This window comes from Capricornis sumatraensis, chromosome 8 (assembly GCF_032405125.1).
Source record: "Capricornis sumatraensis isolate serow.1 chromosome 8, serow.2, whole genome shotgun sequence".
In the NCBI taxonomy this organism is placed as follows: Eukaryota; Metazoa; Chordata; class Mammalia; order Artiodactyla; family Bovidae; genus Capricornis; species Capricornis sumatraensis.
The window spans coordinates 12,580,340-12,652,428 of record NC_091076.1 but is presented as its reverse complement, the minus strand read 5'-3'; the positions used below and the strand labels follow the sequence as shown (position 1 = coordinate 12,652,428).

The window sequence follows — 72,089 nt, the reverse complement described above, 5'->3', positions numbered from 1 at the left end:
TATGGGAGTTAGACTAGGAAGGGTCCTGCCAGATGGTCCTACATCTGTTTGCAAAGCAGTGGCAGCTTCATAGCCAGTCCTGACTCAGCGTTTGTTACACTGTTACCCGAACTGTGTCATGAACAACAACTCCTGTCATTCTCCCAGATCCATAGGTGATGCTGAAGGTCTTTTGGGTAGACCGGAAGGTCGAAGACTGAAGTTGTCTGAACCTAACACGTGTAGCTGTAGACACAAGAGATGAATGTCATCATGTGCCACGGTGGAAATAGGGTGGCAGGGCAAGTGAAGGATGGTCTGGTTATGGGGTATCTGTACTCACCACAGGCTGGACTGGTGCAAAAGAGGGAGTGCACCCAAAAGTCAGCTGAGCCTGTGTCAAAGACAACCTGGAATTCCTGTGGGGGTGTTCCAATGGTGATGTTACCCATGTAGACCAACTACAGGGTGAAGGAGGAAATGGGTTAGTGCAGAACTGTCTACCCTCTATTCCCACACTGATGCCTCCCTCTGGGTGTCACATATCTCTTGAAATCACTTTCTAACCACAGTGCAGCTCACAGACTTTGGTCACACAGGTGTTTGTATTTGATATATATTTACCTGTGCTACATTGTATGCAGGATATTGACTCTATGACCAGGCTTTGAAGTGGTACCTCCTGCATGGGAAGCCCAGAGGCGTAACAACTGGGCCTCCATGACCACGGGACACCCAGGGAAGTCCTGGTTCCTTCATTTGACAAGCTCTGTTGTCCCTTCAAACCCAGCCTTAGCACCCCCTTCTCCAGGAGGTCCTTCTTGATCAACCCCAGCCACTCCCTCTAAATTCAGACCACATCCAATCAACACCACATAAGTGATCATTTCATTTGACATGTATTTACTCTTTGCCTATCTCTCAGGCTGGCATGGGCATTCCTGAAGACAAATAAGCCCTTTTCTAATCTAAAAACTGCAAGAACTATGTTAGATTCTTATGGCCATAAACAGAATACAGGTTCAGTAACATTTTACTGCTGTTTTTCTTGCATCTGTGGAAACTGAATTCCTCTACCTGGCGATTCACAATTACTTTGCAATTGTTTCTACCTTTTGTTAAGTGATGGTTCACTCTTCATCTGTAACTGAGTAGCTCACTTACTTCAGAAGGAACAATCACCCTCAAACTAATGACACATATTTGACAAAGAAATGGATATTTACCAGCCACCTGTTAATTGTCAGGCCCAGTCACAAAGACCAACAGTTGAGGATGAGACTGCCTTCTCCTCTGGTTAGGGTCCCTGTTTTCCAGTGTCTCTGCCTCCTGCAGGAACCCTAACCCCAGCATCCCACCTGGCACCTCCAGATGAGCCCTATGCTAGGCTAGAGCACCAGGAGGTTTTGTGAGGCACTGTCCTCCCAAAATACTCACATCATAGACGTTTCTCAGTGGGTGAATAGTTAGATTTGAGCCACGAAAAGAAATCTGGGACAGTCTGTAAGCGTGCTTCTTCAAGAAATTATTCAGCATGTTTTTTCCACTGAGGGTGTTTCTCATGGTCTTCACTCTCCTTAGAGGTATTCTTTTACCAAGCATTTGACAAAGAAAACAAAGAAGATGCTACAATTAGCTGTCAGTGTTAAGGTATAACTATCATTGTAATGGCCCTGTGTATTTTCTAATCATTTTGATGAAGCACATTGTTATTATAATTTTATGCATATACCATGGCGAAGACATAGATTTGAATGCAGGTTCTTTTCTCCAATCTTGGGTAAGCCATAGGACCATGTGGTGTCTCATTCTCTCCTTCAGTAAATGGTGGAATATAACAATACAAACCCCCCAAATAGAATATCTTGGGGATAAGTGAAGCGATGGATACAAGGTACCTGATTAATAGGAAGTCTCAACAATGACAGCTATTAGCATGCTGTTGCCATCCCACATATTCCTTCTCATAGAACCTCAAGGAAGGAGGTAGAAGGGGAACTCATATCCTCTTTTACAAGGGAGCAATTTGAAATGCAAAAGGTTTCTGAGTTTGCTCTGGTCACACTGCTTGTCAGGCACAAAACAGTGTATATAAAATAGCGTATCTTTCTCCAAGTTGAAAGAGAAGAGAGAGTTGAAAGAAGAATCCAAGATATAGGGAAGAAGGAAGGGAAATTCAGAGGCTTGAGAAGGAAGTATGAGTAAAACGAAAAATTAAAAGAAAACAACACTAAGAGAAATCGACTCCCAGTGACTTCCAAAGAGATGGAGAGACAAATAACAGTGATACAGAGATGCAGACAGAGGCATATACACACTGAAGCAGACAGGGAAAAAAGAGAACATGCTGAATGAAATCTAGAAAAGTGCTATTCCAAAGGAACACATTTACATCTGCATAGACTGTGCACTGAACAGTTGCAAGGAGTTGTATTTTCAAGTCATGACATGAGTGGATCCCAATTTTGTTCAACCCAATACTACACCAAGACCTTGGGATCCACAGTTCCTCTAGCAAGTTACTTATCAATAAGTAAGAGTTGAACTTTAAGACTCTTAGGGAAATATTTCATTCCCTTCTAAACCTGATGGGTGGAAGAATAATCATATAAAAAGAAAAATCCGAGAAAGGAATATCATGTGACATACAGTCGCCGTACTTACTTGACTATGCACTCTGAGAAGGCCACCAGCCCGAGGAGTACAAGCCACTTCATGCTTCTTTCCTGGATCCAAGTACTCAGGGAAGTTTAGGTTCTTTGCATATAGTGCTGACTGGGAGCCCCTAGTTATATGTGCTCTGACCTACCCTAGTTTTCCCCTTTAGGCCACTAAAACATCTGGAAAAAAAAAAAAGGAAGAAACAAAACAAAACTCGTGATAAAATCTTTACCTTCATCAGTGTCCTTGGTGAGGGAACTTTGAAGCTTTTTAGAATACAGAGAATTGAACTGTTATCTCTTCCTTGATCCTTGGCTGGAAAATCAAACTGATCTGCATAGACATCTAAGAAGATGGAGAACCTTGCCTGCTTGGAAAAAAAAACTGCTAAATACATCATGAAAATGGATACTAGGGGCCATGCTCAACACTTATGGTTTCATGTCGTCTTCCTAGCCACTTCATGCTGTCTTCATTGCTGTCTTCATGCTGTCTTCATCAGAGAAGAGATTGCTAGGAGGATAACTTCTCAAATGGCAAAGTGAAGACTTCAGGGACAGCCTAGGGACATACAACTGGCTTTAAGTAGTGGGTCTAATGGCAGACATCAGGGAAATCTAAGATGCCAGTCTATATCATAGATTTAGGGCAGAACAGTACTTCAGTTGTATGGTTTCAGTATTGGAAAAAATGTCATCCGCATCCACAAGATATTTTATATCATCCAACAAATGTACAAGGAAGAACTGTGTGCTAGGCTCTGGGTTAAAGGCTTCAAAGTCAAAGTTGATCAAGACAAAAGTCGTCCTTATCTTAAGAGAGCTAGATGTCTCGTTCTGACAAACTCATAGCCTCTGGAGGCAGGAAATATGATACTAGGACTAGGTGGCCATGTTGGAATCTGGGCAGCACAGGCCTTATCTCTGTTAGCAGCCTTTCCTCCACTTCACCCATGCTGGAAAGCAGGCTAGACTGAATGCATACTAAACATGCTGACTCATTGGAAAAGACCCTGATATTAGGAAGGATGAAGGCAAGAAAAGAAGCAAAAGACAGAGGATTATATGATTGGATAGCATCACCAAGTTGATGGAGATGAGCCTGAGTAAGTTCTGAGAGTTGGTGATGCATAGAGAAGCCTGGCATGCTGCAGTCTATGGCGCTTCAAAGAAACAGACACAACTGAAGGACTGAACTGAACTGAACAAATTGAGAACAAAAACTAATAAATCTAATTGCATCAAGTTGTTGACTAGCTACTTATAACAACACATTACTTAAGAAGTTTTAAAATTCAGACTTATGACTACATTCAGAGTGGAATATCTTCTAAGGAAAAACAAAAATCCTGCGCATCAAAAACAAAACCGAAGAAAATGAAAAGAAAAAGAGGAAAGAAATCTGACACTATGTTCAACAACTTCAGTCACGCAAGGCCTCCTTGTCCATCACCAACTCCTGGAGTCTACACATATTCATGTTCATTGAGTTGGTGATGCCATCCAACCATCTCATTCTCTGTTATCTCCTTCTCCTCCTGCCCTCAATCTTTCCCAACATCAGGGTTTTTCAAATGAGTCAGCTCTTTGCATCAGGTGGCCAAAGATTTGGAGTTTCAGCTTCAGCATTGGTCCTTCCAGTGAACATTCAGGACTGATTTCCTTTAGGATGGACTGGTTACATCTCCTTGCAGTCCAAGGGACACTCAAGAGTCTTCTGCAACACCAAATTTCAAAAGCATCAATTCTTTGGGACTCAGCTTTCTTTATAGTCCAACTCTCACATACATCCATCACCACTGGAAAAACCATAGCCTTGACTACACGGACATTTATTGACATAGCAATGTCTGCTTTGCAATATGCTGTCTAGGTTAGTCTTAACTTTCCTTCCAATGTGTAAGCATTTTATAATTTCATGGCTGCAATCACCATCTGCTGTGATTTTGGAGCCCAGAAAAATGAAGTAAACCACTGTCTCCACTGTTTTGCCATCTATTGGCCATGATGTGATGGGACAGGATGCCATGGTCTTAGTTTTCTAAATGTTGAGCTTTAAGCCAACTTTTTCACTCTCTTCTTTCACCTTCATCAAGAGGTTCTTTATTCTTGTTTACTTTCTGCAATAGGATGGTGTCATCTGCATATCTGAGGCTATTGATATTTCTCCCCGCAATCTTGATTCCAACCTGTGCTTCTTCCAGCCCAGCGTTTTCATGATGTACTCTGCATATGAGTTAAAAAAGAGGGTGACAATATACAGCCTTAACGTACTTCTTTCCTATTAGGAACCAGTCTGTTTTTCCATGTCCAGTTCTAACTGTTGCTGCATACAGGTTTTTCAAGAGGCAGGTCAGGTGGTCTGGTATTCCCATCTCTTTCACGATTTTCCACGTTTTATTGTGATCCACACAGTCAAAGGCTGGGATAGTCAGTAAAGCAGAAGTAGGTGTTTTTCTGGAATTGCTTGCTTTTCTGATAATCCATCAGATGTGGGCAATACATCTGTGGTTCCTCTGCCTTTTACAAAACCAGCTTGATCATCTGGATGTTCATGGTTCACTTATTGCTGAAGCCTGGCTTGGATAATTTTAAGCATTACTTTACTAGCGTGTGAGATGAGTGCAATTGTGCTGTAGTTTGAGCATTATTTGGCACTGCCTGTCTTTGGGATTGCAATGAAAACTGACCTTTTCCAGTCCTGTGGTCACTGCTGTGTTTTCCAAATTTGCTGGCGTATTGAGTACAGCACTTTCCATAGCATCATCTTGCAATATTTGAAATAGCTCAAATGGAATTCCATCACCTCCACTAGCTCTGTTCGCAGTTAGGGTTCCTAAGGTCCATTTGACTTCACATTCCAGGATTTCTGGCTCTAGGTGAGTGATCACACCATTGTGATTATCTAGGTCGTGAAGATCTTTTTTGTACAGTTCCTATGTGTATTCTTGCCACCTCTTCTTAATATCTTTTGCTTCTGATGGATCCATACCATTTCTGTCCTCTATTGAGCTCATCTTTGCATGAAATATTCCCTTGGTATCTCTAATTTTCTTGAAGACATCTCTAGTCTTTCCCTTCTATCGTTTCCCTATATTTCTTTGCATTGATCACTGAGGAAGGCTTTCTTATCTCTCCTTGCTATTCTTTGGAACTCTGCATTCAAATGGGTATGTCTTTGCTTTTTCCTTTGCTTTTTGCTTCCCTTCTTTTCACAGCTATCTGTAAGGCCTCCTCAGACACCCATTTTGCTTTTTTGGATTGCTTTTTCTTGGGGATGGTCTTGATTCCTGTCTCCTGTACAATGTCATGAACCTTCTGTCCATAGTTATTCAGGCACTCTCTATTAGATCTAGTCCCTTAAATATATTTGTCACTTCCACGGTATAGTCCTAAGAAATTTGTTTTAGCTCATACCTGAATGGTCTAGTGCTTTTCTCCACTTTCTTCAATTTCAGTCTTTATTTGATAATAAGGAGTTCATGATCTGAGCCATGATATGAACCAAGTACAACATATGACTACATTCTTTCAATAAACTGTGAAAAGACATCTGCTTTTTGAGAATCAGGGAAATTTGCACATGGATTGGATATAAAATGTTCATTTTCTTGGGAACAAAAGATCTTTTTTTTTTTTTTTTCATATCCTATCATTCTACCACAAATACTCATTATGTACATTTGGTGAAATGTTCATCTTGTCCCTAAAATCCTTCAGGAAAAATGAATAAGGGTTAAAAGAGAGAATGAAATGATGGTCTGTCTTGATTTAAAAACAGATAGCTGCTATGCTATGCCTAGCTGCTATGGATTGAATTGTGTCCACCCTTGACTGCCAATGTGATGGTATTAGGAATTAGGGCCTTTGGGACATATCCAGGTTGACATGGGGTTTTGATGCTGGTTCCTCATGATGGGAATAGCCTCTCCCTCTTTTTCTCTTATTCTCCCTCTTCCTCCTTCCCTTCAACCACCACATGTGAGAACATACCAACAAGAGAAAGACTGATGCAAGTCAAGAATGTCTTCACTAGGAACTCAATTGGCCACCACCTGGATGTTACATAGTCTCCAGTCTATGACAACCAGAGAGACTAAGAGGTTAGATTTGTGGTTATTAATGCCAAATAATGAAATATAGAGTTCATGATACTCTTCTTTATTATATTTCTTATGTTTGAAATATCGTTTTGCAGTAAGAAGTTTACAGAAAGTCCATTTTGAAGTTTCTGTCTTAGTGATAGCCCAAGGAGCCCAAGATAACAGATTCAGGCAGGTTTCCAATGAATGAGTTGTTGGAAGATCACATGTTCCTTATTCCAACCCATGTATTGTCATCTGAAAACTGTCCTTCACACCTGACACCTTTACCACTCCCCTCTCCCGCCTGCATCTCCATTCCTCTATTAAGCTGAATCATCTAGCAGGAGATGTTGATGATTCAGGACAGGGTCTGGAAGCAGAAGGAATACATACATTTTTAGAAAGAATGAACTGGGAACACCCGTCTTGGTTTTCGCTTCCTTAGTGCCAACTGCAGGTGAAGGATTGGGCTTGGGTAGGGAGGGAGCCACAAGTGGGACTGCCAAGATATCCTCAAGTGAAGGGAGGAGGAATTCAGAACCCAGTAACCAGGAGGTGGGCAGCGTGCACACGACCCAAGAGGGACGGAGGAAGCACTGGGAAAAGAATAGCACCTACCTGAGGGACAGACCTTCTTGAGTCTTCTGGTTAAACTTGGAGGTCATGTAATTCCTGCTCAAATTCCTGCTCCAGATGTGGAGGGGAGAGAGCTGTACTCACTGATGAGTCATAGGGAGAAGGAAAGTCTCCCCCAGAGGCCCTTTGATTCCACTTTAAGAGTGGGCATCATCCGAAGCCAGAGAGCAAATGGCAGATCATCCAAAAGATGACCTACTTTAATGATATTTAAAATAGTACAAAATTTGTCTTAGAGTCCTGGCATATCTAGTTCCCAGAGTTTGTTTGGAGAGATGATTCATCAGCCTAATTTGGGTTTCTGCTGAGGAATCTACAAGCTTCCCCATTGGTAACTTTTGACTTATAACTACCTGATCTCATCCCACAGAACCCAAATGATGGTAAGTTCCAGGGGGCAAGGCCTCTAAGACCTCGTGTCAAAGCAGCTGTGTGCCAAGTAGTCTACCACTCTCAGCCCTGAGCCCAGGACCCATGAACATCACCAGACAGTTACATCTCCCTGCCGACCATCATCCTCAGCAACAGCTACCTCTGAGCCACTTGTCCAGTGATTGGCATTGAGCCTCAATCTGGAACAAGTGTTCTGGAGCAAGTCCAGTCTCCCTCATCCAGGAGATGGGAAACTGAACCCTGGGTTGTACGACTCACATTAAGGCTGCAGGTAAGTTAGTGAAGACTTGGGACCCAGGAACTCTGGTTCCCATGCTAGGAGACTTCCAGGAAGGGAAAGATGAGAGAAATCTCAATTGCATCCACTGCTGGGTAGCTCTAAGATGTCTGCAAGCACCAGAGTGGAAGTTTCTTTCCCATTGCCCTTCAAATCTGGTTCCGATTTTAGCAGCAGACCTGCCTCCGTGTTGGAGCAGGAAAGCAATATTCAAGGCTGTTTCTTCTTGGTTCCAGGAACAGTGGGAAAGCCCCAGCTGTAGTGACTCTAGGAGGCAGTCCTGCAGGTGGTGACTGACACATTCCCAACTCAGATCCCCAGAGCTCCAGCTCCTCATTCACACAAGACAGAACCTTGGCTGATTGGGTAACATGAACCTGCATTCACAGTGAGAAATTTTGTCTTCTCAGCCTTCTGGTAACTTATATATGTGCCTTATGTTTTCTCAGGGAACCACTGACTGAGGGAGGTTGGAGTCTAAGACTAGCCTGATGCAGGTGATGTGTTGCCTCTTTGATGTTCCAAATACACCTTGGAGAGTCAAAGGCCTTGAGAGAATTACAATCACCCTTATATTTTGCAGGGACTTTGCTTTACAAATCTAGTTGGAGAAAAAGGACAAAAACACAGGATAAAGTTGGACATCTTTGGGTCCCAGCTGACTGTGAATTGAATTTCAGACACCAGGCTTCTGAGCCAGGTGCTGATGTTATGCACAAGCCACCTTTGAAGATGCAAAAGAGGAAAGAGTTTTGGGCAGAGAGCAGTGTGGTCAAAGGGCCATGGGAATCACATGGGGCAAGATTAAACAAAAGTCATTACTTGTTTCTTTGCTCTATCAGTTCCTTGGCATTTTCACTCCTGAGACCAAGTATATGGAGATAGTCAGAGGCATTGGTGGTGCCCCTGGCATGTGATGCTCCTGGGGATAACCAGTTTATGGACACGTCCCTGAGTCTAGAGCATATTCAGCCTCATGATAGCCCCAGGTTCTCCCTTCTTGAGAAGGCTGACATGCCTCATTGCTGCTAACTCACAACTGAAGCATGGGATGAGGTCATGGAGGGTAGCCATTTATTAAACTTGGTTACCTTGGTCCTTAGCAGGGGCGACTTCCCGCATCTACAGTGTTTTTCTCCCAGGTTTTGCATGGCCAGGTCCTTCTCAACATTTACCATCATCTCAAATGGGTCTCTCTCGGCTTGCTTTCCCTGGCCACTGCACTCTCACAAGTGCAGACCCTCATCCAAAAAGTACCTAGACCCTTCCCTCCGTCTAAACAATAATTATACTTACCAAAGTGGAAAGGTGGGAGAGGGATAAATTGAGAGTTTGAGATTAATATATGTATACTACTTTATTTAATACATAATCAACAAAAACCTACTGTACAGCACAGGAATTCTGCTCAATAGTCTGCAATATCCTGTATGGGAAAAGAATCTAAGAAACAATGGATACATGTGTATGTACAAGGGAATTAAATTCCCATACCACTAATATTAATGCAATGTTTTAAGTCAACTCTCCTCCTATATAAAATAAAACCTGAATTTTCTTTTTAACAATGCTTATATGTAGAGACCCATGGGGTTCTTTAAACTCTCAGGATTTCAGACACGATGCAAGAAATGGCAGACCGGGTGCAAAAATCTAGACATTATCTGAGGTTGCATTTTCCTGAGCTTTGGTGTCTTTTGCTTCTAGTGTCACCTTTGATTTGTCTTTGGAGGATCTAATACAAGGGCTTGGAGACACCAGTTAGGTGTTAGTTGAAGGATGAGAGGAAGGCTCTAGTTGGAGAGTGAAATCCCAGCCCCCTAGACTTGGGTTGGGGCACGTTTGAGGCACAACTTACATCCCAAGTTCCTGTGAAAACAGGCTGTAGCTTCCCTCTCCATGACTTGCATGATATCAGCCCCAGACTGGTTTCATCCTTTGTCATGTCCTACATTCCATGAGACCTCACTGACTTCCCTGGGAGAATTTTTTTGTTTGTTTTTTTTGAGCACTATGTCTTCATTGCGGAGAAGGCAATGGCACCCCACTTCAATACTCTTGCCTGGAAAATCCCATGAACGGAGTAGCCTGGAAGGGTGCAGTGCATGGGGTCGCTGAGGGTCAGACACGACTGAACGACTTCACTATCGCTTTTCACTTTCATGCATTGGAGAAGGAAATGGCAACCCACTCCACTGTTCTTGCCTGGAGAATCCCAGGGACAGCAGAGCCTGGTGGGTTGTCATCTACGGGGATGCACAGAGTCAGACACGACTGAAGTGACTTAGCAGCAACATCAGGTCTTCACTGCTGCTTGAGACTTATCAATTTTCAGCGAGCAGAGTCTATTCTGTAATTGCAGTACACTGGCTTTTCATTCCTGTGCTTCTCTTGATGTAAATTACAGCCTCTAAGGCACTCAGGCCCAGTAGTTGTGGCCCACTGGCTTAGTTCCCCTGGGGCATTTGCAATCTTCACAAACCAGGTCTCAAACGCATATCTTAAGCACTGGGTCAAAAGGGAAAACACTCTGGGAAAAATTAGAAATAAATCACTTTTACATGAAACTTGGCACCATGGCCTATTTATGAGAAGACTGATAGAGGATTGTCCCTGCTTCAGGTAACCACCTGAGATCAGGACTGATTCATGTTCCCCTCCCAAGAGTTCCTACAGGATCTTGAAGCTGTCTTGCCATGAGGTTTTATTCTTGCTTCAGTTTCTGAATCTCACACTAGAGCACAGCTTCCAGAGAACAGGGCTGTCACTTGACTCAATTCTAAGTAAAAATCAATAGATATTGTCTCATTCAGACCCTAATGTCAAGACAATGCTAACACAAAGTTCAGTTATTCTATTATGAGTGTTAGGTTACAGGTTCAACGACTGTCATCAAATCCTAAAAAAACATTGTTTTAAATACAATACAATTTCAATTCTCTGTCATATAATGTTAGTGCAAGTCTCTCCACAGAGATGAAGGCCCAACTTCTTTCTTGTCACATCTTCCCCCAGTGCTGCTTACCTCTGGTCTAACATGGCTGCTCCAGCTCCTGTCATTACATCTGCCTTCCAGCTAGTGGGACAGAAAATAATACTTCCATTTGGAATTGACATATCACCTCTACTCAAATTCCACTGGCCGAAGTATCTTCCATGGTCATGGCAAACCTGGGGGTGGTGGACACACAGAAGGGCAAGGGAATGTGATCCTACTTCAGAACATTCATGATGAGTAACAAGGGCCACCACCTTTCATTCAAGTCTCTGCAATTCATTCTTCTTTGGTTCTCACCACACAGATCTCAGCCTGTTTTGGCCTGCAGATATGGATATGGATGATGTTATAATAGAGGACATGGCTCAGGCTGTACAAATATGGAGAAAACAAGAAAGGAAAGAACATATGAAAGTATAAAAATTCAAAATCCAAAGGAAAGCATGCTTATAATCATACTTTTGCTTTATACAATATAGGCATAATGGTTGATGAATCAATTTATAAAATAAAAAATTAGCAAAATGTAAAATATAAATATATTCACTAAAACAAACCACATAATAAAGCTATATCATATTAAACATATAGTAGTAGCAGGATTAAGTTTGAATGCACATTACAAAAAATTAAAACAACAATTACTTTAGCAAGATCAACTTGATTTTTCTCTCCCACTGAAACAAATCTGGAGGTGGGCCAACCAGAGCTTGGGTGGTATCCATCTCCTAGGTTACATGATTGTCCAATACAACTGCAGGAGTTCCAGCCATCACCATTAAAATTCAAGTTGCAGTTAGGAAGAAAGTAGGGAAGGGAAGAGTCCCATCTCTCAGCTAAATCAGCTCCTTAAAACCAGTCTTCCAAGAAGTTTCTCTCATAGATCTGCTTGAATTTCTAAGTCGCCAGTCATGACTAAGCACAGGTTGGTAGGAAGTGCAGTCCTGTAGCTACTGGACTCATTGCTATATAACATACTATTTTCAGTTTTGAAATAGAAGCAGAGAATAGATAATTTTGTAGGTAGACCCTAGTGCCTGCCTTAAAGAACAAAATAAAACAACAACAACAAAAAAAGAATGAAATAGGCTGAATGGCTGGGCACAGTGTGGGAGCCAGGAGAAAGGAGCAGCAATGAGAAACAGCTAGATGGATCTGAACTGTGCTCCAGAAAATAGAGGCAAACTGGGCAGTAGTGATCTTCTAAGGACTGAAGTGAGGATTATACATACCACATGACCCTATTTGTCTTGAAAACTGCTTTTCCAACCCAGGTCCTAAATCTCTCTCAATTCTTCAGCTTCTAAATACCTTGTCTTTGTTACCTCACATTCTGACCTACCTGTCTCACCTTCCTTATTTCTGTTCACATCACTTCTCCATCTAATCCACCAGCATTACAAGATCCAGTATTGAGAACTTAGCAACACTTTCTAGGAGTGGATAGAAACACAATGACTATTCCTACTTTAGCATTTGTTTGTCCTGATCAAGAGGTCTTTTGAAAATACTGAAATCGCAAGAATTATGGAGATCTCACGTTTCCTCTAAAATCCCAACCAAGAATGTTATTTCCTTTGACCTGGAAGGGATGTGTTCACTTTTGTATCCACAGGTCTTAGAAGAACAGTAAGTCCCCTGTATATGAATGAGTTACATTTCAAAAGGGTATTCAAAATCCCAATTTCTTCATAAATCCAGCAAAGTTACTTAGGTAGCCAACTAAGACAAATGGCTATGTATTACCATAGTTTATTAGCTTTATGATATTTTTCACACAAATATTACATAACAAACAAACACAAACAATAAAAGAAACATGTTTCATCTTGCAGTACCTGGATAGGGCATGGCAACCCACTCCAGTATTCTTGTCTGGAGAATCCGCATAGCAAGAGGAGCCTGGCAGACTGAGGTCCATATGTTGAAAATTCAGACACAGCTGAGCAACTAAGCACAACTTTAAAAATGGACTAGTAGTACCATCTACATTACCACTGCATTTATGCTTCTTTTCAGAAAGCGTAGGCTTGAAATAAAGTCCTTCATTCTTTACGCCATACAGTTCTGTACAGCAAAGTACACAAATGCACGCCAACTTGTCTTGGATGTGCCCACGACAAAGTGAGTCAGACTGTGAACTAATTGATGTGATTGCACATGAAAATGCACTTTTACATGTTTGAAAGTTTTCAACTTGAACGTTTCTATGTAACAAACTTGCTAAACAGGTTTTCAGTGAATGTATGTAGTGAAGGAACAAGAGTGGAGAGTAAGGAGCTGCCTGTTCTTTCCCTTTTTGCGTGTATTATGGCCACTCTGAATAGGAATTTCATTGGGTGAGACTGAGACCTGGTGTATGGGAACATGGCTGCAATTGACAGAGAACCAGGATGCCAGGAGGTAGGACAAGAGCCGTGGTTGGTTGAAAAGAGCCAAGTGTGCGAAATAGGAGAAAACAAGTTTTCACTGGTTTATGTGAAAGACACGCAGATGTCATCTGTCTTTGCGTGTAGTGATTGAGCTGTGGTTTAGAGGAGCAGTCCCTGTTGTCCAGGATGAGCGAGAGAGGAGACTGAACCATGAAAATCAAACATGAATGTCCAGTATTGTCTGCGTATGTCAAGTATGTCTAGTGTTGATAAGATATAAGTCCTGTCAATTTATCTGCTCCCTCCTGAAGAGAATTAGAATTGTAAAAGAGAGAAGGTCTGCACTATGCTAGCACCTTCTTCTTCTGTCCAGTGAACATTCATTTCTAATGCCATTTCTTTATAAACAGAGGATGTACTTTATATGATTGAAGTCTTCTAATTTACTGTTCCATATAAAATTTTGGTGTTGTTCTGTCCCCAGGCACATGGGGCCCTGACACCTGGCAGGGTGTGTTTCAGCTGCACAGTGCAGTGTATGGGGATGTCTGGGTTCACCTCTGAGGGATTAACTCTAGTTGGGTTTAATTCAATCATCTTGCTCTTTATCTTCGGTTTTTCCCATGTTCCTTTTTCCATGTCTCTTTTTATCCCTGACTTCTTTGTGACTGAGTAGTTTTTATAATTCCCTTTTATAGACTTTGTCACTTATTAACTGTAACTGTTTTATAAGTAGTTTTAAGATCCATGTTATACTCTTTTATTTGCCAGTCTATCATTATTAAATTATTTATTCATTTATCATTTCTTTATTTGTACTGTGTCTTAGTGTGGGATGCAGGATCTTCCTTGTGGTAGGGACTCTCTATATGAGGAGAACACGCTCAGTACTTGTAGCATGTAAACTCCATTTGAGACATGCAGGCTTAGTGGGTCAATGGCATGTAGGACCTTAGTTCTCTGGCAAAGGGACAAACCTTTTTGATACTTGCAAGTGCTTTGCATTGCAAAGCAGATCCTTAACCACTGGACTACCAATGAAGTCCCTATATTTACCTTGTAATACATATTATATGTTTATCATCTTGGGTACTGTTCATTCCCCCTGTAGATTCAGTTTTCACTTGGTTTTAAATTCCTTCTGACTTGAGACCTTTTTCTCTCAGCATTTAAGATGTGGTGCCAGTGTCCTCCAGCTAACATTGTTTCATTTGCCTAATCTGCTGTCATCCCCATTTTTTTCTTCTACTGTGTCTGTTTTAACTTCTGATTACATTTCTTTGGTTGATTGTCTTAAACCATGAATTATGATGTGCCTTATATAGTTGTCATATTTCTTGTCCTTGAATTAATTGAGCTTCTGTGTTAATAAGTTTAAGCTTTCATCATATCTGGAAATTTTTCAACCAGTAATTATGAAGTTCTTTGCTCTATTTTCCTGTCATTCACTTCCTGTGGGATTCCACTTATATATGTTTTAGCACTCTTAAAGTTACTTCAAAGGTCTCTGATGCACAATTAATTTTTTCCCACAGTCTTTGCACTTCTATTTTACATGTCTATTTAACATACTCAATATTCTTCAGTTTCACGAATGTAAGGATTATTGATGTAGAGGCACCTTAATGTCCTTCCCTGCTAATTATGTAATACATATTTTACTTGTGTTTTTACTAATTGATTTTTCCCTCGTTATGGATATTTTCTTGCTCTATACACATCTGGATTTTTTTTCTTTTTAAATTTATTTATTTATCTTAATCAGAGGATAATTACCTTACAATATTGAGATGAAACTAGGACAAATATTTTCACAATTTATATGGAAATTTTAAATTGGATTGTGAATGTGCTCACTTGACCTTTGGATACTGGATATTTTTTAATTTTTATAAATTATTCCTTTCACTGTTTGCAAACACCGTAAATTTCTTCAAAACAATTGCATTTTTTTGAAGGCTTGCTATAAAGTTTTGTAAGCTGAGATGGAGCCAACCTTAGACCAGGTTTACTATTCGCCACTAGCAAGGCAATATTGTCTTCAGGGCCCTATTGATCTCATGGGAATTATGACTAATTTCAGGGGCAGTCCTATGATGGCTGAAGAATAGGACAGGGAGACCAATTTCTCCCTCAACAAACTCATCAAAAGAACATTTGAACACTGAGTAAATGCCACAAATAAACTTCTGAATGCAGGCAGAGGATGTCAGGTACCCAGAAAACAGCCCATTGTCTTCGAAAGGAGGTAGGAAAAAATGTAGAAGATAAAATGAGGGACAATGGAGGTAGGGATGGAAATCCAACCCAGGAAGGGAATCTTAAAAAAGAGACGTTTCCAAACACCAGGAAACATTCTCACTGGCGATTCTGTGATGAGCCTTGGAACCTCAGAGGGCAACATAACTTAGAGGAAAAATAAATAAATAATTTAAACCCACTGATTACATGCCCAAGGGTAACTCCCAGCAAAGAAGCAGCACAGACGCCTGCATCCGACACTAGCAAGAGGGGGCTGGGCAGGGAGGTGCAGGCTGCATTGCTTAGAGTAATGAAGGACCGGGCTTGAATGCCCCATAGGACAATCTGAGGGAACTAACTTGAGATAGCAAACCAGACCCTGTGATAGCTACCCCATTGCAAAGCCCTAAACTAAGACACCACCAGGCCTGCTCACTGAACAAAGGAGCAAGCAGAGGTAGCCGGCTGCGGACCGGCCCATATCCTGCCAGGAACAGGGGATGGAGGCCAGGCAGAGCCAGAAGGGGGTAATCACGGCCCCAGAGAGGCATCATCTACCTACCAAACTGCAAGCAGGCTTCGTTGCTAACCAAGACTTCTTGGGATTCTGGACTGTCAACATCCACCTGAGAAGGTGTGCCAGTTATACACCCAGAAAACCGAGTGGCAGGGGTGGGAGAAGCGATAAGTCACAGCAACTGTGCTCACCAAACACCTGGTCACCTGAGCGGCTCAGACCTGAAAAGGGCACAAAACGCAGGCCCAACAGAGTCTGTGCCTTTGAGGAGTACCCGAGTACCTGAGCCTGAGCGGCTTAGACCTGGGAAGTGCATGCAACTCAGGGCCTGCCTCAGAGAGTTCCCCACAGAGCAACCTAGAGCCTGAGCTGTGTAGACTGGGAAAACACACACACCATGAGCAGGGGCAAACCCAGTGTGCCCGAGACACTGGGAGCACTCCCCACACATGCCAGTGATGTTTGTTTGCAGTATTCCTCCTTCCTCACAACACAACTGAACAAGTGAACCTAAAAAACTGTCTACCACCCCCTCCTTGGGTCAAGGTAGAAATTAAACACTGAAGAGACCAGCAAACAGAAGAAGGTAAAACAGAGGGAACTGCCCTGGAAGTGACAGGTGCAATAGATTAAAACCCTGCAGTTAGCACCGATTACATAGGAAGGGTCTATCCATCTTGAGAAGTATAAGCTGGATCAAGGAACTATCTGAAAGTGAACTGACCCCAAACTGTCCACAAGAACACCAGAGAAAGACCTAGATTTATTTTACCATTTTCATCATTTAAATTTATTTTATTTTATTTTATTTTTAAGTCCTCTGCTACTCCATTAAATTTCATTTTTATAAACTAATATAACTTTGAAAAAAAAGACCCTATTTCTTAAAGTAAATTTCATATATATATATATGTTTTGTGATTTTGTTTTTTTCTTTAATATTGCATTTTTGAGAATCCAACCTTTACTCTAGATTTTTAATCTTTCCTTTTTGGTATTTGTTATCAATTTTGCACCTTTAAGAACCAATCTTCAGTAATCATTTTTACTTTGGAACGAGATCACTGGCCTGATTGCTCTCTCCCCCTTTGGATCTCCTTTATCTCCACCAGGTCGCCTCTATCTCCTCCCTCCTCCTTCTCTTCTTTACTGAACTCTGTGAATATCTTTGTGTGTTCTGGACTGTGGAGAACACTTAGAGAACTGATTACTGGCTGGACGTGTCTGTCTCCTTTTGATTCCCCCCTTTATCTCCCTGGCCACCTGTTTCTCCTTCCTCCCTCTTCTCTTCTCTGTTTAACTCTGTGAACATCTCTGAGGGTTCCAGACTGTGGAGAGCACATAGTGAAGTGATTACTGGCTAGCTTCCTCTCTCCCCTTTTGATTCCCCCTCTTCTCCTCCTGGTCAGCTCTATCTCCGTCCTCCCTCTTCTCTTCTGTGTGAAAATCTGTGAACATCTCTGAGGGATCCAGACTGTGGAGAGCACATAAGGAAATGATTACTGGCTAGCTTGCTCTCTCCTCTTTTGATTCCCCCTCTTCTACTTCTGGTCACCTCTATCTCTCTCCTCACTCTTCTCTTCTCCATGTAACTCTGTGAACCTCTCTGGGTGTCCCTCACTGTGGAAAAACTTTTCATCTTTAACCTAGATGTTTCATCATTGGTGCTGTATAGATGGAGAAGCCTTGACGCTATTGTAAGAATGAGACTGAAAACCAGAGACAGGAGGCTTAAGTCCAAATCCTCAGAACACCAGAGGACTCCTGACTCCAGGGAACACTAATTGATAGGAGCTCATCAAACACCTCCATACCTACACTGAAACCAAGCACCACCCAAGGGCCAACAAGTTCCAGAGAAAGACATACCATGCAAATTCTCCAGCAACACAGGAACATAGCCCTGAGCTCCAATATACAGGCTGCCCAAAGTCACTCCAATCCCATTGACTTCTCATAACTCATTACTGGACACTTCATCCTACTTCAGAGTGAAGAAATCCAGCTCCACCCAACAGAAGACCATCACAGGCTTCCCTAACCAGGAAACCTTGACAAGCCACCCGTCCAACCCACCCACAGAGAGGAAGCTCCACAATAAAGATAACTCCACAAAATTCCAGAATATGGAAAGGCAAACTCAAACACAGCAATATACACAAGAAGAAGATACAGATAAATACCCACCAGGTAAAGGAACAGAATAAATGTCCACCAAATCAAACAAAAGAGGAAGATATAGGGGATCTACCTGATAAAGAATTCCAAATAATGATAGTGAAAATGATCCAAAATCTTGAAAACAAAAGGAATTACATATAAATAGCCTGGAGACAAAGGATTGAGAAGATTCAAGAAAGGTTTAACAAAGACCTAGAAGAAATAAAAAAGTTAATGTATAATGAATAATGCAATAAATAAGATCAAAAACACTCTGGAGAGAACCAAGAGTAGAGTAATGGAGGCAGAAGACAGAATAAATGAAGTAGAAGATAGAATGATAGAAATCAATGAAACATCTAGGAAAAAGAAAAATGAATGAAAAGAAATGAGCATAATCTCAGAGACCTCTGGGACGATGTTAAATGCCCCAACATTTGAATCATAGGAGTCCCAGAAGAAGAAGACAAAAAGAAAGACCATAAGAAACTACTTGAGATAAGAGTTGAAAATTTCCCTAAATTGGGGAAGGAAATAACCACACAAGTCCAAGAAACCCAGAGAGTCCCAAAAAGGATAAACCCAAGGAGAAATATCCCAAGACACATGTTAATCAAATTAACAAAGATCAAAGACAAAGAACAAATATTAAAAGCAGCAAGGGAAAAGCAACAAATAGCACACAAGGGGGTTCCCATAAGCATAACAGCTGATCTTTGAATAGAAACTCTTCAGGCCAGTAAGGAACAGAGGACATACTTCAAGTGATGAAAGAAAAAAAACAAAAAACAAAAAAAAAAACAAAACCTACAGCCCAGATTACTGTACTCAGCAAGGATCTCATTCAAATTTGAAGGAGAAATTAAAAGCTTTACTGACAAGCAAAAGCTGAGAGAATTCAGCGCTACCAAACTGGCTCTGCAACAAATGCTAAAGGATCTTCTCTAAACAGGAAACACAGAAAGGGTGTGTAATCTCGAACCCAAAACAATAAAATAAATGGCAATGGGATCATACTTATCAATAATTACCTTAAATGTAAATGGGTTAAATTCCCCAAACAAAAGACAAAATCTGGCTGAATGGATGCAAAAGCAGACCCCTACATATGTTGTCTACAAGAAACCCAACTCAAAACAAAGGACACATACAGACTGAAAGTGAAAGGCTGGAAAAAGATATTCCACGCAAATAGTGACCAAAAGGGAGCAGTAGTAGCAATACTCATTTCAGATAAAATAAACTTTAAAACAAAGGCTGTGAAAAAAGGAAAAGAAGGACCGTACATAATGATAAAAGGAACAATCCAAGAATAAGACATAAAAATCATAAATATAAATGCACCCAACATTGGAGCACCACAATAAGTAAGACAAATGCTAACAAGTATGAAAGGGGAAATTAACAATAACACAATAATAGTGAGAGACTGTAATTCCCCACTCACACCTATGTCTAGATCAACTAAACAGAAAATTAGCAAGGAAACACAAACTTTAAGTGATACAATAGATCTGTTAGGCCTAATTTATATCTATAGGATATTTCACCCCAAAATAAAGGATTTCACCTTTTCTCAAGTGCACACGAAACCTTCTCTAAGATAGATCGCATCTTGGACCATAAATCTAGCCTTGGTAAATTCAAAAAAATTGAAATTATTCCAAGCATCTTTTCTGACCACAAGCAGTAAGATTAGATCCCAACTACTGGAGGAAAACTGTAGAAAATTCCAACATATGGAGGCTGAACAACACGCTGATGAATAACCAACAAATCACAGAAGAAATCAAAATATCCATAGAAACGAATGAAAATGAAGAGCTAACACCTATCCTACTCAAACTCTTCCAGAAAATTGCAGACCAAGGTACACTTCCAAACTCATTTTATGAGGTTACCATCATCCTAATAGCAACACCTGACAAAGATGCCACAAAAATAGAAAACTACAGGCCAATATCACTGATGAACATAGAGGCAAAAATCCTTAACAAAATTCTAGCAATCAGAATCCAACAACACATTAAAAAGATCATACATCATGACCAAGTGGGCTTTATCCCAGGGATGCAAGGATTCTTCATATCCACAAATCAATCAATGTAATACACCACATTAACAAATTGAAAAATAAAAGCCATGTGATTATCTCTATAGATACAGAGAAAGCCTTTGACAAAATCCAACATTCATTTATGATAAAAACTCTTAAGAAAGCAAAAATCGAAGGAACATACCTCAACAAAATAAAAGCTATATATGACAAACCCACAGCAAACATTATTCTCAATGGTGGATATTGAAAGAATTTCCCCTAAAGTCAGGAACAAGACAAGGGTGCTCACTCTCACCAGTATTATTCAACATAGTTTTGAAGTATTGGCCACATCAATCAGAACAGAAAAAGAAATAAAAGGAATCTAAATTGGAAAAGAAGAAATAAAACTCTCACTGTTTTCAGATGGCATGATCCTATATAAAAAACCCTAAGGATCCACCAGAAAATTGCTAGAGCTAATCAATGCATATAGTAAAGTTGCAGGATATAAAACCAACACACAGAAATCACTTGTATTCCTATACACTAATAATGAGAAAATGGAAAGAGAAATTAAAAGGAAAATTCCATTCACCATTGCAACGAAAGAATAAAATACTTAGGACTATATTTACCTAAAGAAACTAAAATCCTATATATAGAAAACTTTAAAACACTGGTGAAAGAAATCAAAGAGGACACTAATAGATGGAGAAATATACCGTGCTCATGGATCAGAAGAATCAATATAGTGAAAATGAGTACACTACCAAAAGCAATCTATAGATTCGATGCAGTCCCTATCAAGCTACCAATGGTATTTTTCACAGAACTAAAACAAATAATTTCACAATTTGTAAGGAAATACAAAAACCTTGAATGGCCAAAGTTATCTTGAGAAAGAAGAATGGAACTGGAGGAATCAACCTGTCTGACTTCAGGCTCTACTACAAAGCTACAGTCATCAAGACAGTACGGTACTGGCACAAAGACAGAACTATGGAACAAAATAGATAGCCCAAAGATAAAACCAACACCTATGGACACCTTATCTTTGACAAAGGAGGCAAGAATATACAATGGAGAAAAGACACTCACTTTAGCAATTGGTGCTGGGAAAATTGGTCAACCCCTTGTAAAACAATGAAACTAAAACATTTTCTAACACCATACACAAAAATAAACTCAAAATGGATTAAAGATCTAAACGTACAACCAGAAACTATAAAACTCCTCAAGGAGAGCATAGGCAAAACATTCTCTGACATAAATCACAGCAAGGTCCTCTATGACCCCTCTCCCAGAATATTGAAAATAAAAGCAAAAAGAAAACAAATGGGACCTAATTAAACTGAAAGCTTCTACACAACAAAGGAAACTATAAGCAAGGTGAAAAGACAGCCTTCAGAATGGGAGAAAATAATAACAAATGAAGCAACTGGCAAAGAATTAGTCTCAAAAATATACAAGCAACTCCTACAGCTCAATTCCAGAAAAATAAACTGCCCAATCACACACACACACAAAAATGGGTTAAGGAACTAAACAGACATTTCTCCAAAGAAGACATACAGATGGCTAACAAACAGATGAAAAGATGCTCAACATCTCTAAATATCAGAAAAATGCAAATCAAAACTAAAATGAGGTACGATTTCACACCAGCCACAATGGCTGTCCAAAAGTCTACAAGCAATAAATACTGAGTGAAGTAAGCCAGAAAGAAAAACACCAATACAGTATACTAATGCATATATATGGAATTTAAAAAGATATTAATGATAACCCTGTATGTGAGACAGCAAAAGAGACACAGATGTATAGAACAGTCTTTTGCACTCTGTGGGGGAAGGAGAGGGTGGGATGATTTGGGAGAATGGCAGTTAAACATGTATATTATCAAATGTGAAACGAATCTCCAGTCCAAGTTCAGTGCATGATACAGGATGCTCGGTGCTGGTACACTGGGATGACCCAAAGGGATGGTATAGGGAGGGAGGTTGGAGGGATGTTCAGGATGAGGAACACATGTATGCCCGTGGGGGATTCATGTCAATGTATGTCAAAACCAATACAATATTGTAAAGTAATTAGCCTGCAATTAAAATAAATAAATTTATATTTTTAAAAAATGAGTAATTTTCACGCTGGTGGGTGAGGACAAAAGTAGACTTCATGCAATTTGAGACTCAAAGATTGTTCCCTATAATTCAGACCAGTAATATCAACTCTCTGCTGAAAACTGGAAGGGTATCTCCTGTACCTTCCTACAGTTCTCTGTAGGTAGCTCTCTCCTGTGAACTCTAACTATATAGAGTCATAAATCACTCTTCTTTGGGAGACTGTTTGTCTCTGCCTAGTTACACCTTCCATGTATGTGTTGGAAACTATTTCAAGAGTTGAGCCAATTGTAGAACTCTCCTTGCTTGCTCCCCGTCTCAGGAACACATTCTATGCTGCCAGATGTTTGACGTAAAACAATGCTCTTTCATTTGTCTTTTCTACTTTGGAATTATTTGAGACGGGAGGATAAATGTGTCTTTTGCTCCTCTATGTCTACCAAAATGGAGGTCCCCCTGCAATCAGAACTCACTGAATGCCTTGTGAATGCTAGGCACTGACCTCTGTGCATGGGTGCAAACTTGATTGGGGATATGAATTGGGGCCTTAGGGAGCCCCAGTCTTGCTGGAGAAACATGCCAATTACAAACAGCATTTGCTATGTGGTATGTTCAGTTCAGTTCAGTCGCTCAGTCATGTCCGACTCTTTGCAACCCTATGGACTGCAACATGCCAGGGCTTGCTGTTATTCACCAACTCCTGGAGCTTGGGCAAACTCATGTCCATGGAGTTGGTCATTCCATCCAACCATCTCATCATCTGTCATCCTCTTATCCTGCCTTCAATCTTTCCAAGTAACAGGGTCTTTTTTATGAGTAAGTACTTCAAATCAGTTGGCCAAAGTATTGGCGGTTCAATCTCAGCATCTGTCCTTCCAATGAATATTCAGGATTGATTTCCTTTAGCATGACTGAGTGGATCTCCTTGCAATCCAAGGGACTCTCAAGATTCTTGTCCAACACAACAGTTCAGAACCGTCAATTATTCATCACTCACCATTCTTTATGGTGCAACGGTCACATCCATACATGACAATGGACAAATCATAGCTTTGATTATACTGATCTTTTTCAGCAAAGTAATGTCTCTACTTAAAAAAAAAAATTGTATAGGTTTGTCATAGTTTTTCTTCAAATGTGCAAGCATCTTTCAATTTCATGGCTGCAGTCATCATCTGCAGTGATTTTGGAGGCCCTGAAAATAAAGTCTCTAACTGTTTCTATTGTTTCCCCATCTATTTACCATGAAGTGATGGGACCAAATGCCATGATCTGCATTTTCTGAATGTGAAGTTTAAACCAGGTGTTTCACTGTCTTCTTTCACTTTCATCAATTTCTGCTGTGAGGGTGGTGTTTTCTGCATATCTGAGGCTATTGATATTTCTCCCAGAAATCTTAATTCCAACTTTTGCTTCATCCAGTTGGGCATTTCACATGGTGTACTCTGCATATAAGTTAAATAAGCAGGGTGACAATATACAGCCTTTATGTACTCCTTTCCCGATTTGGAACCAGTCTGTACTTCCTTATTCAGTTCTAACTGTTGGTTCTTAACCTGCATACAGATTTCTCAGAAGGCAGGTAAGATGGACTGGTATTCCCATCTCTGTAAGTTTTCCACAGTTTGTTGTGGTCCACTCAGTCAAAGGCTTTTGCATGGTCAATAAAGCAAAAGTAGGTGTTTTTCTAGAAATCTCTTGCTTTTTCTATCATCCAAAGAATGTTGGCAATTTGATCTCTGGTTCCTCTGCCTTTTCTAAATCCAGCTTGAACATATGGAATTTCACAGTTCATGTACTGTTGAAGACTTGCTTGGATAAATTACTTAGGTAGCATGTGAGATGAGTGGAACTGTGAGGTGGTTGAACATTCTTTGAAATCCCTTTTTTGGGGACTGCAAGGAAAATGACCTTTCCAGTCCTGTGGCCACTGCTGAGTTTTCCACATTTGCTGGCATATTGAGTGCAGCACTTTAACAGCATCAACTTTAAGGACCTGATATAGCTCGACTGCAATGCCATCACCTCCACTAGCTTTGCTCTTAGTGATGCTTCTGAAGATCCATGTGACTCCACATTTCAGGATTGTCTAGCTCTAAGTGAGTGATCACATTATCATGGTTATCCGGATCATTAATATCTTTTTTGTGCAGTTCTTCTATGTATTCTTTCAACCTCTTCTTAATATATTTTTCTTCTGTTAGGTTCATCACATGTCTCTCTTTTATTGTGCCCATCTTTGACTGAAACATTTCCTCCCTATCTCTAATTTTCTTGAAAATATCTCTAGTTTTTACCATTCTAATGTTTTCCTCTATACTCTTTGCACTGATCACTTAAGAAGGCTTCTTCTTCTTCTTCTTTTTCTTTTTTTAAATCTCTTCTTGCTAGTCTTTGGAATTCTGCATTAAGATGGGTATGTCTTTCTTTTCAACTTTTTATTTTGCTTCTCTTCTTTTCTAAGTTATTTGTAAAGCCTCCTCAGGCAACCATTTTGCCTTTTTGCATTACTTTTTGTTTGGGACGATCTTGATGTGGTATGTACAGATCAAAAAACCAAGATCATGGCATCCAGTTCCACCACTTCATGGCAAATACCTGGAAAAACAATGAAAACAGTGACAGACTTTATTTTCCTGGGCTCCAAATTCACTGTAGATAGTGACCACAGTTGTGGAAAAAAAGAAAAAAAGTTGCTAGCTCCTTGGAAGTAAAGCCATGAAAAAGCCGACAGCATACTAAAAAGCGGAGACATTGCTTTACCAGCAAAGCTCTGTATAGTCAAAGCTATGGTTTTATCAGAAATCAAGATGGGATGTGAGTTGTTACGAAAGAAAGCTGAGTACCAAAGAATTGATGCTTTTAAACTGTGGTGTTGGACAAGACTCTTGAGAGTCCCTTGCACTGCAAAGATATAAAACCAGTCCATGCTAAAGGAAATAAGTCCTGAATATTAATTGAAAGGCCCAATGCTGAAGCTGAACCTCCAATACTTTGGCCACCTGATGGGAAGAACTGGCTCATTAGGAAACAGGCTGATGCAGGGAAAGATTAAAGGCAGAAGGCAAAGGGGAAGACAGAGATTAAATTATTGGGTAGCATCATCGATTTGATGAACATGAGTTTAAGCAAGCTCCGGGAGCTGATGATGGACAGGGAGCCCTGGAATGCTGCACCGCATGATATAGCAAAGAGTGGGACATGACTGAGAGACTGAACTGAACTGATGTACAGAGGATATCAGGGAGCAGGCAGAAGTCCTTAGGGTCCAGTCAAGCCTGTGGCCCTGGTGGAAGTGGTGAAAGATTTAGGTGGAAGGGGAGGCTTCCCATCCTCTGGTGCTGCTCCTTGAATCCAAGGCAAGGAGCACAAGATTTTGAATGTATTACCAAATATTATTTTCTTAAAAAAAAAAAAAAAAACTGTTTTCTACAGGAGTGAGAACTTTGACTGAGTCTGTTCTCTAGATTTTACTGAGGGATGTGGAAGGGATCTGGAGTGGGCTGAGTCTGCAAAAATTAGGTGACCAACTGCTGGAGGTCCAGGATTATGGTAGATATTCTGCGCTAGATGGAAAACAAATCCAGAGAAAAAAGTGTCCCTTCTGGAGTGTACATGCTAATGCATTACATTTTTTCATCAGATCATTTCAGTGGTGTTTTGGGGCAAGCAAGTATACATGATGGGTGATTTGCTTTTGTCAATTCCTGTGGGTAGTTAAATGACTAAATGTTTGGTTACTTCATTGCATGGTTGGAATTATGCTTGGGAAAGAAAGCTAGATGAAATCCACACATATTTTGTTATTAAACAGCAAGCGAAGGAAGGTTATTAAAGCAAATATAGGCAATTTAAACATGAGGGGCCAAATGGGGAAAGATTCATTTAACAGGCTAAGATTGGACTATACAGGTTGCCATAGTTGTTGCTATGACAAGTAGCCACAATAGCTACTTGTTGCTATGCTGGAGGTTTGGGAAACTCACCAGAAACCAAGAGCTTTTATGACATTCCTTGCAGTGTGATTTCAGGGGAGAAGTAGTTGAAAAGGAAAAGCTGACTTGTAAGGTTAAGAAGGGAGTAATCTGAGACAGTAATCATTAGTTCTTCTGTGAGCCCAGAAAAGAGAAGCATCGACTCAGTCAGAGTTCTGGGTGAGGGTTCAGAAATAGATCTCTGAACATCTATTGGCTTCAATATTTAGCCTTGGGGATGGCAGCCATAACCTCTAAACAGAAGACTTCCTTCTCCCAGGTGGCAGAATAATTCATACTTGTTCCAGACTTATGAACTCAGAAAGCCCTCTCAGGGCCACTGGCTCTTTGCAGGCACACATGCAATCTAGAAGGTGGGATTATCATCATGGTGCCCACTTTCCAGATGTGAAAACTGAAATCAAGTAACTTGATCAAGCTCACACAGCTAAACATGTGAAAAGCCAAGCACAAACCCAGGGTAACAGGCCTCAAATAGTGTGTTTTTGCTCCACACCCACTGGGAGTGGTGGGTGGTGATCTGGAAGCAATGCTTAGGCAGAAGCAAACAATATTCACATTTAAATTGAAGAAAGTAAGGAAAACCACTAGAATATTCAGCTATAACCTAAAGCAAATCCCTTATGATTATATAGTGGAGTGAAAAATAGATTCAAGGGAGTAGGTCTGTTAGACTGGACAACTATGGATGGAGGTTTGTAACATTGTATGGGAGGTGGTCATCAAAACCATCCTCAAGAGAAACAAAGGTGACAAGGCAAGGTGGTTGCCTGAGGAGGCCTTAAAAATAGCTGAGAAAATAAGAGAAGTGAAAGGCAAAGGAGAAAGGGAAAGATATACCCAATGGAATGCAGACTTCCCAGCGAATAGCAAGGAGAAATAAGAAAGTCGTCATAAGTGAATTATGAAAGAATTAGAGGAAAACAATAGAACTGAAAGAATATAGATCTCTTCAAAAAAAGTGGAGATACCAGAGGAAAACTTCATGCAAAGATGGGCACAATAAAGGACAGAAAAGTCAAAGACCTAACAGAAGCAGATGAGATTAAGAAGAAGCAAGAAAGCACAGAAGAACTATTCAAAAATCATCATAATGACCAGGATAGGGATGATGCTGGGGTCACTCACATAAAGCCAGATATACCAGAGTATGAAGTGAACTGGGCTTTAGGAAGCATCACTATAAGAAAAGCTGGGAAGGTGATGGAATTCCAGCTGAGCTGTTTAAAATTCTTAAAGAAAGAGGCTGTAAGTATGTTGCATTCAATGTCAGCAAATTTGGAAAACTCAGCAGTAGCCACAGTGCTGGAAAAGATCAGTTTTCATTCCAATTCAAACAAAAGGCATTTACAAGTAATGTTTTATATATATATATATATATATATATATATATATATATATATATATATGGTTTTGTTTTTTGTTTTTTTTTTTTCTGTTTATAGTCATTTGCACAGGCGGCTACGAGCCGGCACACTAAGCACTGCTGAGAGGAGCTACCCCACGTCCAAGGTCAGGGGCAGTGGCCTAGACTGCCAGGTTGCGACGGCACAGGAATGGCCAAGAGGAGCTACCCTGCGTCCTAGGTCAGGGGTGGCCAGGAGAAGCTACCCCATGTCCGAGGTCAGGGGTGGTGGCCGAGAGGAGCTACCCCGCCTCCCAGGTCAGGGGCGGTGACCCTGAGGAGCCACCACAAGCCTGAGGCCAGGGGCGGCAGCTGGGAGGAGCCACCCAAGGCTGAGGCCAGGGCCGGCGGCCTGGAGGAGCAACCCGAGGAGTGGTGACTTTGCAGGCACAGGAGGGCCTAGAGGAGCTATCCCACATTGAAAGTCAGGAACAGTGGCAGTAAGGAAATACCCCTCGTCCAAGGTAAGAAGCAGCGGCTGTGCTTTGCTGGAGCAGCCATGAGGAGATACCCTACGCCCAAGGTAAGAAAAACTCCAGTAAGATGGTAGGTGTTGCAAGAGGGCATCAGAGGGCAGACACACTGAAACCATACTAACAGAAAACTAGTCAATCTAATCACACTAGGACCACAGCCTTGTCTAACTCAATTAAACCAAGCCATGCCTGTGGGGCAACCCAAGATGGGCAGGTCATGGTGGAGAGGTCTGACAGAATGTGGTCCACTGGAGAAGGGAATGGCAAGACACTTCAGTATTCTTGCCTTGAGAAACCTATGAACAGCATGAAAAGGCAAAATGATAGGATACCAAAAGAGGAACTACCCAGGTCATTAGGTGCCCAATATGCTACTGGAGATCAGTGGAGAAATAACTCCAGAAAGAATGAAGGGATGGAGCCAAAGCAAAAACAGTACCCAGCTGTGGATGTGACTGGTGATAGAAACAAGGTCCGATGCTGTAAAAAGCAATATCGCCTAGGAACCTGGAATGTCAGGTCCATGAATCAAGGCAAATTGGAAGTGGTCAAACAAGAGACGGCAAGGGTGAACGTCGACACTCTAGGAATCAGCTAACTAAAATGGACTGGAATGGGTGAAATTAACTCAGATGACCATTATATCTACTACTGCGGGCAGGAATCCCTCAGAAGAAATGGAGTAGCCATCATGGTCAACAAAAGAGTCCAAAATGCAGTACTTGGATGCAGTCTCAAAAATGACAGAATGATCTCTGTTTGTCTCAAAGGCAAACCATTCAATATCATAGTTATCCAAGTCTATGCCCCAACCAGTAACGCTGAAGAAGCTGAAGTTGAATGGTTTTATGAAGACCTACAAGATCTTTTAGAACTAACACCCAAAAAAGCTGTCCTTTTCATTATAGGGGACTGTAATGCAAAAGTAGGAAGTCAAGAGACGCCTGGAGTAACAGGCAAATTTGGCCTTGGAATGCAGAACGAAGCAGGGCAAAGACTAATAGAGTTTTGCCAAGAAAATGCACTGGTCATAGCCAACACCCTCTTCCAACCACACAAGAGAAGACTCTACACATGGACATCATCAGATGGTCAACATCGAAATCAGATTGCTTATATTCTTTGCAGCCAAAGATGGAGAAGCTCTATATAGTCAACAAAAACAAGACCAGGAGCTGACTGTGGCTCAGATCATGAACTCCTTATTGTCAAATTCAGACTGAAATTGAAGAAAATAGGGGAAATCGCTAGACCATTCAGGTATGACCTAAATCAAATCCCTTATGATTAGACAGTGGAAGTGAAAAATAGATTTAAGGGCCTAGATCTGATATTTAGAGTGCCTGATGAACTATGGAATGAGTTTCGTGACATTGTACAGGAGACAGGGATCAAGACCATCCCCATGGAAAAGAAATGCAAAAAACCAAAATGGCTGCCTGGGGAGGCCTTACAAATAGCTAGGAAAAGAAGAGAGGTGAAAAGCAAAGGAGAAAAGGAAAGATATAAGCATCTGAATGCAGAGTTCCAAAGAATAGCAAGAAGAGATAAGAAAGCCTTCTTCAGCGATCAATGCAAAACAATAGAGGAAAACAACAGAATGGGAAAGATTAGAGATATCTTCAAGAAAATTAGAGCTACCAAGGGAACATTTTATGCAAAGATGGGCTCGATAAAGGACAGGAATTGTCTGGACCTAACAGAAGCAGAAGATATTAAGAAGAGGTGGCAAGAATACACGGAAGAACTGTACAAAAAAGATCAAGACCTAGATAATCATGATGAGGTGATCACTAATCTAGAGCCAGACATCTTGGAATGTGAAGTCAAGTGGGCCTTAAAAGCATCACTACGAACAAAGCTAGTGGAGGTGATGGAATTCCAGTTGAGCTGTTTCAAATCCTGAAAGTTGATGCTGTGAAAGTGCTGCACTCAATATGCCAGCAAATCTGGAAAACTCAGCAGTGGCCATAGGACTGGAAAAGGTCAGTTTTCATTCCAATCCCAACGAAAGGCAAAGCAAAAGAATGTTCAAACTACTGCACATTTGCACTCATCTCACATGCTAGTAAGGTAACGCTCAAAATTCTCCAAGCCAGGCTTCAGCAATACATGAACCGTGAACTCCCTGATGTTCAAGCTCGTTTTATAAAAGGCAGAGGAACCAGAGATCAAATTGCCAACATCTGCTGGATCATGGAAAAAGCAAGAGAGTTCCAGAAAAACATCTATTTCTGCTTTATTGACTATGCCAAAGCCTTTGACTGTGTGGATCACAATAAAATGTGGAAAATTCTGAAAGGGATGGAAATACCAGACCACCTGACCTGCCTCTTGAGAAATCTGTATGCAGGTCAGGAAGCAACAGTTAGAACTGGACATGGAACAACAGACTGGTTCCAAATAGGAAAAGGAGTAGGTCAAGGCTGTATATTGTCCCCCTGCTTATTTAATTTATATGCAGTGTACGTCATTAGAAATGCTGGGCTGGAAGAAACACAAGCTGGAATCATGATTGCCAGCAGAAATATCAATAACCTCAGATATGCAGTTGACACCACCCTTATGGAAGAAAATGAAGAGGAGCTAAAAAGCCTCTTGATGACAGTGAAAGAGGAGAGTGAAAAAGTTGGCTTAAAGCTCAACATTCAGAAAATGAACATCATGGCATCTGGTCCCATCACTTCATGGGAAATAGATGGGGAAACAGGGGTAATAGTGTCAGACTTTTTTTTTGGGGGGGGCTCCAAAATCACTCCAGATGGTGACTGCAGCATGAAATTAAAAGACGCTTACTCCTTGGAAGAAAAGTTATGACCAACCTAGACAGTGTATTCAAAAGCAGAGACATTACTTTGCCGACTAAGGTCTGTCTAGTCAAGGCTATTGTTTTTCCTGTGGTCATGTATAGATGTGAGAGTTGGACTGTGAAGAAGGCTGAGTGCCGAAGAATTGATTCTTTTGAACTGTGTTGTTGGAGAAGACTCTTGAGAGTGACTTGGACTGCAAGGAGATCCAACCAGTCCATTCTGAAGGAGATCAACCCTGGGATTTCTTTGGATAGAATGATGCTAAAGCTGAATCTCCAGTACTTTGGCCACCTCATGCAAAGAGTTGACTCATTGGAGACTCTGATGCTGGGAGTGATTGGGAGCAGGAAGAGAAGGGGACGACCAAGGGTGAGATGGCTGGATGGCATCACAGACTTAATGGACATGAGTCTGAGTGAACTCAGGGTGTTGGTGATGGACAGGGAGGCCTGGCATGCTGCGATTCATGGGGTCTCAAAGAGTTGGACATGACTGAGCGACTGAACTGAACTGAACTGAACTGATCATTCCATTGTGTGCATCTCACTTGCTAGCAAGGTAATGTTCAAAATCCTTCAAGCTAAGTTTCAACAATACATGAACTGAAAACTTCCAGACATACAAACTGGTTTGAGGAACCAGAGATCAAATTGCCAACATCCACTGAATCATGGAGAAATAAGGGAATCCCAGAAAAAACATTTCCAACTGTCACTGACTATCCTGAAGATTTTCACTGTGTGGATCACAACAAACTGTAGGAAATTCTTAAAGAAATGGGAGTTGCAGATCACCTTACCTTTCTCCTAAGAAGTCTCTTACGTAGTCAAAAAGCAGTAGGTAGAATCAGTCATAGAACAACTGAAAGATTTAAAACTGGAAAAGAGAATGACAATGTGTACATTGTCACTTGATTATTTAACTTATATGTAGAATACATCATTCAATATGCTGGTCTGAATAAATCCCAACTTGGAATCAAGATTGCTGGGACAAGCAACATCCGTAGATATGAAGATGACCCTGCCCTAACAGCAGAAAGCAAAAAAGAGCTAAAGAACCTCTCAATGAGGAGAGGAGATGAAAAAATTAGCTTAAACTCAACATTCAAGAAACTATTCACAGAAAGACACTCAACATTCATGGCATCCATTCCCACCACTTCATGCCATATAGAGGTGGGAACAGTGGAAACAGTTGCAGATTTTACATTCTTGGGCTCCAAAATCACTATGGACCTTGACGGCAGTGACAAAATGAAAACACACTTGCTCACAGGAAGGAAGAAAGGCTATGAAAAACCTGCACAGTGTATTAAAAAGTAGAGACTCACTTTGCTACAGAGGTCTGTAGTGTCAAAGATATGGTTTTTCTGGTAATCAGGTACAGATGTGATATCTGGACCATAAAAATGGTGAATGCCAAAGAGTTGAGCTTTTGAACTGTGGTGCTTGAGAAGATTCTTGAGAGTCCCTTATACAACAAGATCAAACCAGTTAATCTGAAAGGAAATCAACCTCTAATCCCTGCTGTCTCAGCTGAGGCATCTACTGAGGGCCTCCAGGTGGAAAGAACTCCACTTCAAGAGTGCCTAATTATGGCAGCTCAAAGCAAATAGTTTGTAGCCCCACCCATGGAGAAACTCAGAAAGCCTGAAGGCTCTGTGCACCCTGGGTCTCTCAATAGATGCGTTGCATTCTTCCCAGCAGTATGGAGGTCAAGGAGGGGGCATTCTGGGCCCTGCAGGAGGGCGATGGCTCAGGGATCCACTGGGGCCATCACTTAACAATAGGACTGGAAAGGACAGAGCAGGTATACATGGCAGTTATCTGCTGACTGGGTGTAGGACAAAAGGGAACCAGCTCTCCATGAAGTACCTCACCCAACATCCCCTGGAGGAGAAGACCAATGATAAGTGCATATGAGACAGGATGAAGAGAGTCTATTTCATTACCCCTTATAACTCCTCTGAATGAGGATGTGGTGGAGCTGGTGGGTCATCACAAACTCTTCCATGGCCTAGACCACCGCCCAGGCATAATCTTTAGGGCTGCCTCTCCCCAGCTTCACTCATGTAGTTCTGGAGGAAATTGACAATTTGTGTGCTGCTGTGTCAGGGCCACAAGACCATGTAATGCCAATCATAGGACCCCATGGCCCTGCCAGGATGGCTGATCTAAGACTGTACATGTGATCTGAGGTGGGTCATTCAGAGAACACCCTCTAACTCTGATGTCTTCAATCTTTTCTTTCATTATTGGAGATGCCTTCAGGATGTAAAACCCTAGGGCAGGTAGCTTGGACTCCCTCACTAGGTGTAGATGCCTCAAGGAAGAAAGATTTCAGGCTAAGACCATCAGAGAAGAGGGAAGAGAAAGAGCCAGGATGTGAAATAGAGAACTGATGACTTCTGATTTCTTGTGTCCTGTCACTGAGATCTTTGTATTTGCTCTGAGTCTTGTGTCCTGGATTCCCAGAATCATTTCAATGAATCTCCCCTTTCCTTTAAGCCAGCTGGATGTGGGCTCCTCTCAACTGTGATTCAGACTTTGTTCTAGATCCTTCTCAATCATTGTACATCTCCCAGACAGAAACAGAGGCACCCGATTTTTTCACCCCCATTATGAGTGAAACCCTTTATTCTTTATTGAAAACAGAGTGTGCAGACCACCAAATACAGTTCACCAGCATACTGGGCAGGAATACCCTAAGTGTGATTTAGTGTTTGCTTGGAGCGGCCTTACTGATTCTTCAACCACTCCAAGCATTTACACTGCCTATGCCAGGCCAATCCTGTCATTTCCTCGATCAAAGACAGAAATACAGCTTCAGGAAGACGTCACCCAGGATCCAGGTCTCTCTAGATGTCCTCACTGTGTTCTCTTTAAAGGTGGTAAAGCAGTGGCTTCTAGAATGCTGGGGGAGGATGACACACACCAGAAAGCCTCAACACTTACCTGTGACTCCCACAAATATCCAGACCCAGCACAATTCTTGATTTTATTTCCCTCTTTTGGTAAGTATCAAGGGATTTTCTCATAGCAGGGGATATGAGAATTCATCCACAACCAAAAAGGGCCAAGACATGAAGTTGATATGAGGAAGGGTGTGGGGGAGGGGTGGAATGGGTGTTGGGGATACTGAGGAATTCTAAACAACAAAGTCCTACTGAAGAGCATAAGGAAATATATTAACTATCCAGTCATAAACCACAGGGAAAATACTAAGAAAAATAATATATATTTCTCTATGTGTATAACTGAGTCATATTGCAGTGCAGCAGAACTTAACACAACACTGAAGATTAACCGCACTTCAATATAATTTTTAGAAAAGAAAAAGAGTGTCCATAGTTCTCCTCTCTCCCTGTTTCTTTCCTTCTGACTCCTGCTCCTTGTTTTCTCTGCAAAGAATGCTAGTTCTCCTCCTGCATCGCCACAATCTATACTTTACTAAAAAACTTTATTTTGTATCGGAATATAGCTGATTAACAATATTCTGAGTTTCGGGTGCCCAGTACATGGACTCAAACATATGTATCCATGAATCCTGGTCCCAAAAATACCCCTACCATCCAGGTTGTCACATAATTAAGTGGAGTTCCCCGTGCTACACAGTAACCCCTTGTTGGTTATCCATCTTAAATAGAGCAGTACCCACAAAACGTTCTTGAAGACTTAACACGGGTCTCTGGGAAGCCTCCATTGGCCCACACTCACCCTCTTTGGCCACTCTAGGCTTGGTTGCGTAACATACTCTTGTTCCCCATCTCCACTGCTCAGTCTGTAGCCCTCATCACCCCTAGTAAGTCCCCAATTCCCTAGTGCAGAGCACCTTAGGATGCCATTTGCATGGAATTCAGGGCAGTTTTGCCTAGAACCAAGCAACCCTCCATATGGCGACATGAGTTTACAGTTTTAGAATTCCTGAAATTCTCTCCCTTCCTCAAAGTCTTCTTTGAGCACATCAGCCAGCTCTGAACTACCCTAGGGAGCTGACATGAAGCCTCCACCCTGTGCTGGGGCTGAGCAGTCACTGTGAACCGTTTATTCATATTAGCATCCAGCCTCCCCACAGACGGTACGGTAGCCTGACTCACAAAAGGGGCACCCGGCAAGAACTAGAGGAAGATGCATCTGAGAACTAGGGTGACCATGTAATTTATCATTCAAACCAGGAAAACGGCAAGAAGGGAAGGGAGACTGTTTATCCCTATGGTGGGACAGCACATTGGGACTGTCCCCAGCCATTCTCCTTGTCACATGACATATTTCAAGGACTGCTAGAGCTGACTTTCCATGTTCATCCATCTGAAGATTCAGATTGAATTGAAGCTCTTTGAGGACTGAGGACCTGAGTGTTCCCCTCTCCTTGTGACTCCTGCCATGCCAGCATGGTATGGTGTCTCCACATTTATTTCAGGATGATCAGTGTCCCAGATGGCCCTGTACTCTCAAGTGGTTTGTTTTGTGGGAGGCTCTGGCCAGCCCCAGGGATCAGCAGCATCTGCAATAGTGAGAGATGGCCTGCAGAGGGCCCTCTCCTCCCAGCAGCAGCCCAAAGTTTCCTTCAAGTTCCTATTTGAGAACCACCCCTCATGGTTCTCCCCTCACCTTGAGGATGTAGGTTGTGCTGGGACTGGGTAGTTGATGCCATCTATGGTGAAGATAATAGAGGACAGGGTATTGACTGAAAAACATGAAAAAGTAGTGCTGTTAGAGAGAGAGGGAGAGAGGTTGGCCCTGAAGATCTTTCTTGTGTGTGGAGACTGGGAGTGACCCTGGGGCATGATCTTCACCTCAGAACTCCGTGGCGTGGCACTGATGAGCTTCTGGATGTTATTGACCAGTCGTCTTGAGCCAATGGTCAGTGATGTCCCAGCATCCACAAGGGCCTCACAGCCGCCAGAACAAGCAATAACCTTTCTTTTCATGGAGATGCTGAGAGACAGCGTGACCAAGCAGCCATCAAGATCACTCTGAGTCTCCCCAGATCTGCCCCCTTCCTGACTGTCTTCTAAACAGCCCTTTATCTCTTGACCTCTTTTCCTTTGCTCCCAACACGGCACCTTCCTTGACATTCTTGAATGCTGTACTTGAATACACCAGGCTCTTTTGCACTTGACACAAGCTGGTCTTCCTTCCTAGAGGACCCCCTCCACTTTGACTAGCAAATTTCTTCTCATCTTCCAGATTTCAGGTTAATTGTCATGGTTTCAGGGAAGTCTTTCCCCCAATGTTTATTGTTTCCTTTCTTGACAGTCTCGGTAGACACTTCCTCATGTCTAGCGTGTACCAAAGTCACAATTCACTATGTGTGTGTCTCATTTCCTATGCATCTGCCTTCTTAGACATGAGGGCAAGTTTTATTTCCATTGCCTCCCTAAAGTGGCTGGCACACGGTGGATGCCCAAGGCTAGTCTGTTTAGTGAGTGAAAAAAGACTGTGAAAACAATGAATGAGAAACATCCAGAGAGCTGTTCCTGGTGGGGAACAAATAACGGGTCAATCACAGAGTGAAGATAGAGATTCACCAGGGCAGCAGATTCTCATAGTCGTGGGAGAGAGGGGCTCCTCTGGGAGAGGGTGTCTGCCAGCACTGCTCCTACAACCAGCTCAGACCCTGAGACCCTGGCCAGGAAATACATGACTAGCCCACAGAAACTCCAAAAGATGGGTCAGCTTTTGTCTGAGGGTATCACACAGAATCCCATCATTATACCTCTTGTCCTCAGGTCACTCCTGGATCCCACCTTCCTGATTCTTTGTTATAACCCCTACCCCACTGTGTGCCCATGACCAGGGGTTCTTTCTATTAGTTGCTTTTACGTCTTATGACTTCAGCAAATCTCTCTACACTATTCAGTAGTTGCTCCCTTAGAAGAGCAGTTCTCCCCATTTGCTCAGGACTCTCCCTGTTTTTAAACAGACATTTATCTGTACTGAGAACATCTTATGTCCCAGGCAGCCCCGGACAGTTTGCCATTTTATACCTTTTTCAGGCTGGAGAAATTCTCCATGATCCTCTGTTCACCACACTGTAGAGTCCTCTAACCATGCTCCAGGCCTCACAGGGCAGTGGATGCAATCCTCTCCTAGCTGCACAGACCTCTCCGGACCCTTTTAGGACCCAGGTCAGAGCCCTGGTCAGAATGCCTGGGGATTATGAACCCATGGGTTGTTTACATATCTATCTGCTTGTGTTTTAGTTTGTATATGTGTTTGTACATGTGTTTGTATGTGTCTCTGTGAGTGCTTGTGTGTCTCTGACTAGCTATGCATGTTTATATGTGTCTCTGTGTATGTTTTTGTGTCTGCTTATGTGTTTCCATGTGTCTGTGCGTCTCTCTGTGTCGTTGTGGGTGGCGTATATGTCTGTGTGACTGTGTGTCTGAGGATTTATTTTTGTGTGTCTGCCTGTGTTCATGTACAATAACAGGAGCATCACTTGGGCTGACCCTCAGAAGGAGAAGTTACCAGTCCATGTGTATACTCCAGTCACCTGCGTGGATCAGTGGTAGCCAGTTGAGCACTCCCTGGTAGTAGGATTTATCAACCCCATCAAATATCACCACACTGTCTTTCACCCTTCCTGTGTAGAGACAAGAGAGGGGGGGGATCCTTGGAGGAGAGTAACAATGGCACTGTCTGAGAGCTGTGCTGGTATACTCATCAAGGTCCTAATAAGGTCCCCATGTACAGATGCAGAAATCGAGTCTAGGAGAGATTGATCCAGACCGAGGTCCATTACTGGCTAATGAGTGACAAAGAGGAGGTTAGAAGCTGAGTCAACTGGCTGGGCTCCACCCACTATAGCTTCTGAAGATGCCCTACCTCCTGCGACCTGAGTGCTCAGACACACTCAGAGGACAGGGTGCTGAAGTGTTTTGGCTTTCCTCTTGTCCAGCTTATTATTTTTTCAGGAAAATCAAAGCCTGGGAATTCTCAGGGTGTGGGTTCAGAAAACCCAGAGTTGGCTCCACTGGCCTGTGACCTCTACTGTTCAAAGGGCAACACACTCAGAAGGGACCCCACCTCTGCTCTTTCTGTCTTGAAATGCCTCATATTTCTTGAACAAGGGGTCCCACATGTTTGTTTTGTGTCCCACACTTTCATTTTCCCTGGCTCCTGCAAATTGTGTAGCTGGTCATTGGCTCCCAGTGGTATGCTAATGAGGAAGGAAAGATATCCACCATCTTTCTCCTCCCTTCCTTATCAAATTCATAAGCAAATCATATTGCTTTTTCCTCCAACTTGTTTTCTGTTTTCTTCCACTAGTCTCCCTCCTCACTCACCCCTCTAGACTAAGTTACGGGTTTTGAGACCAGGAGCAGCATTGTACTCCAATAAAACGTTATTTATAAAAGCCAGTGGTGAAGCCAGGTATAGCCCTGGCACTATATTTATCCTGAGTTAGATTATCTCTCAGGATTCTTCTTTATCATGTGTTCTGTAATTTTCGTGCAACTGAAAGCATCTTAAAGCTAATTTGGAGAAAGGGATTGTCCATCTCAAACTTATTTGCTCAAGTAGAGGGCAAAAACAGGTTCAGAAATGGCACCTTGATTCTTCAGGTTGTCAAAGATGGGGATAGCTCCAAAGATGGATATGTTGGGGTACTTCAAGCCCAAGACACCATCAAAAGGTGCACTCTCACACTCGTATTCCACAATGCTTAGACCAAACACCTGATCAGTACTTACAAGGTCCCCAATCAGTGGGAGAGAAGAGTGTTCCCACTTACAGATATGTGAAGTGGGGCTAGGACTGGGCTGGACTGCATTGCCATTAAATCCTCAGAGAAGAATTGAGGCTGGCCTCTGTCTTTTGTGGACCTCAGACGGTTAGACCAAGCTGGGAGAGAATTCGGGTTCCATCTGTGAGAGGCTGTGAATGTTAAAACATCTGCCCCTCTGAAAACCACCCTCTGCATCAGTCGAAGTGGCCTTGTGGCTTCCGTCCAGGTGGGGCAACCAAGAGTCAGGTCAGGATCATTGCTGCCCCCTTGTGGCCAAAATGAGTCGAGAGCAAGGTAGCCTTCCCTGGGATCACTATGACCTAATGACAGGAATGGACTGAATTCTCTGCAAGGTATTGTGGATTCTGAATCTGTCCAGGGAGACAGAAGCCGAAAACACAATCGTGCTTGCAGGGATCTATGAAACTACTGCCTGGGAAATTCACTTTGGGGGATATAAGTGTGAGTGTGTATGAGAGAGAAAGAGAAAGAGGGGAACTACTCAAGTGCTTTGGGAAGGCAGGCCATATGTTCTATGAGACTTTCAAAGGCACTCTAGAGTGAGAACTCATTTATCAAACCCCTTGACATCTCTGGCCTCCAGTTTCCCACTATGGATACCTGAAGCTCTTGACTGCCCCTAGGGTCCCCAGATCAGTTTTATCCTGTCCCTAAACACCTTACAGCAACTTCCATCCTGAAAAGCCAACCCAGCTCCACCATTTACCACATGTGTGACCTCAGCAAGGCCCTTGTTGTCTGCACTTTAGTTTCCTCATATGTCTCATAAGCAAATCAGACTACCTGCTGTGCGGGGTTGTTGCAGGATTAAACCAATTATTACCTGAAAGTGCCTGGAACAGTCTGTGAATATAAAAGTGGGCGCTTTTTCCCCCCTCTTCTTGCTCCCAGAAAAATGAACCTTGAACTTCTCATGGGCAGAGGAGCTGCAAGTCTACACCTCAAGCCACTCTCTGGGTTAGCTGTCTGTTTGCTTGTGTGTCACCACAGGCACTGCCTCCCCAGGGACAGGATGCTGTGCATAAGATGGCCAATGCCTATGGGAGTCAGGCTAGGAAGGGTCCTGCCAGATGGTCCTGCATCTGTTTTTCAAGCAGGGGTCACTCCATAGCCAGTTCTGACTCAGCGTCTCTTTACGCGTTACATGAACGGTGTCATAAGCAAGAAATCCCTTCATGCGCCCAGATCCATAGGCGATGCAGAAGGTCTTTTGTGTAGGCCGGAAGGTGGAAAACTTGCAATGTCTGAACCAACTTGTGTAGCTGCAGACACAAGAGATGAGTGTTATCCGGTGCCAAAGGTGGAAATAGGGTGGCAGGGCAAGTGAAAACTGGCCCGGGCAGGGGGTGTCTGTACTCGCAAGAGGCTGGACTGGGGCAAAAGAGGGAGGGCACCCACCAGTCAGATGAGCCTGTGTCATAGATAACCTGGAATTCCTGAGGGTGTCTTCCAATGATGATGTTACCCATGTATTTCATCTACAGGGAAGAGGGAGTGGGTTAGTGAAGAACTGGCTACCCTCTATTCCCACACTGATGCCTCCCTCTGGGTGCTATATATCTCTTGAGATCACTTTCCAACCACTGAGAAGCTCACAGCCTTTGATTACACAGGTGCTTGCATTTGATATTTTTTTCCTATGCTATATTGTATGTAGGATATTGATTCTAAGACCAGGCATTGAAGTGGTACCTCCTGCATGGGAAGCCCAAAGACATAACCACTGGGTCTTCCTGACCACTGGACATCCAGGGATGTCCTGGTGCCTTCATTTGAGAAACTCTGTAGTCTCTATAAACCCATCCTTAGAATCCCTTTCTGCAGGAAGTCTTTCTTGATCAACCTCAGCCACTCCCTCCAAACTCAGACCACATCCAATCAATACCACACAAGTGACCCTTTCATCTATTTACTCTTTGCCTATCTCTCAGGCTGGCATGGACTTTCTTGAAGACAAAATAAGCCCTTTTGCTAATCGAAAAACCATAACCACTGTGTTAGATTCTTATGGACTTACACGGAATACTGGTTCAGTAACTTTTTACTGCTGTGGTTCTTGCATCTATGGAAACTAAATTCCTCTGCCTGGTCATTCACAATTGCTTTGCAGTTGGTTCTAACTTCTGATCAGAGACGGTTCACTCTTCATCTGTAATTAGTTCAATCCCTTAGTTCAGAAGGATGTGCTGCTGCTGCTGCTGCTGCTGCTGCACCTGCTGCTTCTGTTTAGTCACTTCAGTCGTGTCTGATTCTGTGCAACCCCACAGACAGCAGCCCACCAGGTTCCACCGTCCCTGAGATTCTCCAGGCAAGAACACTGGAGTGGCTTGCAATTTGCTTCTCCAATTCAGAAAAGTGAAAAGTGAAAGTAAAGTCGCTCAATAATGTCCGACTCTTAGCGATCCCATGGACTGCAGCCTACCAGGCTGCTCCGTCCTCGGGTTTTTCCAGGAAAGAGGACTGTAGTGGGTTGTCATTACCTTCTGCTCAGAAGGAACACTCTCCCTCAAACTAATGACACATCTTTGACACAGAAATGGATGCTTACCTGCCACCTGGTAGTTTCTAGGCCTGTCACCAAGACAAGAGTTGAGGATGATAGTGCCTTCTCCTCTCCCAAAGGGGCGTGGGGCTCCTCTGGCCCAGTGTTTCTGCCTCTGGCAGGAACCCCACCCCAACATCCCACGTGGTATCTCCAGATGAGCCCCATGCTAGGTTAGAACACCAGGGGGGCGCTGTGGAGCATAATCCTCCCAAAACACTCACATCCATGATGTTCCACAAGGCATGAATAGTTATATTTGACCCATGAGAAGAAATCTGAGACAGTCTGTAAGCATGTTCCTTGAGGAAATTGTTCAGCATTTTTTTTTCCACTCAGGGTATTTCTCATGGTCTTCAATTTTCTTAAAGATATTCTTTCACTGAACATTTGACAAAGAAAACAAATAAGATGCTACGTTTACCTGTCAGTGTTAAGCTATAACTGTCATTGTAATGGCACTGTGTATTTTCTAATCATTTTCATGAGTCACCTTATTATTAGAATTTTCAGCATATTCCATTGGAAAGACATAAGTTTTAATAAAGATTCTGTTCTGTAATGTTGGGTAAGCCATATGACCATGTGGGGTCTCAGTCTCCCCTTCAGTAAAATGGTGAATATAATGATTCAAACCCTCCAAATTAGGATATCTTGGGGATAGTGAAGTGATGGATATAAGGTGCCTGATAAATAGGAAGTTTCAAGAATGACTGCCACTATCACTGCTGTTGCCACCTCACTGTATCCTTCTCATTGAAGCTCAGGGAAGGAGGTTGAAGGGGGATTCCTATCCTCTTTTACAAGGGAGGAATTTGAAATGCAAGAGGTTTGTGATTTGGCTGTGGTCACATTGCTGGTCAGATATAAAACAGTGTATAAGTAGCTCTCCCAATTTTTCTCCAACTTGAAAGAGAAGAGATAGTTGAATGAAGAATCCAGGAGATAGGGAACAAGTTAGGGGAATGTAAAAGCTCGAGAAGGAAGGATGAGTCAATTGAAAAATTAAAAGAAAAATTTAGAAAGATGGCAATGACGACCCTGTATGCAAGACAGGAAAAAAGACACAGCTGTGTATAACGGACTTTTGGACTCAGAGGGAGAGGGAGAGGGTGGGATGATTTGGGAGAATGGCATTCTATCATGTATACTATCATGTCAGAATTGAATCACCAGTCTACGTCTGATGCAGGATACAGCATGCTTGGGGCTGGTTCATGGGGATGACCCACAGAGATGTTATGGGGAGGGAGGTGGGAGGGGGGTTCATGTTTGGGAGCACATGTAAGAATTAAAGATTTTAAAATTAAAGAAAAAAAAAAGAAAACAACACAGAGAGAAATACACTCACAGAGACTTTCAAAGAGATGGAGAGATAAATGATAGTGATACAGAGACACAGACGTAGACATATACACACTGAAGTAGAGAGGGAACAAAGAGAACGTACTAAATAAAAGGGAGAAAAGTGCTATTCCCCAGGACCACACCTACGTCTGCACTGACTCTGCACTGAGCAATTGCAAGGAGTTCAATTTCAATAGTTCATGACATAACTGGTTCCCAGCATTGTGCAACTATGAAAATCTACACCAAAAACCTTGGGTCCCACAGTTCCTATAGCAAGGTACTTATCAATAAGTAAGGGCTGAACTTTAAGATTGTCAGGGAAATATTCCATTCCCTCTAAACCCGATGAGTAGAAGAATAATGAGATGAAAAAAAAATCACAGAAAGGAAGATGATGTGGCTTACAGTCTCCATACATAAATGACTCTGCAATCTGAGATGGCCATCAGCCTGAGGAGCTCAAGCCACATCATGCTTCTTTCCTGGCTCCAAGTACTCAGGGAAGTTCAGATTCTTAGCATGTAGTGGTGACCCGGAGCCCCTAGTTATATATGCTCTGACATGCCCTAGTTTAGCCCTTTAGGCCAATAATCGGTCTGAATAAACACAAAGGTCTTGATAAAATCTTTACCTTCATCAGTGTCCTTGGTCAGTGGACTCTGAAGCTTCACAGAATACAGAGAATTGAACTGTAATCTCTTCCTTGAAGTTTGGTTGGAAAATCAAACTAATCTGCATGGACATCTAAGAAGATGGAAAACCTTGACTACTTGGAGAAAAAAAAAAAAAAACCTGCTAAGAACATCATAAAAATGGATACTAAGGGCCATGCTCGACATTCATGGTTTCATGCCATCTTCCTAGCGACTTCATGAGATATGCATTGCTGTCTTTATCAGAGAAGAGATTGCTAGGATGATAAGTCATCAAATGGCAAAGTGAAGACTTCAGGGACATACAATTGGCTTTAGGTGTGGGGGGGGGCTAATGGCAGACATCAGGGGCACTATGATGCCAGTTTGCATCAAAGATTTGGGACAGAGCAGTACTTCAACTGCATGCTTTCAGTATTGGAAGAAATGTCATATGCATCCACAAGATATTGTATAGCATCCAGCAAACATACAAGGAAGAATTGTGTGCTAGGTTCTGGGTTAAAGGCTTCAAAGTCAATGTTGATGAAGACAAAATTAGTCTTTATCTTAAGAGAGCTAGCAGCCTAATTCTCACAAACTCATGGCCCCAGGAGGCAGGAGATATGATACTAGGACGAGATGGCCATGTTGAACACTGGGGCAAACAGGCTTCACCACTGGGAGCAGCATTTCCTCCACTTCACTCGTGCTGGAAAGTGGGCCAGTTGGCCATGCTTTCAAGAAAATCAGAAGTTTGGATATTTATGTACAGTCTACTGATTTTAATATTAGGAACTAATTTTTTTTCCCAAAAAACAATGGGAACAAAATCTCCCCAGCAATGTGCTAGAATAAGTCTTCAGTCTCTGCAGTTTTGTTTGTTTGATTGTTTGTTTGTTTGTTTCTAGCCTAGACTTGGGAGTGCAGTGGTGACTGAGAGAAATTTAATTCATGTTGGTTGATTTACAAAGAGACTGAATGCATACTGAACATGTGTGTTTCCTTTCTACTTATAAAGAAAGGTCATCAGGGACATGCAAGCCAATAAAATTTAACTGCTGAAGATAAATGGATATATTTCTGATATAATTTCCCCATAGAGTCTATGTCATGAAAAATTTTGTCTGCCAAACCAAACTTATAGAAAACAATTCTGAAATGTCTTCCCAATTCAAGAAGACAAAACAACTGTGGCAGCCAAAGTAAAGACAATCGTGTTTATTGACTCATCCAGGACTCCCAGGGCCTATTCCTGCTTGAGATCTTTCCATGCCTGTCCCTTGAATACAACAGGAGCCTCTCCTGTTGCCAGGTGTGTTTAAATGGGGCACTGTGACTTAATCCTCATTTTTGCATGTTATTTAAATTCAGTTCTGGTGGTTAAATCCCAACAGAAGGAATGTTACATCACTGACAAATGATACACATATATTCCTTTGAAATATGGTGTTGGAGAAGACTCTTGAGAGTCCCTTGGACTCCAAGGAGATCAAAGCAGTCCATCCTAAAGTAAATCAGTCCTGAATATTCACTGGAAGGACTGATGCTGAAGCTGAAACTCCAATTATTTGCCCACCTGATGGGAAGAACTGACTCATTAGAAAAGACCCTGATGTTAGGAAAGATTGAAGGCAGGAAGAGAAGGGGAACACAGGATGAGATGGTCAGATGGCATCACCAAGTGATGGACATGAGCTTGGGTAAGCTCTGGAAGTTGGTGATGGATAGGGAAGCCTGGCATGCTGCAGTTGATGGCATTGCAAAGAGACCGACATGACTGAAAGGCCTGAACTGAACTGAACAAATTGAGAACAAAGAGACTGATAAATCTAATTGCATTGAGTTGGTGACTAGCCTCCCATAAAAAACACATTACTGAAGTGGCTTTACAATTCAGAATTATGACTACATTCAGAGTGGAATATCTTCTAAGCAAAAACAAAAATTCTGCCCATCCAAAACAAAACCGAAGAAAATGAAAAGATATATAGGAAAGAAATCTGAAACTATATTTAACAACTTATTGTTCCTCATAACTTCTGTTATTGTAACAGCATCATATGCATGATGTATTGCTGAAGCCTTGCTTGGAGAATTTTGAGCATTACTTTACTAGCATGTGAAGTGAGTGCAATTGTGCAGTAATTTGAGCATTCTTTGGCATTGCCTTCTATTTCTGCTTTATTGACTATGCCAAAGGCTTTGACTGTGTGGATCACAATAAGCTGTTCAAAATTCTGAGAGAGATGGGAATACCAGACCACCTGACCTGCCTCTTGAGAAATCTGTATGCAGGTCAGGAAGCAACAGTTAGAACTGGACATGGACCACCAGACTGGTTCCAAATAGGAAAAGGAGTACGTCAAGGCTGTGTATTGTCACCCTGCTTATTTAACTTTATTGCAGAGTACATCATCAGAAACACTGGACTGGAAGAAACACAAACTGGAATCTAAATTGCCAGGAGAAATATCAATAACCTCAGATATGCAGATGAAGCCACCCATAAGGCAGAAAGTGAAAAGGAGCTAAAAAGCCTCTTGGTGAAAGTGAAAGAGGAGAGCGAAAATGTTGGCTTAAAGCTCAACATTCAGAAAACGAAGAACATGGCATCTGGTCCCATTACTTCATGGGAAATAGATGGGGAAACAGTGGAAACAGTGTCAGACTTTATTTCTGGGGGCTCTAAAATCAGTGCAGATGGTGACTGCAGCCATGAAATTAAAAGACACTTACTCCTTGGAAGAAAAGTTATCAGCAACCTAGATAGTATGTTCAAAAGCAGAGACATTATTTTGCCTACTAAGGTCCGTCTAGTCAAGGCTATGGTTTTTCCTGTGGTCATGTATGGATGTGAGAGTTGGACTGTGAAGAAGGCTGAGCACCAAAGAACAGATTCTATTGAACTGTGGTGTTGGAGAAGTCTCTTGAGAGTCCCTTGGACTGCAAGGAGATCCAACCTGTCCATTCTGAAGGAGATCAACCCTGGGATTTCTTTGGAAGGAATGATGCTAAAGCTGAAGCTCCAATACTTTGGCCACCTCATGCAAAGAGTTGACTCATTGGAAAAGACTCTGATGCTGGGAGGGTTTGGGGGCAGGAGAAGGGGACGACCGAGGATGAGATGGCTGGATGGCATCCCTGACTGGATGGATGTGTGTCTGAGTAAACACCGGGAGATGGTGATGGACAGGGAGGCCTGGCTTGCTGCGATTCATGGGCTCACAAAGAGTTGGACACGACTGAGCGACTGAACTGAACTGAACTGCACTGAACTGAACCCCCTGAGGAACAGCACAGATGTGAGTGTTTTGGAAGGATGATGTGCCACAGCGCCTCCTGGTGCTCTAGCTTAGTACTGGGGCTCATCTGAAGATGCCAGGTGGGATGTTGGGGCTGGGGCTCCTTCAGGAGGCAGAATCCCTGGGCAACAGAGGCCCCACCCAGGAGAAGGCACTATCATCCTCAAGTCTTTGTCTTTGTGACTGGGCCCAGAAATTACCAAGTGGCAGGTAAACATCCATTTCTGTGTCAAAAATGTGTCATTAGCATGGAAACAACCTAGATGTCCATCAGCAGATGAATGGATAAGAAAGCTTTGGTACATGTACACAATGGAGTATTACTCAGCCGTTAAAAAGAATTCATTTGAATCAGTTCTGATGAGATGGATGAAACTGGAGCCGATTATACAGAGTGAAGTAAGCCAGAAAGAAAAACACCAATACAGTATACTAACACATATATATGGAATTTAGAAAGATGGCAATGACGACCCTGTATGAAAGACAGGAAAAAAGACACAGCTGTGTATAACGGACTTTTGGACTCAGAGAGAGAGGGAGAGGGCGGGATGATTTGGGAGAATGGCATTCTATCATGTATACTATCATGTAAGAATTGAATTGCCAGTCTATGTCTGACGCAGGATACAGCATGCTTGGGGCTGGTGCATGGGGATCACCTACAGAGATGTTATGGGGAGGGAGGTGGGAGGGGGTTTCATGTTTGGGAACACATGTAAGAATTAAAGATTTTAAAATTTAATTAAAAAAAATAATTAAAAAAAATGTGTCATTAGTTTGAAGGAGATTGTTCCTTCTGAGGAAAAGGCAATGGCGACCCACTTCAGTACTCTTGCCTGGAAAAACCCAAGGATGGAGAGGCCTGGTAGGCTGCAGTCCATGCAGTCGCTATGATTTGGACACAACTGAACGACTACACTTTAATTTTCAATTTCCTGAATTGGAGAAGTAAATGGCAAGTCACTCCAGTGTTCTTGCATGAAGAATCCCAGGGATGGGGGAGCATGGTGGGCTCCTATCTGTGGGCTTGCACAGAATCAGACATGACTGAAGCGACTTAGCAGCAGCAGCAGCAGCAGCAGATCCTTCTGAACTAAGTGAGCACCACAGTTACAGGTGAAAAGTGAACCATCACTGATCAAAAGATAGAACCAACTGCAAAGCAATTGTGAATCCCCAGGCAGAGGAATTCAGTTTCCACAGATGCAAGAACCACAGCAGTAGAAAGTTACTGAACCTGTCTTCCGTGTAAGGCCATAAGAATCTAATACAGTGCTTACAGTTTTTAGATTAGAAAAGGGCTTATTTTGTCTTCAAGAATGCCCATGCCAGCCTGAGAGATAGGGAAAGAATAAATATATGTCAAATGAAGGAGTCACCTGTGTGGTGTTGATTGGATGTGGTCTGAGTATAGAGGGAGTGGCTGGGGTTGATCAAGAAGGACCTCCTGGAGAAGGGGATGCTAAGGCTGGGTTTGAAGAGATTACAGAGCTTTTCCAATGAAGACACCAGGACTTCCCTGAGTGTCTAGTGGTGCTAGAGGCCCAGTCGTTATGCCTCTGGGCTTCTCATGCAGGAGATACCACTTCAACGCCTGGTCATAGAACTGATATCCTGCATAAAATGTAGCACAGGAAAAAATATCAAATGCAAGTACCTCTGTGATCAAAGGCTGTGAGCTGCACAGTGGTTAGAAATTGATCTCAAGGGACATGTGACACCCAGAGGGAGGCAGCAGTGTGGGAACAGAGGGCAGCCGGTTCTGCACTAACCCACTCTCTCCTTCTCCCTGTAGATATTCTCAGTGGGTAACATCACCATTGAAACACCCCCTCAGAAATTCCAGGTTATCTTTGACACAGGCTCATATGACTTGTGGGTGTCCTTCCTCTTTTGCCTCAGTCCAGCCTGTTGTGAATACAGACACCTCCTCCACGGACCATTGTTCACTTGCCGTGCCGCCCTGTATCCACTCTTGGCACCTGATGACACTCATCTCTTGTGTCTGCAGCTACACAAGTTAGGTTCGGACATTACAAGTCTTCCACCTTCCGGCCTACCCAAAAGACTTTCAGCATTGCCTATGGATCTGAGAGCATGAAGGGGTTTCTTGCTTATGACACCATTTGGGTAACGTGTAAAGAGAAGCTGAGTCAGGAGTGGCTATGGAGTGATACCTGCTTGCAAAACAGATTCAGGACCACCTGGCAGGACCCTTCCTACCCTGGCTCCCATAGATATTGGTCATCTTACCCACAGGATCATTTCTCTGGGGAGGCAGTGCCCATGGTGACACACGAGCAAACAGATTAGCTAACCCAGAGAGTGACTTGAGGTGTGGACTTGCAGCTCCTCTGCCCATGAACAGTTCAAGGTTCACTTTGCTGGGAGGGAGAAGAGGGGATAAAAGCATCCACATATATTCACAAACTGTTCCAGGCACTTTCAGGTAATAAATGGTTTAATCCTGCAACAACCCCACAAGCAGGTGGTCTGATTAGCTCATGAGACATATGAGGAAAATGAGGTACAGACAACAAGGGCCTTGCTGAGGTCACACATGTGGTAAGTGGTGGAGCTGGGCTGACTTTTCAGGACTGCAGTTGCTGTGGGATGTTTGGGACAGGATAAAACTTATCCGGGGACCCTGGGGGCATTCAAGGGCTTCAAGTATTCAGAGTGGAAAACTGGAAGCCAGAGATGTCAGGGGGCCTGATAAATGAGTTCTCACTCTAGGGGACCTTTGAGAGTCTAATAAAACCTACGGCCTGCCTCCCCATAGTACTTGAGTAGTGCCCCCCCCCCTTTCTCTTTCATACACACTCACAGAAATACACACATATCCCCAAAAGTGAATTTCCCAGGCAGTAATTTCATAGAACCCTGCAAGCAAGATTGTGTTTTCAGCTTCTGTCTTCCTGGACAGTTGCAGAATCCACAGTGCCTTACAGAGAATGCAGTTCATTCCTGTCATTGGGTCATGCCAAAGAGAAGGCTCTCTTGCTCTCGATCATTTTGTCCACAAGGTGGCACCAATGGGTCCTGGCCTGACTCGGTTGCCCCACCTGGACAGAAGCCACAAGGCCAATTTGACTCACTCAGGTGGTGTTTTTCAGAGGGGCAGATGTTTTAAAATTCACAGCTTCTCTCAAATGGAACCCAAATTCCCCTCCCAGCTTGGTCTAAAAATCTGAGGTCCACCAAAAACACAGCCCAACCTCAATTGTTCCTTGAGGATCTAACAGCAATGCATCCCAGCCCACTCCTAGCCCCACTTCATATATCTGTAAGTGGGAACACTCTTCTCTCCCACAGATTGGGGACCTTGTAAGTACTGACCAGCAGTTCGGTCTAAGCATGGAGGAATACAGCTCTCAGGGTATATCTTTTGAAGGCGTCTTGGGCTTGAACTACCCCAACATATCCTTCATTGGAGCCATCCCCATCTTTGACAAGCTGAAGAATCTAGGTGCCATTTCTGAGCCTGTTTTTGCCTTCTACTTGAGCAAGTAAGTCTGAGATGGACAATCCCTTTCTCCAAATTAGCTGTAAGATGCTTCTAGTTGCATGAAAATTATAGAATACTTGATAAAAAAAAAAGTATCCTGAGAGATAATCTAACCCAGGATAACTATGGCCCCTGGGCCCTACCTGGCATCACCACTGGTTTTTATAAATGTTTTGTTGAAACACATTCCTGCTCCTGGGCTCAAGAGCAGTAACTTGGTTTAGGGGGGTGAGTTAGGAGGAAGACTAATGGAAGACAACAGGAAACAAGTTGGAGGCAAAAGCAAAATGATTTGCTTATGAATTTGATAAAGAAGGAAGGAAAAGGATGGTAGATATCTTTCCTTCCTAAAGAATTCCACTGGGAGCCCACGACCAGCTACCCAATTTGTAGGAGCCAGTGAAAAATGAAAGTGTGGGACACAGAACAAACATGTGGGACTCCTTGTTCAAGAAATATTAGTCATTTTAAGACAGGGAGAGAAGAGGTGGGGTCTCTTCTGAGTGTAGGGGCCTTTGGACAGTAGAGGTCACAGGCCAGTAGAGTCAACTCTGGGTGACCTGAACCCACATACTTAGCACTCCCCAGCTTTGATTTTCCTGAAAAATGACAAGCTAGACAAGGGGAAAGCAAAAACTCTTCAGCACCCTGTCATCTGAGGATTTCTGAGCACACAGGTAGCAGGAGGTCTTGGGCCTCTTCAGAAGACATAGTGGGTGGAGCCCAGTCATGTGACTCAGCTTCTAACCTCTTCTGTGCTACTCATTAGCCAGTAACTGACCTCAGTCTGCTTTTCAATCTCTCCTAGCCTCGATTTTTGCATTGGTAAATGGAGACTTTATTACGGCCTTGATGGGTAGACAAGCACAAACACGAGCTCTCAAACAGTGCTGTTGTTACTGTCCTCCAAAGATCTCCCCCTCTTTTCTCTCTACAGATGCAGAGGAAGGGCAGTGTGGTGATGTTTGGTGGGGTGGACAAAGACTACTACCAGGTAGCGCTCAACTGGGTACCATTGATACAAGCGGGAGAGTTGCGTGTACACATGGACCGGTAAGCCTCTCCCTCTGAGGGTCAGCCCAAGTGATGCTCCACATCTGTACACGGACACAGGCAGACACACACACATGGATTATCAGACACATAGTGACACAGATATATACACCACCCACAACGACACAGACAGACACACAGACACATGGAAACACACAAGCAGACTCATATAAACAGAGACACATATAAACATACATAGCTAGTCAGAGATACAAAAGCACAATTAGAGTCACATACGAACACATATACAAGCAACCACATAAACACATAGATGCACAAACAACCCACGGGTTCATAATCCCCAGGCCTTCTAACCAGGGCTCTGACCAGGGTCCTAAAAGAGTCCAGAGAGGTCTGTGCAGCTGGGAGAGGGCTGCACCCACTGCCCTGTGAGGCGTGGAGCGTGGTTAGAGGACTCTACAGTGTGCTGAATCGAGGATCAGGGAGGATTACCTCAGCCTGAACAGAGTTATAAGATGACCAACTGTCCAGGGCTTCCTGAGATCAAGGAAATTCTCAGTAAAGATCAATGCCAGTTTAAAAGCAGGAAAAGTCCTGAGAAAATGGGGGAAACTGGTCTCCTTAGGGAGCAGCTACCCAGCAGTGGAGAGAGGTTGGCTGCAGTCTTAAGACTTGAAAGCAACTAATAAAAAAGTCATCCCAAGTTCTAGGGCACAGAGTGGGGCAGGGGCTATAACAGAGAATCAGGAAGGTGGAATCCAGGAGTGACCTGAGAACAAGAGGCATAATTGATAGGATTCTGTGTGATACCCTCAGACGAAAACTGGCCTCTCCTTTGGAGTTTCTGTGGGCTAGTCATGTATTTCCTGGCCAGGGTCTCAGGGTCTGAGCTGGTTGTAGGAGCAGTGCTGGGAGACACCCTCTCGCAGATGAGCCCCTCTCTCCCACCATTATGAGAATCTGCTGTCCCCATGAATCTCCATCTTCACTCTGTGGTTGACCCATTATTTGTTCCCCACCAGATACAGCTCTCTGGATGTTTCTCATTCATTATTTTCACAGTCTTCATTCACTCACCAAACAGACAAGCGTTGGGCATCCACTGTGTGCCAGGCACTTTAGGGAGGCAATGAGAATAAAACTTGCCCTCACATCTAAGAAGGCAAATGCAGAAGAAATGACATGCACACATAGTGAATTACAATTCACTATGTGTGTGTCTCATGAGCATGTACCAAAGTCACAATTCACTATGTGTGTGTGTCATTTCTTGTGCATCTGCCTTCTTAGATGTGAGGGCGACATAGTGAATTATGACTTTGGAACATGCTAGACATGAGAACCAGAGAAGGCAATGGCACCCCACTCCAGAACTCTTGTCTGGAAAAATCCCATGGATGGAGGAGCCTGGTAGGCTTCAGTCCATGGGGTCACAAAGAGGCGGACACAACTGAGCGACTTCAGTTTCACTTTTCACTTTCATGCATGGAGAAGGAAATGGCAACCCACTCCAGTGTTCTTGCTTGGAGAATCCCAGGGATGGGGGAGCCTGATGGGCTGCCATCAATGGGATCACACAGAGTTAGACACGACTGAAGCAACTTAGCAGGGACAGACATGAGAAGGGTCTACAGAAAGTGACCAAGACAGGAGACTGATAAACACCGAGGGAAAGACTTCCCTGAATAAATGACAATTAAGCTGGAACCTGGAAGATGAGAAGAAACTTACTAATCAAAGGGGAAAGGACTCTTCTAGGAAGGAAGACCAGCTTGTCTCAAGATACAGAATATCCTGGTGTATTAAAGTATTGCATTCAAGGATGTCAAGGAAGGTGCCATGTTGAGACCAAGGGAAAAGAGTCAGCGCAAAAGATGGAGGGATATTTAGGAGACAGTCGGGAAGGGGGCAGCTCTGGGGAGACTAAGAGCAGCCTTGATGCCCACTTTGTCACACTGTCTCTCAGCATCTCCATGAAAAGAAAGGTTATTGCTTGTTCTGGTGGCTGCAAGGCCCTTGTGGACACTAGGACATCACTGATCCTTGGCCCAAGAAGACTGGTCAATAACATCCAGAAGCTCATTGGTACCATGCCACGGGGTTCTGAGGTGAAGGATCATGCCCCAGGGTCACTCCCAGTCTCCACACACAAGAAGAATCTCCAGGGCCAACCTCTCTCCCTCTCTCTCTAACAGCACTACGTTTCATATTTTGTGGTCAATACCCTACCCTCTATTATCTTCACTATCAATGGAATCAAATACCCAGGGCTAGTTCTAGCCTACATCCTCAAGGTGAGGGGAGAACCCTGAGGGGTGGTTCTTTTTTTTTTTAATTTTTATTTTTACTTTATTTTACTTTACAATACTGTATTGGTTTTGGTTTTGCCATACATTGACATGAATTCACCATGGGTGTACATGAGTTCCCAATCCTGAACCCCCCTCCCACCTCCCACCCCACATCATCTCTCTGGATCATCCCCGTGCACCAGCCCCAAGCATCCTGTATCCTGTATCTAACATAGACTGGCGATTTGTTTCTTACATGATAGTATACATGTTTCAGTGCCATTCTCCCAAATCATCCCACCCTCTCCCTCTCCCTCAGAGTCCAAAATTCTGATGTATACATCTGTGTCTCTTTTGCTGTCTTGCATACAGGGTTATCATTACCATCTTTCTAAATTCCAAAAATATGTGTTAGTATACTGTATTGGCGTTTTTCTTTCTGGCTTACTTCACTCTGTATAATTGGCTCCAGTTTCATCGACCTCCTTAGAACTGATTCAAATGTTTTCTTCTTAATGGCTGAGTAATATATATAATAGAACTGCCATATGACCCAGAAATCCCACTGCTGGGCATACACACTGAGGAAACCAGAAATGAAAGAGACACATGTACCCCAATGTTCATTGCAGCACTGTTTATAATAGCCAGGACATGGAAACAACCTAGATGTCCATCAGCAGATGAGTGGATAAGAAAGCTGTGGTACATATACACAATGGGGTGGTTCTCAAACAGGAACTTGCAGGAACCCTTGGGCTGCAGCTGGGAGGAGGGCACCCTCGGCAGGCCATCTCACACTATTGCAGATTCTGCTGAGCCCTGTTGCTGGGCCAGAGCCTGCCACAAAACCAACCCCTTGAGAGTAAAGCGCTGTCTGATCATCCTGAAATAAATGTGGAGATGCCACAACATGCTGGCATATTGGGAGTCACAAGGAGAGGGGAACACTATGGTCCTCAGTCCTCAAAGAGCTTCAGTTCAATCTGAAACCTCAGATGCATGGACACAAAAGTCAGCTCTAGCGGTCCCTGAAACAGGCCATGTGAAAAGGAGTGAAAGGTTGTTGTTGACTCACACAAAGACCCCGGGATTCTTGGGCCCCAGAGCAGAAGAATTCAATCTGGGGCCAGAGACGAGGCTTGGTCGTGCAGAGCTTTTGTGTAATAAAGTTTTATTAAAGTATAAAGGAAATAGACAAAGCTTCTGACATAGGCATCAGAAGTGGGGAGAAAGAGTACCCACTTGCTAGTCTTCAGCTGAATATTATATGGTCACCTGCAGTCTGTTAAGGAGAAGGCAATGGCACCCCACTCTAGTACTCTTGCCTGGAAAATCCCATGGACGGAGGAGCCTGGTGGGCTGCAGTCCATGGGGGCGCTAAGAGTTGCACATGACTGAACAACTTCACTTTCACTTTTCACTTTCATGCATTGGAGAAGGAAATGGCAACCCACTCCAGTGTTCTTGCCTGGAGAATCCCAGGGACAGTGGAGCCTGGTAGGAGGTCGTCTATGGGGTTGCACAGAGTCAGTCATGACTGAAGCGACTTAGCAGCAGCAGCAGCAGCAGCAGTCTGTTAATGAAAGAAAGGAATGTCTTAAAACTCAGAATGGCACCAGGCCCCTCACCCATAAAATGCATTTTGATATAATCTTGGAACCAAATGGTGCATCCTGGACCATAAAATGATTAACTTGAATCTTGAAGAAAGGTAGATCACCATACAAATTGTTTCATTTACATAGATTAGAGGAACAATATCTGAATATACCATACTGGTTTGTCAAGTAGGTTCTGAGCCAAGAGGTGGAACCAACTTGAAGACAGAGTTTAAGGTAAATGCATAATACATTTAGCATAGCTTAAGATAAACATTTCCATAAAAGAAATGTATTTGTTATCTCTAGGTTTGAGAATAGTTAACTTCAGGTGAAATCAGGTGTCATTATGGCAACAGAATATTTTAAGAGACCTACTTTTAAATTTGTATAGAGAAGAAAAAAATACCACTACTTTGTTTCCTTCTGCAACTTAAGAGAGACAAAATTGTCTGACACTTGCAGGCTATTTCCTCCATTTGGAGACCCCTGGACTTCCTGCCTGTTACACTCTCAGGAGGATGACTGGGGACATTCCAGTGTGCTCTCCTACCATAGGGATTAACAGTCTCCCTTTCCTTCTCACAGTTTTCATGGAATGGATGATAAATTACATGGTCACCCTAGTTCTCAGATGCATCTTCCGCTTGCTAAGCCCGGGTGCTCCTTTTGTGAGTCAGGCTACCCGACCCCTCTGTGGGGAGGCTGGATACTAATGTGAATAAAGGGTTCACAGTGACTGCTTAGCCCCGGCACAGGGTGAAGGCTTCATGTAACCTCCCTGTGGGAGTTCAGAGCTGGCTGATGGGCTCAAAGAAGGCTTAGAGGAAGGGAGGGAATTTCAGGAATTCTAAAACTGTAAACTCATGGAGCCATGTGGAGGGTTGCTTGGTTCTAGGCAAAACTGTACTGGATTCCATGCAAATGGCATCCCAAGGTGCTCTGCACTGGGGCACTGGGGACTTACTAGGGGTGATGAGGGCTACGGACTGGCCAGTGGGGATGGGGAACAAGAGTAAGTTATCCAACCAAGTCTGGAGTGGCCAAAGAGGCTGAGTGTGGGCCGAAGGAAGCTTCCCAGAGTTCCTGAGTTAACTCTTCAAGAACGTGTTGTGGGCACTACTCTATTTAAGATGGATAACCAACAATGAGCTACTGTGTAGCACAGGGAACTCTGCTTAGTTATATGACAACCTGGGTGGAAGGGGTATCTTTGGGACCGGGATACACAGATACATATGGTTAAGTCCCTTTACTGTCCACGTGAAACTCAGAATATTGTTAATCAGCTATACTCCAATACAAAATAAAGTTTTTCCTTTTTTTTTTTTTTTTAATAAAGTATGGATTGTGGGGATGCAGGAGGAGAACCGGCATTCTCTGCAGAATAAACAAGGAGCAGGAGTCAGAAGGAAAGAAACAGGGAGTGAGGAGAACTATGGACAATTTTGTTCTTTTCTAAAAAAATTATTGAAGTAAGGCTGATCTTCAGTGTTGCTTTGAGTTCTTCTGCACAGCAATGCGACTCAGTTACACACAGGAAAATTATACGTTCGTTTAAGAATGTGTATTCTTTTTCCTGTGGTTTATCACTAAATATTGATAGTTTCTTACGCTCTACAGTAGGACTTTGTTTTTTATCATTTTGTTGTATCCCCAAGTCCTAGTCCTCCCCTACCTGGCACCGTTCCTCATGACAACCGCGTGTCTTGTCCCGTTTTGGTTTTGGATGAACTCTTACATCCCCTGCTGCTCATAAAACCCCTTGATAGTTGACAAAAGAGGGAAATAAAACCAAGAATTGTGCTGGGTCTGAATATTGGCGGGAGTTGCAGGTAAGAGCTCAGGGTGACTGATGTGTGTTTCTGATTCCCCAGGATTCTAGAGGCCACTGCTCTACCACCTTAAAAGAGGACACAGTGAGTATATCTACAGAGACCTGGATCCTGGGCGATGTCTTCCTGAGGCAGTACTTCTCAGTTTATGATCAAGGAAATGACAGGATTGGCCTGGCACAGGCAGTGTAAATGGTTAGTGTGGCTCAGAAATCAGTAAGACTGCTCTGAGCAAACACTCACTCACACTTAGGGCACTCTCGCTCAGGATGCCGGTGAACTGTATTCGGTGGGCTGCAAACCCTATTCTCATTAAAGAATAAAAGGTTTCACTCGTAATGGTGGTGAAACAAATGGGTGTCTCTGTTTGAGTCTGGGAGGTGTACAATGATTGGGAAGGATCTAGAACACAGTCTGAGTCACAGATGAGAGGAGCCCAACTTCAACTGGCTTCAAGGAAAGGGGAAACTCATTGAAATGATTCTGGGAGTCCAGGACACAAGAATCACAGCAAATACAAAGATCTCAGTGACTGGACCCAAGAAATCAGAAGTCATCAGTTAGCACTTTCTCACCCTCGCTATTTCCCTTCTGTCTGCTTTGATGGTCTCAGCTTGATAATTTTATTCCTTAAGTCTTCTACACCTAGTGAGGGAGTCCAAGCTACCTGCCCTAGGGTTTTATATCCTGAAGGCATCTCCTAGTAAAGAAAGAAGCTCGGAGCCATTAGAGCTCAAGGGTGTTCTCTGAATGAAGCACCTCAGTTCACATGTACAGCCCTAGGTCAGGCAGCCTGGCAGGGCAATGGGTCCTATGATTGGCTTTATTGGTCATTGGCCCTGACCCAGCAGCACATATGATTGGTAATTTCCTCCAGAACTACATGACTGAAGCTGGGGAGAGGCAGCTCCAAGGATACCAAGGGGGGGGATGATCTAGGCCATGGAAGAGTTTGTGATGACCCACCAACTCCACCACCTCCTCATTCAGAGGAATTATAAGGGGGTAATGAAACAGACCCTCTTCATCACATCTCAGATGATCTTATCGCTGGGCTTCTTCTCCAGCGGATTTTGGGTGAGGTACTACATGCAGAGCTGGTTCCCTTTTGTTCCCACAGCCCAGTCACCAGCTCTCTGCCACATATGCCTGCTCTGTCCTTTCCAGTCCTACTTGGTAAGTGGTGTTGCCAGTGGATCCCTGAGCCATCCTCCACCTCCAGGGCCCAGAATGCCCTTTCCTTGGCCTCCAATGCTGCTGGGGAGAATGCAACGCATGTATTGGGGGACCCAGGGTACCCAGAGACTTCAGCCTTTCTGAGCTTCCTCCAGGGGTGGAGCTGCAGACCTTGCTTGGAGCTGCCATGGTTAGGCACTTTTGCAATGGAAGCATCTGTTCTTTCCACCTGGAGACCATCAGTAGATCCCTCAGCTAAGACAGAAGGGGTCATAAGTTGATTTCCTTTCAGATTGACTGGTTTGATCTCCTTGTTTTAAAAAGGGCTCTCAAGAATCTTCTCCAGCACCACAGTTTAAAAGCTTAATTTTTTGGCATTTACACTTTCGTATGGTCCAGATCTCACATCTGTACATGATTACTGGAAAAACCATAGCTTTGGCACTACAGAACTCTGCAGCAAAGTGAGTCTCTGGTTTTTAATACACTGTCCATCTTTGGCATTTACACTGTCGTATGGTCCAGATCTCACACCTGCACATGATTACTGGAAAAACCATAGCTTTGGCACTACAGACCTCTGCAGCAAAGTGAGTCTCTTGTTTTTAATACACTGTCCAGGTTTTTCATACCCTTTCTTCCTTCCAAGGAGCAAGTGTCTTTTAATTTTGTGGCTGCAGTCAAGGTCCATAATGATTTTGGAGGTCAAGGAAATAAAATATGCCACTATTTCCACTTCGCCCTCATCTATATGCCATGAAGTGGTGGTACTGGATGCCATGAATGTTGAGTATTTTTTGTGAATACTTTTTGAATGTTGAGTTTTAAGCCAGCTTTTTGCATTTCCTCTCTATCAATTTGTGTTTAGTTCTTTGCTTTCTGCTATTAGGGTGGTTTCATCTTTATATCTGTGGTTGTTGATATTGCTCCGAGCAATCTTGATTCCATCTTGGGATTTATGCAGTCCAGCATATCGAATGATCTTTCCTACTTACAAGTTCAATAAGCAGAGTGACAATGTATACCTTGTCAAGCTCCTTTCCCAATTTTAAATCTTTTAGTTGTTCCATGTCTGATTCTAACTGCCATTTTTTGACCTACATACAGACTTTCAGGAGACAGGTAAGGTGATCTGGTACTCCCATTTCCTTAAGAATTTTCCACAGTTTGTCGTAGTCCATACAGTGAAAGACTTTAACATAGTCATGAAGCAGATGCAGATGTTTATCTGGAATTCCATTGCTTTTTCTATGGTCCAGTGGATGTTGGCAATTTGATCTCACATTCCTCGAACCAGTTAGTACATCTGGAAATTCTCAGTTCATGTGCTGTGAAGCTTAGCTTGAAGGATTTTGAGCATTACCTTGCTAGCAAGTGAGATGAGCACAATTGCATGATAGGTTGAACATTCTTTGGAGTTGGAATGAAAACTGACCTTTTTCAGCACTGTGGCCACTGCACAGTTTTTTAAATTTGCTGACATATTGAATGCAGCACTTTTACAGCCTGATTCTTTAGGATATTTTAAACAGCTCACCTGAAATTCCATCATCTCCACTAGCTTTGCTTGTAGTGATGCTTCCTAAGGGCCACTTGACTTCATGCTCTAGTATATCTGGCTTTACACAACTGACCCCAACATCATATCTATCTGGGTCAATATGACCGTTTTTGTACAGTTCTTCTGTGCATTGTTGCCACCTCTTCTTAATCTCATCTGCTTCTGTTAGGTCTTTGAATTTTCTGTCCTTTATTGTGCCCATCTTTTCATGAAGTATTCCTATGGTATCTCCAATTTTCCTGAAGAGATCTATACTCTTTACGATTCATTATTTTCCTCGAATTCTTCTACTTTTCACTTATGAAGATTTTCTTATCTCTTCACGCTATTCTCTGGAAGTCTGCATGTCATTGGATATATTTTTCCCTTTCTTGCTTGCTGTTCACTTCTCTTATTTTCTCTGCTCTTTTGAAGGCCTCCTCAGGCAACCACTTTGCCTTCTCACATTTGTTTTTGTTGGGGATGGTTTTGGTCACCACTTCCCATACAATGTTACAAACCTCCATCCATAGTTTTTCAGGCTACCAAACCTAATCCCTTGAATCTATTTTTCACCTCCACTATATAACCATAAGGGACTTGATTTAGGTCATAGCTTAATGTTCTAGTGGTTTTCCTTACTTTCTTCAATTGAAGATTAAATATTGCTTGCTTCTGCCTAAGCAAAGTGCCAGATTACCACCCACCACTCCCAGTGGGTATGGAGCAAAAAACACAATTTGAGGACTATACAGTGGAAGTGAGAAATAGATTTAAGAGACTAGATCTGTTAGACAGAGTGCCTGATGAACTATGGACGGAAGTTTGTGACATCGTACAGGAGATAGGGATCAAAACTATACCCACGGAAAACAAATGCAAAAAGCAAAATGGCTGTCAGAGGAGACCTTACAAATACCTGTGAAAAGAAGAGAAGTGAAAAGCAAAGGAGAAAAGGAAAGATATAAGCAGCTGAATGCATAGTTCCAAAGAATAGCACTGAGAGATAATAAAGTCTTCCTCAGCGATTGATGCAAATACTAGAGGAGAACAACAGAATGGGAAAGACTAGAGATCACTTCAAGAAAATTAGAGATACCAAGGGAACATGTCATGCAAAGAAGGGCTCGATAAAGGACAGAAATGGTATGGACCTAACGAAGCAGAAGATATTAAGAAGAGGTGGCAAGAAGACAAAGAAGAATTGTACAAAAAATAGATTCACTACCTAGACAAACATGATGCTGGGATCCCTCACTTAGAGCCAGACATCCTGGAATGTGAAGTCAAGTGTGCCATAGAAAGAATCACTATGAACAAAGCTAGTGGAGGTGATGGAATTCCAGTTGAGCTATTTCAAATCCTGAAAGATGACGCTGTGAAAGTGCTGCACTCAATATGCCAGCAAATTTGGAAAACTCAAAAGTGTCCACAGACTGGAAAAGGTCAGTTTTCATTCCAATCCCAAAGAAAGGTAATGCCAAAGAATGCTCAAACTACCGCACAGTTTCACTCATCTCACATGCTAGTAAAGTAATGCTCAAAATTCTCCAAGCCAGGCTTCAGCAGTATGTGAACCATGAACTTCCAGATGTTCAAGCTGGTTTTAGAAAAGGCAGAGGAACCAGAGATCAAATTGTCAACATCCGCTGGATCATCAAAAAAGCAACAAAGTTCCAGAAAATCATATATTTCTGCTTTTTTGACTATTCCAAAGCCTTTGACCGTGTGGATCACAATAAACTGTGGAAAATTCTAAAAGAGATGGGAATACCAGACCACCTGACCTGCCTCTCAAGGAACCTGTATGCAGGTCAGGAAGCAAAAGTTAGAACTGGACAAGGATTAACAGACTAGCTCCAAATAGGAAAAGGAGTACGTCAAGGCTGTATATTGTCCCCCTGCTTATTTAACTTATATGCAGAGTACATCATGAGAAATGCTGGCTGGAAGAAGCACAAGCTGGAATCAAGTTTTCTGGGAGAAATATCAATAACCTCAGATATGCAGATGACATCACTCTTATGGCAGAAAGTGAAGAGGAGCTAAAAAGCCTCTTGATGAAAGTGAAAGAGGAGAATGAAAAAGTTGGCTTAAATCTCAACATTCAGAAAACTAAGATCATGGCATATGGTCCAATCACTTCATGGGAAATACATGAGGAAACAGTGGAAACAGTGTCAGACTTTACCTCTGTGGGCTCCAAAATCACTGCAGATGGTGATTGCACCCATAAAATTTAAAGACGCTTACTCCATGGAAGAAAAGTTATGACCAACCTAGATAGCATATTGAAAAGCAGAGATACTACTTTGCCAACAAAGGTCCATCTAGTCAAGGCTATGGTTTTTCAAGTGGTCATGCATGGATGTGAGAATTGGACTGTGAAGAAAGCTGAGAGCCAAATAATTGATGCTTTTGAACTGTGGTGTTGGAGAAGACTCTTGAGAGTCTCTTGGACTTCAAGGAGGTCCAACCAGTCCATCCTAAAGGAGATCAGTCCTGAATGTTCATTGGAAGGACTGATGCAAAAGCTGAAACTCCAATACTTTGGCCACCTCATGCGAAGAGTTGATTCATTGGAAAAGACTCTGATGCTGGGAGGGATTGGGGGCAGGAGGAGAAGGCGACGACAGAGTATGAAATGGCTGGATGGCATCACCTACCAGATGGACATGAGATTGAATGAACTCCGGAAGTTGGTGAGGGACATGGAGGCCTGGCATGCTGTGATTCATAGGTTCACATATAGTCAGACACGACTGAGTGACTGAACTGAACTGACCCTAGGTTTGTTCTGACATTTCACATACTTAGCTGTATGACCTTGATCAAGTCCCTTAACTTCAGTTTTCTCATCTGGAAAATGGGCACCACGATGATACTTCAACCTTTTAGACTGCATATGTGCCTGCAAAGAGCAGGTGGCCCTGAGAGGGCTTTCTGGTTTCCTGAGTCTGGAACAAATATGAATTATTCTGCCACCTGGGGAGAAGGAAATCTTCTGTTTAGAGGTTATGCCTGCCATTCCCAAGGCTAAATATTGATTCAAGCCAAATGACATCTATTTCTGAACCATGACACAGAACTCTGACTGAGTCGATGCTTCTGTTTTCTGGGGTCCCAGAAGAGCTAATCATTACTGTCTCAGATTACTCCCTTCCTCAGCCTTACCAGTCAGCCCTTCCTTGCCAATGATTTCTAGACTGAAATCACACTGAAAGGAGAATTCTAAGGCTTTTGGTCTCTTTTTGATTTCCCTTATCTCCAGCATAGCAACAAATAGCTGTTATGAGTACTTGTCATGGCAACAACTATGGCAACCTGCACAGTCCAATCTCAGCCTCTTAAACTGTCCCCACCCACAGTGGTCTTAGAAACTTTCCTATGCCTGCTGTTTAATGAGGAAATATGTTGGACTAGATCTAGTTTGCTCTCCCAAGCATGATTCCAAAGATGCATTGAATAAACCAGAAATTTAGTCGTCTAACTACCCACAGGAATTGACAAAAGCAAATCACCCATCGTGCATTTCTCACGTAATACAAAACAATATTGAAGTGATCTGCTACAACAATCTGATACATTGTCATGTACACTCTAGATGGGACACTTTTCCTCTCGATTCGTTTTCCACCTAGTGCAGAATGCCTCCCATGAGCCTGGCCCTCCCACATCTAGCCACCTGGTTTTTGCAGACTTAGCCCACTCCAGATCCCTTCCACATCCCTCAGTAAAATCTAGAGAACAAACTCAGTCAAAGCTCTCACTTCTGCAGAAAACAGCTTTTTTTTTTTTTTTTTCCCCAGAAGACAATGTTTGGTAACACATTCAAAATCTTGTGCTACTTGCCTTGGATTCAGGGACTTGTGCCAGAGGATGGGAAGCTTCCCCTTCCACCTAAATTCTTCTCTACTCCCACCAGACCAGAGGCTTCACTGGACCCTGTGTCCTCACTGGTATTGTTCACTTGCTAAGTCATGTCTGACACACTGTGATTACATGTACGGCAGCAAAGCAGGCTTCCTTGTCTTTCACTATTTTGTGGAGTTTCCTCAAGCCCATGTCCATTGAGTCGGTGATGCCATCTCATCATCTCATCCTTTTGACACCACTCCTTCTGCCAACAATCTTTTCCAGCATCAGCATCTCTTCCAATGAGCTGGCTCTTCATATAAGCTGGCCCAAATGTTGGAGCTTCATCTTCAGCATCAGTCTTTACATTAAATATTGCTTTACCACTTCCAAAACAAACCTCATGTTTCCAATCACCTAACAGTGTTGAGCACTGATAAAGTTTAATAGAACAGGGATGTTGACTCCTGGGAAATCCCAGCACTGCTGCCCTGCCTTTCTCTTACCATTCTCTCCACCTGGTATTGAATTGATTCCCTATAGCTTCTCTTGCTTGAAAAGGTCTACCAACTTATCATTGTCAGCTATCCAGGAACTATTCCTTCCTCCTTTCCCAAAGACTTCTGCCTGCTCCCTGATTGTCCTCTGTACATCAGATCAGAGGACTTGCTATATCATGCTAACTTCTTGCTATATCATGTAGTGCAGTACACCAGGCTCCCCTGTCCATCACCAACTTCTGGAGCTTGCTCAAACTCATGTTCATCAAGTTGGTGATGCCACCCAACAATTTCATCTTCTGTCTTCCCCTTTGCCTCCTGTTTTAATCTCTCCCAGCATTGGGGATTTTTCTGATAAGTCAGTACTTCCCATCATATGGCCATAGTATTGGAGGTTGAGCTTCAGCATCAGCCCTTCCAATGAGTATTCAGGACTTATTTCCTTTAGGGTGGACTGGATGTGTCTCCTTATAGTCCAAGGGGCTCTCAAGAGTCTTGTCTAACACCAGAGTTTAAAAGCATCAATTCTTTGGTGCTCAGCTTTCTTTATGGTCCAACTCTCACATCCATCACAACTTCTGGCAAAACCATATCTTTGGCTATACAGACCTTTGCTGGTAAAGCAATGCCACTGCTTTTTAGTATGCTATCTATGTTTTTCATAGCTTTATCTTCCAAGGATCAGCCTCTCTTTTTTCACAGCTGCAGTGACTATCTCCAGTGAATTTAGAGCCCAGGAAAATAAAGCCTGTAACCGTTTTCATTGTTTCTCCATGTATTTGCCATGAAGTAATGGAATGGGATGTCATAATCTTCGTTTTTTTATCTGTACACATATCATATCAAGACCATCCCTAAGAAAAAGAAGTGCAAAAGGTTTGTCTGAGAAGGCATTACAAATAACTTAGGAAAGAAGAGAAGCAGGAGGGAAAGGAGAGAAGAAAGACATACCCATCTGAAGGCAGAGTTCCAAAGAATAGCAAGGAGAGATTTTTTTTTTTAAAGCCTTCCAAAGTTATCAGTGCAAAGAAATAGAGGAAAACAACAGAATGGGAAAGATCAGATATCTCATCAAGGAAATTAAGATAGGGAGGGGACATTATATGCAAAGGTGGGCACAATAAAGGACAGAAATGTTATGGACGGAACAGAATCAGAAGATATTAAGAAGACGTTGAAAGAGTATATTGAACAGTACAAAAAAGAAATTAGTGACCCAGATAATCACAGTGGTGTGATCACTCACCTAGAGCTAGACATCCTGAGATGCACATCAAGTGGACCTTCAGAAGTATCACTAGGAGCAAAGCTAGTGGAGATGATGCAACTGCAGTTGATCTATTTCAAATCCTAAAATATGATGCTGTTAAACTTCTTCACTCAGTATGCTAGCAAATTTGGAAAACTCAGCAGTGGCCACAGGACAGGAAAGATCGTATTCATTCCAATCCAAAAAAAAAAAAAAAAGGCTATTTCAAAGAATGTTCATCTCCCACAGTTATACTCATCTCACATGTTACCAAAGTAATTTCTCCAAGCAAGTCTTCAACAGTAAATGTACTGTGAAATTCCCTATGTTCAAGCTGGATTAAGAAAAGGCAGAGGAACCAGAGATCAAACTGGCAACATCCACTGGTTCATAGAAAAAGCAAACGAATTGCAGAAAAACACCTACCTCTGCTTCATCGACTGTGAAAAAGGCTTTGACTGTGTGGATCACAACAAACTGTGGACAACTTACAGAGACTGGAATACCAGACCATCTTACCTGCCTTCTGAGAAATCTGTATGCAGATTGAGTAGCAACAGCGAGAACCAAACATGGAACAAAAGACTGGTTCCAAATCAGGAAAGAAGTATGTCAAGGCTGTATATTGTCACCCTGATTACTTAACTTATATGCAGAGTACATCATGAGAAATGTCCAACTGGATGAAGCACAAACTGGAATCAAGATTTCCAGGAGAAATAACAATAATCTCAAATATGCAGATGACAGCACCCTCATGGCAGAAAGTGAAGAGGAACTAAAGAGCCTCTTGATGAAAGTGAAAGAGGAGAGTGAAACATGTGGCTTAAAATCCCCATTCAGAAAAAGAATATCATGACATTTCATCACATCACTTCATGACAAACAGAATAGGAAACAAAAGAAACAGTGAGAGACTTTATTTTTAGTGGGTCCAAAATCACTGCAGATGACGACTGCAGCTATGAAATTAAAAGATGCTTTCTTGTTTGAAGAAAACCTATAACAAACCTAGCATTTTTAAAAGCAGAGACATTACTTTGCTAAAAGAGTTCAGTGTAATCAAAGATATAATTTTCCCAGTTGGCATGTATGGATGTGACAGCTGCACCATAATGAGTGGTGAGGGATGAAGAATTGATGCTCTTGAACTGTGGTGTTGGACCAGACACTTGAGAGTCCCTTGGACTGCAAGGAGATCGAAACAGTCAATGCTAAAGGAAATTAATTCTGAATATTCATTGGAAGAATTGAATCTGAACCTGAAGCTCCAATACTTTGGCCAATTGTTGTAAAGAACAGACTCATTAGGAAAGACCCAGTTGCTGGGAAAGATTGAAGGCAGGAGGAGAAGAGGATGACAGAGGATGACACGGTTGGATGGCATCACTGACTTGATGGACATGAGTTTGAGCAAGCTTCTGGAGTTGCTGAAGGGCAGGGAAGCCTGGAGTGCTGCAGTGCACGCATTGCAAAGTGTCAGACAAGACTGAGTGACTGAACTGAATTCAACATACCCCATAGCAAATACTATTTGCAACTGGCATGTTTCTCCAGCAAGACTGGGGCTCCTTAAGGCCCAACTCTTATCCCCAATGAAGTCTGCACCCATGCACAGAGTCAGTACCTAGCATTCACAAGGCATTTAGTGAGTTCTGATTGCAAGGAGACCTCCATTTTGGTAGACACAGAGGAGCAAAGGACACCTTCATCCTCCTTTCTGAAACAACTCCAAAATAGACAAGATAAATGAAAGAGTAGTTTTTTACATCAAACATCTGGCAGCAGAGAATGGATTCCTGCGGGGGCGGGGGGGGGGGGTGGCAAGCAAGGTGAACTCTACAATTGCCTCAACTCTAGAAATAGTTTACAACACATACGTGGAGGGAGTATCTAGGCAGAGATAAACCGTCTCCCCAAGGATAGAGATTTGAGACTCTAGATAGTTAAGAGTGCACAGGAGAAAGCTACACAGATAGAAATGTGGGAAGGTACAGATGATACCATCCAGTTTTCAGTGGAGAGATGATAGTAATGGTAAGAATTATAGTGAACAACCCTTGAGTCTCAAACTGAGCCAAGTCTAACTGTGTCCTCACCCACCAGAGTGGAAATTATTTATAATTCCCATGACATATGTATGGCCTTGAAGACAATATTGCCTTGCTATGGGGAATAATAAATCTGGTCTAATGGCTGGTCTCATCTCAGCTTAAAAAGCTGAATGGCAAGTTTTCAAAAAGTAAAACTGTTTCCAAGAAATTAGCATTGTTTGCAAACAGTGACAAGAATAATTTATAATAATTTAAAAACATCCAGCATCCAAAGGGTAAAAATGGCCACATTCAACATCCAATTTAAAATTTCCATATAAATTGTGAAATTATTTGTCCTAGTTCCTTAACAATGTTGTAAAGCAATTATCCTCTAATTAAGATATATAAATTTTTAAAAAAATTCCAGATGTGCAAAGAAAAGTAAATATCCATAATGATGGAAAAATCAATTAGTAAAAACACAGTTAAAAATATGCATTGCCATAATTAGAAGGGAAAGACATTAAAATGCTTGTTATGACAATAATCCTTATATTCATGAAGCTGAAGAATATTGAGTATGTTAAATAGAGACACAGAAAATAATAATGGAAAGAATGTGGGGAAAAAGTAATTGTCCATCACAGAACTTTGAAACAACTTTAAGAATACTAAAATATATGTAGATGGAATCCAACAGGATGTTAAAGGAGAATAGAGAAAAGAACTTCATAATTACTGGCTGAAACTTTTCCAGACATGATGAAAGCATTAAACCCATTAACACAGAAGCTCAACTAACTTATAGACAATAAGTATGACAACTACATAAAGGAACATGACAATTCCTTGCTTAAAACAATCAACCAAACAAATGTAACCAGAAGGAAAAACAGACACAGGAGAAAAAAAAAAAAAAAAGGAATGACAGCAGATCAGGCATGTGAAACAATGTTAGCCAGAGGACACTGGCACCATATCTTAGAGTGCTGAGAGAAATAGAATTGACTCAGAATTCTATACCCACAAAAAAATACATATCAAAAACAAGATAAAATACTTTCTCAGACATACAACTACAAGACAGCATCACCACCAACAGACCGATGTAATAAATGTTTTATAAAAGGTCTCAAGACAGAAAGAATTTAAAAGGAAGCAGAAATCTCAATATACAGGGGGAAAGAACAGTAGCCCAAATGATCAACAGGTAGTACATATTAAAAGGTAAATATAATGACTTTCCCAGTGGTCCAGTGGTTCAGGATCTGCTTTCCAATGCAGGGGATGCTGGTTTGTTTCTTTGCCAGAGAACTCAAATCCCACATGCCACTGAGTAACCAGGCCTCCATGTCTCAAATAGAGTTTACACGCTGCAAGTGCTGAGCTTGCCCTCCTCAAATAGAGAGTCCCTACCACAAGGAAGATCCTGCATGCCACACAAAGACCCAACACAGCCAAATAAATGATAAATATATATATAATTTAATAACTCTTAATGATTATCATAATTAATGATAGACTGGAAAGTTAAAATGCATACCATGGATCTTAAAACTACTTAAAAAAAGTAACAGTTAATTAAGTGACAAAGTCTATAAAAGAGAATCATAAAAACTACTCAGTCACAAAGAAGTAAGGGATAAAAAGAGACATGGGAAGAAAGAACATGGGACAAACTAAAGATAAAGAACAAGATGATCGAATTAAACCCAACTAGAGTTAACCCCTCAGGTGTGAACCCAGACTGAAGATATACCCCAGGCCCCAGACAACAGCAGATCCCCATGCACTGCACTCTGCAGCTGAAACAGAGCCTGCCAGGCTCCAGGGCCCCATGTGCCTGGGCACAGAACAGCACCAAAAGTTTATATGGAACAGTAAATTAGAAGCCTTCAATCATATGAAGTACATCCTCTGTTTATAAAGAAATGACTTTAGAAATCAATGTTCACTGGACAGAAGAAGAAAAACTTGCTAGCATAATCTGGACCTTCCCTCCTTTACTACTCTAATTCTTTCCAGTAAGGAGCAGGTAAATTGACAGGACTTACATCTCTTCAATACTAGATATACTTGACCTGGGACACATGATCGATTTTCATGGTTCATTCTCCTCTCTTTGCTCACACTGAGCAACAGAGACTGCTCCTCTAAACCAATGCTCAATCACTACAAACAAATTCAGATGATATTTGCCGAGTCTTTCACATAAACCAGTGAAAACTTGTTTCCTCCTAATTCACACTCTTGGCTCTTTTCAACCAACAATGGCTCTTTTGCCACCTCCTGGAATCCTGGTCCTCTGTCACTTGCAGTGATGTTCCCATACACCGGGCCTCAATTACACTCAGTGGAATTCCTAATCAGAGTGGCCATAACACATGCAAAAATGGAAACAACCGGCGGCTCCATGCTCTCCTCTCTTGTTCATTCACTATATACAATCACTGAACACCTGTGTAGCAAGTCTGTTACAAACAAACCTTCAAGTTGAAAACTTTCAAACATGTAAAAGTGTATTTTAATGTGCAATCACATCAGTTAGTTCACAGATCTGACACATGATCATGGGCCCATCCCAGACTAGTGGGTGTGCTTTTGTGCACTTTACTGTACAGAACTGTATGGAGCATAATAAGCATTAGTCACGCAGTCAGGCCTTACTCTTTGCCACTCCATGGACTGCAGCCCACCAGGCTCCACTGTCTATTAGATTTTTCCAGCAAGGACACTGGAGTGCATTGCCATTTCTTTCTCCAGGGGATCTTTGCAACCAAAGGATTGAACACTGGTCTCCTGCCTTGCAGGGAGTTTCTTTACCGAATGAGCTACAAGGGAACCCGACGGAGTACAATATTGCAGTATTTTTACTTCAAGCCTATGATGTCTGAGTTCATTATAGTTCAGTCGCTCAGTCGTGTCCAACTCTTTGCAACCCCATGAATCGCAGCACACCCGGCTTCCCTGACCATCACCAACTCCTGGAGTTCACTCAGACTCACATCCATCAAGTCAGTGATGACATCCAGCCATCTCATCCTGTGTCGTCCCCTTTTCCTCCTGCCCCCAATCCCTCCCAGCATCAGACTCTTTTCCAATGAGTCAACTCTTCACATGAGGTGGCCAAAGTACCAGAGCTTCAGCTTTAGCATCATTCCTTCCAAAGCAATCCCAGGGCTGATCTCCTTCAGAATGGACTGGTTGGATGTCCTTGCAGTCCAAGGGACTCTCAAGAGTCTTTTCCAATGCCACAGTTCAAAAGCATCAATTCTTCGGGGCTCAGCCTTCTTCACAGTCCAAATCTCACATTCATACATGACCACAGGAAAAACCATAGCCTTGACTAGACGGACCTTAGTCGGCAAAGTAATGTCTCTGCTTTTGAATATACTATATAGATTGGTCATAACTTTTCTTCCAAGGAGTAAATGTCTTTTAATTTCATGGCTGCAATCACCATCTGCAGTGATTTTGGAGCCCAAAAAAATAAAGTCTGTCACTGTTTCCACTGTTTCCCCATCTATTTACCATGAAGTGATGGGACCGGATGTCATGATCTTCGTTTTCTGAATGTTGAACTTTAAACCTACTTTTTCACTCTCCTCTTTCACTTTCATCAAGGGGCTTTTTAGTTCCTCTTCACTTTCTTCCATAAGGGTGGTGTCATCTGCATATTTGAGATTATTGATATTTCTCCCGGCAATGGTCATCTGAATTAAATTCACCCATTCCAGTCCATTTTAGTTCGCTGATTCCTAGAATGTTGACGTTCACTCTTGCCATCTCTTGTTTAACCACTTCAGATTTGCCTTGATTCATGGACCTGACATTCCAGATTCCTGTGCAATATCGCTCTTTACAGCATCAGACCTTGCTTCTATCATCAGTCACATCCACAGCTGGGTATTGTTTTTGCTTTGGCTCCATCCCTTCATTTTTTCTAGAGTTATTTCTCCACTGATCTCCAGTAGCATATTGGGCACCTAATGACCTGGGGAGTTCCTCTTTCAGTATCCTATCATTTTGCCTTTTCATACTGTTCATGCAGTTCTCAAAGCAAGAATACTGAAGTGGTTTGCCATTCCCTTCTCCAGTGGACCACATTCTGTCAGACCTCTCCACCATGACCTGCTCATCTTGGGTTGCCCCACAGGAATGGCTTAGTTTCATTGAGTTAGAAAAGCCTGTGGTCCTAGTATTATTAGATTGACTAGTTTTCTGTGAGTATGGTTTCAGTGTGTCTGCCTTCTGATGCCCTCTTGCAACACCTATCATCTTACTTGGGTTTTTCTTACCTTGGGCATGAGGTATCTCTTCACGGCTGCTCCTTACCTTAGATGAGGGGTATCTCCTCAACGTTGCGCTTCCTGACCTTCAACGTGGGATGGCTCCTCCTCAGCCCTCCTGTGCTCACGCAGCCACCACTCCTTGGACGTGGGGTAGCTCCTCCTGGCTGCTGCCCCTGGCCTCAGACACGGGGTAGCTCCTCTTGGCCATTACTGCGCCGTCTCAGCTTGGCACTCTAGGCCACTGCCCCTGACCTCAAACGTGGGGTAGCTCCTCTCGGCCATGCTTAGTGCGCAGGCCACAGCCGCCTGTGTTTAGTGCTCAGCAGCAGCCGGTGTCTGAAAGGAAGCATAAATGCAGTGGTAATGTAGATGGTACTACTATTCTATTTTTAAAAGTGTGCTTAGTTGCTCAGCTGTGTTCAACTTTGGCAACATAT

At 42.6% G+C, this 72,089-nt stretch overlaps 1 protein-coding gene and 2 pseudogenes across 1 annotated transcript; 1 reads left to right on the top strand and 2 right to left on the bottom strand.

Annotated features, from left to right (window-relative positions):
- The window catches only part of LOC138082929 (pregnancy-associated glycoprotein 1-like), an 8,961-nt pseudogene extending 6,217 nt beyond the window's left edge, over positions 1–2,744 (bottom strand).
- A 31,189-nt stretch (positions 2,745–33,933) lies between these two features.
- Positions 33,934–41,855, bottom strand: LOC138083447 (pregnancy-associated glycoprotein 1-like; annotated as a pseudogene).
- A 1,189-nt stretch (positions 41,856–43,044) lies between these two features.
- On the top strand, positions 43,045–57,196 carry LOC138083446 (pregnancy-associated glycoprotein 1-like). Its single transcript, XM_068977321.1, has 9 exons — positions 43,045–43,092; positions 48,551–48,668; positions 48,767–48,885; positions 50,071–50,264; positions 50,744–50,750; positions 51,207–51,316; positions 53,244–53,385; positions 53,473–53,571; positions 57,047–57,196. Exons 1-9 carry the CDS (start codon positions 43,045–43,047, stop codon positions 57,194–57,196), a joined length of 987 nt encoding a protein of 328 aa, XP_068833422.1.
- The last annotated feature ends 14,893 nt before the right edge of the window (positions 57,197–72,089 follow it).

Coding starts and splice junctions, on each gene's coding strand:
- LOC138083446 (XM_068977321.1), top strand. CDS start 43,045: ATGAAAATCTACACCAAAAACCTTGGGTCCCACAGTTCCTATAGCAAG. Junction 48,669..48,766: donor TTGCCTCAGTCCAGCCTGTT/GTGAATACAGAC, acceptor TTGTGTCTGCAG/CTACACAAGTTAGGTTCGGA. Junction 53,572..57,046: donor TTCTAGCCTACATCCTCAAG/GTGAGGGGAGAA, acceptor CTGATTCCCCAG/GATTCTAGAGGCCACTGCTC.